We start from the raw sequence: 63,739 nt of genomic DNA on the forward strand, positions 1-63,739 counted from the left end.
AACATAATTCAGAAAAGAAAATATTGTATTTATGTGTCTGGATATGTGTTTTCCACCCCTTTTATTTAGGCATTTCTGTAGTCAGCCTTAGAAACCTTACCCTATAAGCTTTAGTTTATGGACGACACGCAAAAACACATATCCCCTGGACATGCTGGACACGTACTGTAATTTTCTTTCTGAGAACATTCACTAAACAACTGCTGTGTACCAGATCTCTGATAGGGACTGTGATTTGAAAACAATAATATATAACTGCTAATCTCAAGGAGCTCAGAGTCTGGAGTGTGTGTGGGCAAAACAGAAACAAACAAAAACAGGGTGATTATGTGCTCTGATAGTAATAAGAGATATAGGAAGGATATACAACCTACCCTAGGTGAGGGTATTCTAGAAATGAGAAACTACCTTCACTGGTAAATTGAAAAAACAAAAACCAAACAAAATATGAAATAGTTTTGAAGAAACTTCTAGATCGATGTAGTTATGTTACTGATGGTCTGTGTGAAACTGTGAGGTCTTGCAGTTGGAGTTCTGAAGATTCTGTGCTAGCCTTCAAGCCTCCCTGGCTTCCTTCTCCAGTTTAGGTTTTGCATCTTACGGCACGTAATTAAATTACTCTTACGTGTAAGTAACTGAGTCTGTTGAAATAAACCAAAAGCAAGCAGTTATTGATTTTTCTATAAAATATAAGTATTTTAATTGCTGTGTAAGTTGTTAATAATCTATAAGCATTAGTTTTGTTTAAGCAACAAGCCAAGGAAGAGTAAGATTTAGAAGACCAGTGCATCTAAGTAGAATACATTTCCCTCTTCCCTAAATATCACTGCCATCAATCACTGTTTGATATTATTATAGGCTTATAGCTAAAGTCTTAGCTGATTTCAGCCTGTCCATTTTCCTAATGATGAAATTCTGAGCTGTGCCTACACTGAGGATTTCCAGAGCTGACTTTTTCTATAAAAACTAAATTAGTGCAGTGCACAATGGAATATTACTCAACCATAAGAAGAATGCCATTTAGCCATTTGCAACAACGTGGATGGACCTGGAGGGTAGTATGCTTAGCGAAATAAGTCAGACAGAGAAAGACAGATACTCTATGTTATCACTTATATGTGGAATCTAAAAAAAAAAAAGAATGAATGTAACAAAACAGAAACAGACTCACAGATACAGAGAACAAACTAGTGGTTACCAGTGGGGAGAGGGAAGTGGGGGCAAGGGAAGGGTAAGGGATTAAGAGATACAAACTACTAGGTAAAAAATAAATAAGCTTGGGCTTCCCTGGTGTCACAGTGGTTGAGAGTCCACCTGCCGATGCAGGGGACACGGGTTCGTGCCCTGGTCTGGGAAGGTCCCCACATGCCGCGGAGCGGCTGGGCCCGTGAGCCATGGCAGCTGGGCCTGTGCGTCTGGAGCCTGTGCTCCGCAGCGGTGAGAGGCCCGTGTACCACCAGAAAAATAATAAATAAATAAATAAATAAGCTACAATGATATATTGTACAGCAGAGGAAGATAGAGCCATTATTTCATAATAATTTTAAATGTAGTATAATCTATAAAAATATCAAATCACTATGTTGTACACCTGAAACTAACATAGTATTGTAAATCAACTATATCTCATTAAAAAAACTAAATAAGTGCAGAGGCATTTGAATTGAAGATGGTGCTCTGTTGTTTACATAGAAACGTGAATGAATCCCACTTAGAGGAACATAAAAGAAAATGTTTTTCCCATATTTTGTTTCCCACCCAGAAAGTGATTCTCAGGGGAGGGGAGGGGCTGTTTCAGTAACATTGGGGAAGAATAATGACTTGTGCTAAAATCAGGGTATTATAGATGGGATATACAGCCCTCCTGGGAGTGAACATTCTACAGCACAGCAGGCATAGCACATTTACAGTGCCTGGTATATCGTAGGTGCTCGGTAATCATTCTAAATGAGTGAAGATGGATTGAATTTACAGTTTTGTGGTGATTACAGCTGACTGTATAGCAACGCTGTTATTTATCAGAGACATTCTCGGAGATTAACTTGTTTGCTTCTTTGGTGTTTTGCAGTTTTGGAAAGTGTCAGGGGGAGAGCCAGGTGCTTCCTTTTCCAGGCATTTCAGTGGGAATCATTTTAATAATTCCTGTGAACACGTTCAGGAATAGATCATAGCTGTGCTCAGACCTCCTTTCCTTCCTGCCAGCTTTAATTACCTAACTGGTGCTCCCGGGAAGCCAGCCTCTTCCTTCCCCTCTCACCATGGCACGGCTTGGTTCCCTGGCTGCGGATCCCAAATATCTTTTCATCCACACCAGTGGCTTTCTGACTCTTTCCAACTCCAGACTCCGAGGCTGAACCCTGAACACTTTGGCTCTGGGTTGCACTGCATGCCACTTCTCAGCCCTTTCCAGACCTTTCTCATTCATTCTCTGTCTTTTAGGGTTTCTGTCTAGTCCTAAGACCTGATATCGGAGACAGTGGAGCCACTTCTGAATTCACTCTGCTCCGCTGGTGCATTGTTCCATTGATGCCCCCCGATGTTCACACTTCTCTGTGTCCACGCCCTGGGGTATTTCCTACCACCCTGCCCCTGAGCTTGGCCATGCAACTTTTCAGCCAGTGGGATAACAGCAAATACGACGGCTCCCAGGTTAGAATCTGCCTTTGGACTCACCTTCCTATGTCCACATCTCTGAGTCACCCACTCCGATCAGCCCTCACTTTTGCACCATCTTGAGTACCTGTCTGGACCCGTGTTTCCCAACTTCATCTGGTCTGGCCCATCCAGCGGTTGCCCTGGCTTTGGTTCAGCCTTCGTCAGATGCTGCAGACAATTCCTAATAGCAGAGCCCCTGCCCTGTGCGACGGGGGGTGCTTCCGGGAAAGAATCCATAGACCGGTTAGGGAGAAATAGCTTGAGAGGCAGAGATGCCTCGACTCTCAGAACACTGAGAGGATGGTCTAGTGATGAGCAGGTTAAGAGATCAAGAGCAGAAGCAGGTGTTGGGGGAGGCACGTGACCTATGCACCACAGGTCTTGGAGTGAGAACAGCCAGCCTGCTGTTGAATCCAGCCCCGAACACTGATGGACTCACAGATCCAGAAAGGGCAGGCTTGGGAGAGGTATGACCGTCACTGGAGACAGACTGCGGCATCCAGGATCACCAGACGTTAAGACCTCTTGCATAGTCAAGCAGCATACATTGGGTCAAACCCTCACAAGTCCTGAAATTTTGTAGCACAGGGGAAGCAAGTTTTCCCAGTGTCAAGCACCAACTACTGAGTTAATGCTGCTTAATGTTAATTAAACATATTAATGTAGTTCAACTGTAAGGGAATCTGTATAGCTTCTCAGATATTCCTCAAAAGGGCTGAGAGAGGAGAAATTGCCAACTCAGAAAATGTTCACGAAGGTAATTACATAACGGCAGAAATCCAGGCAAGATGTACAGACACGGGTGTGTCATAAGCAACTTAAAAAAATCTGCATTCATTGCGTTCCATTTTATTTAGCTTCACCCCTATATTTGTGGGTGACACACGGACAAACACCAATCAAATTTTTGGAGTAAATGGATTTGCATTTGAGTATCAGCAATGCCATTTAGCAGCGTGTGGCATTGAAGGAGCTACTTCAGCATTTGAAGCTCGGTTTTCTCAGCAAGTGAGAAGAAAAGTTATCTCATAGAGTGAGCCTGAGGATTGAAGTAGGTTAAAAAACAAAAACATTAAAAAGCAGCAAGTACAGGGTCTGGTACAGTCGGAGAACCAGCTGTAATGTGTTACCTGTATTATCCTGAGCATTTTAAAACAGCTGGTCATTTCCCCATAATTTGCAGAAGATCATAAAAGGAAAGCAGAATTCTGACCTACCTGCCGGCTGTGAACCACGCCTCACCCCAGATGTCTATTTGTATGACCACCGTATGGGTTCTTTCTTGCTCATTTCTCTTGAGAATGAGAACTGATATAATCAAATATCCTCATCTGTGAGAGAGCTGAGTGAAGGCAGCTCCGAGATGAATGGCTGAAGAGCATGAAGAATAAGGGTGTTAACATATACGTATATGAAGAATGCTTTAAAATCGCTTTCAGAACAAAGGAGAGAGAGAGAAAAAAATTGTACAACACGCTGACTCTTTTGTAGCAGAATCATACCCGGGGTTGATGCTATTCATAATTATATGGTGGTGATGTGTTTATACCAAGTGTTTAAGAAACTTGCCAGATTGATGAAAAATGCATAGGTATGCAGTTTAGTCTGATGCCAGACATGAGATGGGGGAAGAAAGAACCAATTTGGAAAGAGAGGGAGATGGAAGGACCAGTAGGAGGCTTATGGGATAGTGAGGTGAGGAAGGAAAAAAGATTTTGTTATTAAGACCACACACATAACACCAGCAAGATTTTCATTTGACTCTCCCTGATCGTGTATTCCTAAGATCATGATAAGCTCTAAGTTTCAAGATGGATCCAGGGACATACTGAAAGCAGCACCGTATGAATGGGAAAAAGCACAAGGTTTGAACCTGTGCTGTCCTGATTCCAATTCCAACTCGGTCAGTGGCCGGTGTTAGGACTCTGGGGGGTTACTTGCCTCCCCTGACCCCAGTTTCCTTGTCTTTGTAATATTGGCCCTAATTATATTAGTGAAACCAAATGAAAGTTGAGTCAGAATTCTCAAAACAAGCTTGGGCTGGAAGCTGAAACAGCAGAAGTAAAATCCAGACAGAGGCCTTTAAGCACCCAGGAATCCATAGAGAATTTCGAGGTCAAATCCAACCAAGGGTTGACCTGGAAGGCAGACACAGAAACTCCGAAAAGCGTGGGAAAGGACTTGTGTTTAATTCAGACTTGCACGTTACAACACGACTACCTCTTGTGCTCTCTTTCAGAGCTTATGTTTGTGTGCATACAGTGAAAAAGCGAGGCGTGCCCTTAGCTAGCTCTTTGAACTGTACAAAATAGTGAAAGAACATTCTTTCTGACCCTATCTTATCCCAGACTCCTGTGTCACACCCAAATCCATCACCATTAGCAGTTGCTCACATACTTTTCCAGAGGTTTAAAATCATGTACAAGAAGAGACACATGGAGATGTAGGTGAGATGTAGATACAGATGTATGTGTAGATAGAGGTATAGGTGCAGATACAGGTGCAGATGTCGGTGTAGCTGTAAATATAGATGAGATAGATGCATGTGTAGCTATAAATGCAGTTCAGATATAGCTGCAGATGTAAATGTAGTTGTAGATGTAGGTGATCAAAAGATGTATGTGTCGTCGTGGGTATAGATGTGGAGGGAGATATAGGTGTAAGTGAGAGATACAGGCGTCGATGTAGATATAATTGTATATGTAGATATAGGTGCACCTGTAGATGAGATGTAACTGTAAGTATAGATGTAGCTGTAGGTTTAAGTGTGCATATAGGTGTAGCCATAGCTGTAGGTGTAGGTTTAAGTGTAGATATTTCACCATAACCCCCCTCTTCTGCATGCAGTGGGTAGTACACTGTTCTCACTTTTCCACACCTTTCTCTCTCACTCTGATCTTGGAGTTGGTTCCGAAGCACTCCAAAGAGATGGACTTACACTTTGTAAGTACTCACAGTTCTCCACTGTGTACATGAACTCTCACTAATTGTTTTCAGTCCCCTACTGCAGAACATTTCAGTTACATCTCTTTTTGCTTTTATAAACAAGGTCACAATATTTTTTTTTGTACTTGTATTTTTGGAGTATGTGTCTGTTAACAAATTCAATGAAGTAAAATTTTTGTGTCCCAATAGCACTTTTAAAAGCATTTAAAACTTTTATAGATATTACCAAAATATAAGGCCGCAAGTCCCAGGTAAATGACTGAATTAGCTTGGAAAGCACAGTACTCCAACTCTGGCACCTGACAGGAGTCACTGCAAATAAGTCTAGATCACCTCTTTTGTGTCAAGCTTTATCAACGAGTTAATGCTTAATTACCAGAGAGCCATCGGACCACAATCATCATTGAGCTATATATTATTTCTGTGTCTTTAAAGAGTACTCCATTATTCTCAGTCCTTTAATATATTAGCTCTGTCTACATCACATTTTAGAGATTTATAATTGAAAAATAATGTTAGTTTAATCTCAGATGCAACTCTCTTTGAAAAGTACAAATATTGAATAATGGAAGTGTTAATTATATGTGGTAAACGTTGACAGAAGTAACCACCTAGGTAAATATACATTTTTCACTAATTCTTAAAATATGTCAGTGATACGGGGATTGAATACGGGTCTTATACAAAATAAAACTCCTTTCTAAATATTATTGTGGATCCAAATGCCTTTCACTATTAGGATATAGCTTGTGGATTTTAGGTTGAAATAAATATAAAATAAAGCAGTAGGAAACTCTTTAGGGAATGATGTAACCTCTTTCCTTTGATCAGAGGAAGCTAGGACAGCTGTGAAGTGTGCCTCACTTGTTTGAATTCATGCTGTGTAACTTCAGGTCTCCCTGGTTGAATGCCTGTTTACATTGTAAGAAAATGTGTTTTTGAAAATGTGTTTTTATTTTTAAATTATTTTTAAATTTTTTAAAAAATTTATTTTATTTAATTTATTTATTTTTGGATGCGTTGGGTCTTCATTGCTGTGCACGAGCTTTCTCTAGTTGCGGTGAACGGGGGCTATTCCTCTTGTGGCGCGTGGGCTTCTCGCTGCAGTGGCTTCTCTTGTTGTGGAGCATGGGCTCTAGGCGGGTGGGCTTCAGTAGTTGCAGCACGCGGGCTCAGTAGTTGTGGCTCACGGGCTCTAGAGCGCAGGCTCAGTAGTTACGGCACACGGCCTAGTTGCTCCGCGGCATGTGGGATCTTCCCGGACCAGGGCTCGAACCCGTGTCCCCTGCATTGGCAGGTGGATTCTTAACCACTGTGCCACCAGGGAAGCCCGAAAATGTGCTTTTAAATTTATCTCTTACTTTGAGATGTTCATTGTAAGAGAGGAGATGGCTCCAGAAGGCAGTGGTTCTCCAAGTGTGGTCCCACAGGTAGCAGCATCACCAACATCGGCATCGCCCGGGAACTTGTTAGAGATGCAGATTCTCAGTCCCTGCTCCAGACATGATGAATCTGAAGTTCTGGGGTGGGGTCCAGCAATCTGTGGTTTCAGCAGACCTCCAGGTCATTGTCATCGTATTAAAGTTTAAGAGCCAGTGCTCTAAAGCCTCCACAGAAAGATTGGGGCAGAGGTTGGTCTCTTGCCTCCAAACTCAGAGCTCCTCAAACAAAGCCCTTGGAGATGCTGAGAGTGATCAGGGATGGGTATTCACACCTAGGGAGTCACTTCTGCCTTATCTGCTGTCACATCTTACGATGATTGTGTTCCTCATCCATGGACCATTCTTAGATTTTCTCTCTTCCATCCTCCAAATTTGAGAAGATGAAGCAGGAAAAAAAAATATGCCCATACTGCAAGTATATACCATGATTACGTATATTTTATTCAATCAGAAGTATCTGCTTTTTCATTCTGTTATTAAAAAGGGCATTTTATCCCCTACACGTTTTTATGCGGGTGGTTTGGTGTTGGCCAAACGTTAAAAATGACTCTCTAGCAACAGTGGCAACTTTCTAGCTGTATTTACAGATTGCCTCTGACATAAATGTTCCCAGACACTGTACGTTAATGCTCTAAAATATAAATTCAAACAAGGTATTTGGACATCCGTTAGAGCCGGTTTATCCACAAAAGCGAATGGCACAAAAACAGATGACAACGGGGGGATTTCTTCAGCTCACTTGGACATACCAGGCAGAAGAGGGCTGTGAAACAGAGATACTTCTGCCTCAGACAGGAATACCTTATATACTTCCTGACATAGGAATGCGGAGGTGGAGAAAAGGGAATAGAATCGCGCACAGCTGGTCATGCCGTTTCTTTGCACGAGCTCCTCAATGGCTCCATAGCATATAAAATGCAAGCCCCTCTCCTGACATACGAGGTTCTCCGGTGTCTCAGTGATGCTTTTCTCTCTGTCCTAAAGCACTTCCACACCCGCCTCTCTGAGTTGTCTGTCAGTTACTGGAGAGACACCTACTCTCATGCTGTCCTCTTTGGAATGGCCTTCTTGCCTTGTCAGGGGAATGAATTACATCACTCACCCTGTGACATGAGATAAGGGGTCCCCCGGCTTTCCCCAAACTAGCCAGCTTAGCCAAGCCCAGTGGTCCCACCAGCAGCCTGACGTGCCCCCTGCCAAACTGAAGTAGGTTCTTTTCTTGTTTGTTTCTCTCTAATTTTTAATTTTTTTAACTTTCTTGGTTGCACCAAATGGCATGTGGGATTTCAGTTCCCCGACCAGGGATAGAACCCATGGCCCTTGCATTGGAAGCATGGAGTCTTAACCACTGGACCGCCAGGGAAGTCCCTGTTTCTCTCTAATTTAATATGAAAGTGTTTGGCAGAAGGCCATGTCTTGATTATCCTTGAGTTCCCAGAACCTCCGGCAGACGTATGATGTAGCAAGAGCCCAAAAACGTGTTTGTTGTATCTAGAAGTAGTTTCTTGAGTGTGGGATGTGGAAAATACAATCAGAAGTCAGAGCTAATACTTTATTACTACTCTCACGATGATTTCTCCAGCTGTTTCACTGCTGAGGTCCTACACCACACCATCAATAGAATGGGGATTAGGGCCAAAAAGTTATTCAACCAGAAAAAACACATTTTTTTTCTCATTAATGGATCCAATCCATTTGGAAGCTCGTTAGCGAAATTAGGAGACATGATACCCAATGCAGAAAGCTCAGTTTGTTGGGTTAGTTCACTGAGGATTTCATGGCGGAGTGGGGAACCATACGAGGGGCCGGAGGCCAGCAAGGAATTGTCCGGGAGCCAATTCACGAAAGAGCCCTGGGATCAATGGGACTGGGGAAGCATTTTATTTTCATTCCATTCAAGTAAATTCCACAAAGGTGTGTCGAGATTTAAATGCTTAAAATAAAGGATTGATAAGCGCACGCACACACACACACAAACACGTTCTACACAAGTTTGTACCCATCACATCTCACTGCACCAGTGCAGAGTACCTGTGGTTTACATGAACGACACGATGAACAAATGACAAATACCCTCCGGCTATGGACATCGCGTGCGTGCCTCGAAGCCCACATCCTCGCCTCACACGCGCATTCACATGTGCACACCCCAAACTACAAGCGTGACTTACAGACACACACCACACCAGCATTCCTGCTTGCGTTATACACAGAACTTCCCACAGTACTCTTATCATGTGTGTACACTCATATATAAAAACACAGTAAATGAACATTTACATACCACAAAGTGAGAGGGACCCTCACACTTTCATCATAACCCCATATCTCACACAATTCATATTCCTTCCCTTGTTTCCCGTGTTCCATCCCCCACACAGCCAGTCCCCCATCCCTCACATGCTGTACAGCCTGTGCTCACCTCTCGTTCCTCAGTTGTGACACACACACATAGCCACATTTACACTAGTGAGCACACACATACGCTTGTTCACCCACGAGGACGCTGCTGGCATGTTAACTACATTGAAGAGAAGCCCTCTGACACTATAACAAGCAAGGTTTGAAAACAGTGAGACCAGGTGTGTGGAAGAGCCACACCTGTCTGACTGAAGCTTTGCTGCCGCTAGAAGCTCCTAGAAACACAAAGAGAACCTAGTGCAATAGGCATCTTTGTTGCCATCAAAATTGTCACTGCCCCTTTGTCGTGTGTTCTAACTCACTGAACATGTTCAAACACGTTGTTACGTTCGATCTTTGTCACGCGTATTCAGGAGGGAACACTGAGCGTCTGAGGAAGGAGGTGACTTATAATGTGACCCCATCCAGAGGGGCCAGAGTCAGGGGCAAAGGTGACTACCTGCTTCCTTGTTCCAGAGACCAGTGATTGTCAACTGGGGAAGACAGGCCATCTGCGCCCCTGGGAGACGTTTGGGGACGTTTTTGGTTGTCAAAACTTTGAGGGTATCGTGACTGGCATTGGGGTATTAGGTGTCAGAGGTGCCCTTGAGAGCTTGGAATGCCCAGGACAGCTGCCTTCCTCAAAGAGTCGTCGGACCCCAGATGTCAATAGTGCAGAGACTGAGAAACCCTGGGCTTGACCCAGGGGGCTTCCTGACGGCTGTGTGCAGGCACCGGAAGGGAGACAGTTTGCTCTTCTCAGTGTGTCATCTGGACACACACCCCGGCTGAGGGGAAAGGCCAGGGGTATGGTAGACACAGAAATGGCTTCTCTCTGCTGACATTATTTCTACATATGCCCTCCAGAGCCATCCCTTTAAGAAAGGGCATCTTTATTAAAACAGAAGGGCCGAAACCTTCCGAATATGGGCTGTTGTTGAGCTGAAGTATGACTGTCCTTCCTCTTAAAGTGCCACACCTTCCCTTCAGTAGCAATTACAAGAGAAACCAGGAAGAACAAATACGAGTTTCTCCTGGCGTGACGTAAATCAGCTGGACAGGCCCTTGTGGAGCTGAAACACATCCATGAGGGTCTCCCGTTAAATCACTTAGCCAGCAAGAGGGAGGGCAGAGGGGGCCGGCTGAGTTGCCAGCAGCCTTCCTAACAAAAGAGCCCGCCATTCTGGAGTCCAAATCCTCCCCTCGTCCTTGTTTCTCTGGGCACAGAAACTCCTGGGAGTCAGGGGAAATGAATCATTTCATAGGAGAAGAAAACCAGAAGCCAGCTGTCGTTTGATTCATTAGAAGGTCTCTGAACAACAAGAGTTGTTCTCAGGCTCATACTTGAGCCCAGATCCTTCTGTGGTTTGCCGTGAAGATGGTAGGGGTCCTCCTTGTCAGAAGATAAGTAGTTTGTTTGTGTGTTTGTTTCTGGAAACAGAAATTATTATTTGCTTCAGACCATCCTCATACTTTCCTGTGGGCCTTCTGCTGGTTGAGGAATCTCAACAGGCATGAGTTAATAACACCTTAAGATCCCCATAGCAGTATCCTGTTCACAGAGAGCGTCCAAGCTGATCTCACAACAATCCAATAAGGTGGGTGACATGGTTATTATTATTCCTACTTAATAGACGATGAAATGAACTGAGGCTGTGAGATATCAAGTGACTTGACCTCAGCTACTCAAAGTGACAGACACAGGAATAGAATGTAGAGATGTTAAGGTTTTGAGAAGAGCTAATTTCTTACATTCATAGCACGAAATCAGAGGTTCTCAGGGTTACTTGCAGACTGGAAATAGAAGAGGGCCTAAAATAATGCTCACGCCTGGGTCCTCCCCTCAGACATTCTGATAAAACCAGTGGGGTTAGAGCACGAGTATGAGGGCTTGTGCAAGCTCTCTAGATGATTCTAATGTTCAACCAAATGTGAGAACCACTGAACTAGGTATTTAGTACATTGCAGGTTGGGAAAAGGGACTCTGGGCCTCCAGGGATCATTACAGTAGAACAGCCAAGACTCGAGCCCAAAGACGTCTTCAAGTTCATGCTCTTTCCATCTGCTCACGAATAATCTCCAGCACCTTTAGGGCACCCAGCGATTTGCACAGGCCTTTCATGGCCAGCATCCCTCCGATTCTCATGAGCACTATGAATTAGGAGTGAGGTGAGCATTGCTTTTGTCATGTTACCGATAAGGAAGTTTCAGCATTTTTAATTTTCAGGAAGAGTTACTGACTTTAAATCCTATTCTTGCCATTCATCGCTCATGAACTTTAAACCCCAGGCTGCTAACTACACAGTGCTCTGAGATCTGGCCACGAGCACAATAAAACTACCGTCTGATCCCCATGGGTTTGGGAAGAGGTGGGAGAAGATGCAGCTGGTTTTGTTTTTGTCGTTTGTCTGCCCTGTGTCCCATGCCACTGCTCTCTCCTAAAGTGACCCAACAGGAACACTGATCTAATTTGAGAAGGCAGTGGATGAAGGCATGTCTGTGGTCAACCAAAGTGAAGGGCTTCTTTTTGTAAATTTTATATTGGAGTCTAGTTGATGAACAGTGTTGTGTTAGTTTCAGGTGTACAGCAGACTGATTCAGTTACGCATACACATGTACCTATTCTTTTACAAATTCTTTTCCCATTTAGGTTATTACAGAATATTGAGTAGAGTTCCCTGTGCTATACAGTAGGTCCTTTTTGGTTATCTATTTTAAATATAGTAGTGTGTACACGTCAATCCCAAACTCCCAATTTATCCGTCCCCTCTCACCTTTCCCCTTTGGTAACCATACATTTTTTTTTTAGTCTGTGAGTCTGTTTCTGTTTTGTAAATAAGTTCATTTGTATCATTTTTTTAGACTCTGCATATAAGTGGTATCATGATATTTGTCTTTCTCTGTCTGACTTACTTTACTTAGTATGATCATCTCCAGGTCTATCCATGTTGTTGAAAATGGCATTATTTCATTAGATTTTAAATGGCTGAGTAATATTCCATTACATATATGTACCACATCTTCCTTATCCATTCCTCTGTTGATGGACACTTAGGTTGCTTCCATGTCTTGGCTATTGTAAACAGCGCTCAGTGAACACTGGGTGCGTGTAGAAGGTGATGGGCTTCTCAAGTAAGAAGGAGAAGCAGCCAAGCTGGTTATGCAATTTACAGTAAGAGTGACAGGTAGACCTTGAGTGATGGAGCTGCCTTCTAGGTTAGAATGTCTTTGCTTTCCAGATCCAGAGGGAGCCCATGAAGGATGGAAGTCATGGGCTGGTGAAATTATGCAGTTCTGTGGACCAACACATTCTACTAGTTGACTGACTTGCTCCACATCTTTCTTTCTTAGAAACCCAGTGTGTCTTCATTTGAGCTTGGATGGAGCTTGGGGACTTGGGATTAACATGGCGGTCATTGACTCCTTCTGAATCCTTGGACTTACCTTCCATGTTTGTATCCTCAGGACCTACAGAATTCGTGATGATATCAGGGGCTCAGTGCATGCTTCTGAGTGAATGAATTCCAGGACAGCCTGAGCACATACTGGGCATTTTCTTTCTTTCTTTTTTTTTTTTTTGTGGTACGCGGGCCTCTCACTGCCGTGGCCTCTCCCGTTGCGGAGCACAGGCTCCGGACGCGCAGGCCCAGCGGCCATGGTTCACGGGCCCAGCCGCTCCGTGGCATGTAGGATCTTCCCGGACCGGGGCACGAACCCGTGTCCCCTGCATTGGCAGGCGGACTCTCAACCACTGCGCCACCAGGGGAGCCCTGGGCATTTTCTTAAAAAACAAAGTTGGGATAAACTTTCTATTGTTTTCTTTGATTGGCCCAAATGTAGCTGTAGCAATCAAGTACCTTGTATAGTGTGTTTTACTTTTTAAGGGACTAAGAACAGTGCCTGGGCTACTGAAGGAAAGCTATCACTGTTGTCATAGCAAAGGGACCTTGGGCAGTTGTGACACATCTGTCTTCAATTAGACAGAATTTTCCTAAGCAGGGTCATCTCAGAAAGATGGATCAAAGGGTCAGGAGATCAAGGGGTCACTGTAGCTGCATTTCTATTTCATAAAGCTAAAGACTGCAGAAAAGGGGCTTTTAGATTAAGCAGCAATAATTAAAATGTATGTCTGGCTGGATCCAAGCCCCAGCACTGCTGTACATGTCACTTCATGGATATGGCATTAGGCCATGTCTACTCATTGAGTTGGAAATGATCAGAGTGATTTTTCTTTAAAAAAATATCTTATTACTTCATTGTTTATGATCCCTCAGTGATTCATAAATGATCCAGGAGTAAGTTAAGGGATCTTCGAGATCTCATAGAACACCTGTCTGCCTTCTCCAGTTTTAGCATCCTCTGCCCCGGGCTGCCTTCACGCAGTTCCCTGCAGGGTTACACATGCTCTTGCCTGCACAATGCTTGCACTTTCAACTGTTCCTATGTCCTTAAAGGTGAAATAACAGCAACAAATGTTTGCTAATACTTAATATGGACCGGTTCCTCTTGTAAGCTCCTAACATGCATTTATTCATTTAATCCTCACAATAACCTCACAATATGTATAATTGCACACACTTTAGAGCAGAGGAAACTGAAACAAAGGACGGATAAAGTGACATATTCAGGAGATGAACCTTCCAGTCCAGCTCCAGAACCCACATTTAACAAACAGACTTTGCTGCTTCTCAAAGAAGAGAGAAAAGAGCAGCTGGTTCCTGCTCTCCAGTTCACACTTTGTGATTGCATGCCATTCAGATGCAATTAACATGTTCTGGGCACAAACACGTTCTCATGTGTTGCTCATCCAAGATGCTGGGAGATAAGCATTATCTCCATTTTCCCCACTTCTCAGATCAGGAAACCACGGCTTAAGAGAGGCTCAGTGACTTTTAAGTGCTATTTGGGCCACAGAGCTATGATTCCGGGTCTGTGTGATCCTAAAAGAAGTACTTGTAAATAGTAGTTACGCTAGAAATACACGACAGATTTAATTTAGTTTGTGCAGATAAATTCTATTTACTTATACTCCCAACCCTAAAATGAACATTAAACACATGTATTGAGTGCCTCCTCTAGGAGAGCTTAGTAAATCACAACCTTGCCTACAAGGCAGGGAGGACGGTCACGAGGAGAGACCCTTGTAGTATCGGTGGTTGACGTCACTACAGGTGTAAGCACAGGGCATTTATAAATACGCTGTGATCTGTCAGTGTCGGCCAACCTGAAGTCCGCTTCTCCTCATTCTCTACCCACAAGCAAAGGTTCCATAAGCAGTTCCGAGCCACTTCTCCTACTGCCAGGTTTTATGTCCCAGTATCGTTCATGCGTCACTCATACCTGGCACCGGTCCTAGAAGGATTTAAGTTGGGAAGCCAAAACAAAACAACAGTTCTAAAAGCAGCATCCCAGACAGCTCCAATACTACTAAAACTTGGAGGACTGCTTTTGAACACTTCTGTTACTGACCAGGGTTCTTGGCCTCCTTAATCAATAGAAATTGATAAGATGCCAGACAAGAAATTCAGGCAAGGCTTTACTGGGGCTCCTGCTGCAGCGTGAGAGAGCGAAAGCAAGTTAACACGTTCCCTTGCTCGCTCCCCGAGGCGGGGGCAAGCTGGCTCCTGATATGGGGTGAGGGTAGGGACGGGTCCAGAGGTTAGGCCAGAGGGGTAGCTTAGGTGGTTTGCCCACCCCTTTGGTGGTGGTGTGTGCAGGGGGCATGCGCAGTGCCCTGCTTTTGCTCCCAGCTCTCCGGAAGTGGCAGTTGGGTTTTTGGTCTTTTCCTATCTTGTCCATAATTTGCCCCACCTGCGTGTGCATGCACGCAGCTCTTTTTAGTCCCTTATAGTTTCTTTGTATTTTGTTGCTGGAGGAGTCATTTATCCAGGTGCGAGCCCTGCAGCAGAGGGTCCCAGGTCCCATCCCACTCTGTCTCACTTTGTGCTGGACTCTATGCTCAGCAGATGATGAACAGCATCACATCGATTCCTCCGGCATCCATGGGCCATAAATACCATGCATCCCGCTTTTATGTACCAAGAAACTGAGGCTCAAAGAGACATGTTGAGGTACTCAACTTCGCCTGTCTTGGATTCAGCTCTGAGTCCATTAACTGCTCTTAACCTCTGTTCCGTCTACACTGGATCACATTCTATGGACATGGGCTTGACTTTGGGCAACTTACATGACTATTCCATGCCTCAGTTTCTTTGTCTTTCAGTTGCCATCTCAGAGTGTACAGTGAAGATTAAATAAGTTTTAATAACATATAAGATACTTGACACATATAAATACTCAGTAACCGGCTTTTATCTCTGTCCTTTCTCACCTTCCCCCGCAGCGTCTTCCTTCTTTTCATCTGCATGTATGGAGCCCTTATCCATATAAGTCAGATTTCCCACACTACAAAGGCACCCTTTTTTCAGCTTTTGCCCTAGGACAGAGAAGCTCTTATTAGCCAGACATCTGAGCAACTCAGCCTCTTCCGCTTGAGAAGAAGCAGAATTGACTGCATTAAACCTAATGCACATTAGGTTTAATGCACATTAAACCTACTACTACTTTTAAGAGTAGTATAGCATATCATGGCGTTTGTCCAAACAGCCCTGTTGCAAGGCACACTGCAGAATCAGGTGACTGCCTGTCTGTATTTCCTGCAGACAAATCTGTTGCATACCTTGGGTGATTTTAGCAGCAGAATTAACTTTCAATTTGTTGACACTTTACCAAGGAGAAAAAGTAGAGAAAAATGAGACCTCAGAATTAAATTAGCTCCCGATACCGATATTCTAACCTTAATATCCAGCACACAGTGTCTACACACCCATGGAGCCAAGAGTTAATCAAATTCCTAATAATAAAATATTTTTCTTCAGGTTGAACGGATTACTCATCAGCAGATGAAACTGGTGGGAGAAATACCCAGTGTCTTCAAATACACACAGGAAAATAGACATGTATCAGCTGCCACTCTCCACTGGCTTTAGGAAATGCCCCGCTTTGGGGGAGCATGTTCTCCGCAGGCAAGGTCCTTTGTAGGTCTTGGTCTTTGAAGATGTAATGTGGTCCTTGCCCTCAAGGTTTCCATGGTATGTTCTAGACACCGACAAGAAAAATTCCATCACTGAGTGTTCAAGCTGTAATAGGAGGTCAAGGGAATGAGGACATGTGTATGTCCTGGGCATGTACGAAGTCTTCTCAGTGGAGGGGGTGATGCTGTGAGGAAGAAGAGACCAGTTCAGGCAGTGAGCAGTGTTAGCTAGCTCACTTTCCTAAAAACGAAAAGGGTGGAATGCAAAGGGTTTCCCTTTGGTATGAGGAGTCTCCTAGGCTGCCTCCACTCTCTGCCAAAACTGGGGAAAGGAACATTTTAACTCTTCTCATTGCTTAGGGCATTTTGGATAACCAAAGACTTTCCTTTATCAAAAATAAAAAATCTCTACTTGCCATCCTGTGGTCTAATTGTCTAGTTTCCTTGGGACCTTCCCTTTTGTCCTGCAACATTGCTGTCTCCTTAAACCTCAAATCTCCAGAGTGGGACCATCCTAGACCTGGATATTTCTGTATCAGGAGGCCTTTCCTCCCAAACTACTTCCTTGAGCCTGGCTCAGTAGCTGCTGTCTCCCTCCTTCTGGAATGATGACTAAGCTTTGAGGTTTTAAGCTCAACTGATATCCTGAGGTTCACCATCAACCATCTATTACGCTTTCCTCCCAAAAAATCCTACTTCCTGGACTCCAGGCCATCCAGACTCCAACCACGTTCATTCAAGTAAAGACACTCTGCTTTCTGAGCTGACTTAATCCATAGTCTTGTCTTTCATGAACTTGCCTTCCCCATGCGTCCCACTCTGCCTGTCGTATTCTTTTATATTGCAAATTAGGTTATCAGTGCCTCTAGGAAACAAAAGAACTCGCCTACTGACTCTATGGACTCTATGGACACTGATAATTTATTTATTTATTTATTTAACCAGTGGAATATTACTTAGCCATTAAAAGAAACGAAATTAGGTCACTTGTAGAGACGTGGATGGACTGTCATACAGAGTGAAGTAAGTCAGAAGGAGAAAAACAAATATCGTATATTAATGTATGTATGTGGAATCTGAAAAAAAAATTGGTGTAGACAATCTTATTTACAAAGCAGAAAAAGAGACACAGATGTAGAGAACAAACATATGGACACCAAGGGGAGAAAGGGTGGGGGGTGGGATGAATTGGGAGTTTGGGATTCACATATATACACTATTGATACTACGTATAAAATAGATAATTAATGAGAACCTACTGTATAGCACAGGGAAGTCTACTCAGTGCTCTGTGGTGACCTAAATGGGAAGGAAATCCCAAAAAGAGGGGATATATGTATATGTATAACTGATTCACTTTGCTGTACAGCAGAAACTAACACAACATTGTAAAGCAACTATACTCCAATAAAATTTTTTGAAAATAAAGTTAATATAGGAAGTTTAAAAAAATAGTAAGGGACTTCTCTGGTGGTGCAGTGGTTAAGAATCTGCCTGCCAATGCAGGGGACACAGGTTCGTGCCCTGGTCAGGGAAGATCCCACATGCTGCGGAGCAACTAAGCCCGTGTGCCACAACTACCTGTGCTCTAGAGCCCGTGAGCCACAACTACTGAAGCCCACCGGCCTAGAGCCCGTGGTCTGCAACAAGAGAAGCCACCACAATGAGAAGCCCGCGCACTGCAACGAAGAGTAGCCCCTGCTCGCCGCAGCTAGAGAAAGCCCGCGCCCAGCAACAAAGACCCAATGCAGCCAAAAATAGATTTATATATAATAATAATAATGATAAAAACATAATTTTTGACATTAGTCTGATTTCATCTCCCTCTCTGAGTCCCAGATCTTGACTTTGAAGGTCAAATTCATTCCTGCATTTGCATGTATAAGATGATTGTCCATGAGCAGAAGGACTGGCCACATGGATGAACTGATCACATAAGGAGACTTTAATAAAATGACTAACTTCCACCAAAATATTTGAGGATTGTTCGGGAAATCCAATTACTCATCCTTCAGTTTGTGTCTCAATTCACTGGTCACACCTTTTAGTTTAAGATCGTCTCTACTGAGACCGTCACCCCATTCCCGTACCATCACATTTAGACTTTCTCAGGTAGCTCTTTGTAGAGGAAGAGGCGTACCATAGTCAATAATTCATATCCTGGAATATGGGAAATCATCAATTAACTATTGCCACATTCATTTTAGAGCTAAGAAATAGGTACCATGATAACACATTGCCCCAATGATGTCAGATTCTGAACTTCATAATAAGCCTTCTTATTCCAACTGTATCTGTTCGTAAAAATATAGGTTCAAAGCCACATATTTAAGCTCCTTGGAGGCAGATATAGTCTGAAATCCTTTATTTACATTTTTTTGAAAGTAATGAATGGGTATACTGTATCACATATGCTCCAAGGGGTCGGGGAGAGCACTCTGCCATTAAACACAGCAATATTTTTGACACAAACTTATGAATGTTGACACAAGTAGGATGGATGAATAAAAATTATAAAGAGCCTAGCCTCTTGCCAGGCCAGATTAGGTATTGCCACTAGGTGGGCTCAGGGCAGGTTAAATTGTTCCACTAAATAGTTTTACCAGAAGCTTCCGATTTCAGAAATGTAGCTATGGGATTTTGGACTGTATTATCGACATTGTCATTGCTAAAACAAGTTATGTTGTACTGAGCGCTTTACAGTTAACCTGTATTGTTCCATTGATTCCTCATGAGATGGTGGTGTTGCCGTAGTACTGAAGAGGATACTAAAGTTGAAAGGACGTACATGTCCTCATGCACATAATTATAGGCAGAGCCAAGATTTGAACTCTGGACGATTTGACTTCAAAGCCAGTAGTCTGGTCACTGTGCACTGAGCATAACCTACACTCTGTGAATCTCAATTTTGAGTGGTTCTCATTCCAGAGGATCTTTCGTCCTAGGCTAGAGCTCTTTCCTTAAGGTAAGAGGAGTATGGTTTTCTTTTCTGACAAAGAAATGGAAGTAAAAGTCTTCTTTAAATAATCACTATAGTACAACATTCGCAAATAATGTCATTTACAACTGAAAATCGAACCACCAGAACCTCATTTAGTTGGTGCCTTATCTGCCCAACTCTTAGGATCTGCCAGTAATATTCCTTAATATTTAGATAACCCCTCCTGGCTACCATTTTGTTCATTCATTCATTCAGCAATTATTTATTAAGTATCTAATATATGCCAGGAATCATTTGAGGCACTGGGGATACAGCAGTAAGCAAAACAGACAAAATCCCTGCCTTCATGGAACTTATGGTGGAAGGAGAGATCATAATTAAAATAAATGTGCGTGTGTGTGATTAGATGTTGAGATGTGATAAAGACTGAAAGCAGGGAGGAGGGGGTTGCAGAGGGGTTGTAACTGTAAGTCATGTATTCTTGGAAAGACTCACTGAAAACATAACATTTGGAAGAGAAGCAAGTGCGGAGCCCCTAAGGGAGAAGTGTACTTGTAGACTTTGAGAAATAGTAAGAAGGCCAATGTGGCTGAACAAAATGAGAGGAAAAATGAGATACAGCCAGAGAGCTGAGGAAGGTAGCACCAATGCTGTAGGACCTGGTCAAATGTTGTGCTCCTTCTCTGAGTGAAATGGGAGCCTTTAGATGGTTTTGGGTAGAATGATATCGGCCTGCTGGGTTCAGAAGAGAGTAGAGGAGAATGAGGGCCGAATCAGAAAGGCAGTGGAGTGAATCTGTCCCGGCCCGCCTGCCTGACTCTTCATCCTGCAGGTGGAACATAGAGGGAGCTGGCTTTAAGTCTGGATCTTGAGTGAATGTTTCCTACCCAAGTCTCCCCCAGATATCCACAGCTGGGGAGATCAGATAAGTCAAAGCAACACAGGAGAGTTAGGATCTAAATTACCTAACTATGAATTATGATTTCATTCATCATACCCCAAGTCTTGGTCCATAAACAGAACTAAACTTGGATTTCCAAGCTACCACTCAGAGTCAAGTTTGGATGAGATGAAAAGAGGTCTTATGAAGACTTTGCACTGTCAAAAAAAGAAAAAAAAAGCAAATTAGAAACTAAAGGAAAGTCTTCATTTTATAGATGAAAAAGGAAGAACCCTTAATATGCAAAGGATATGAATTGAGAGTTTACAGAAAAATGTTCTTAAACATGAAAAGATGTTTTAGCATCACTTACAATGAGACACATGGAAGTTAAGATTGTACTTACTATTTTTACTCACCATATTGTCAAAGATTGAAAAGGTAAGTTAATGTACTCTTTGGTAAAACTGTGGGGAAACAGACCCTTTCACATATTACTTGTAGAAATGCAGAACCCCATACGAAGGGCAATGTCTATCAGAATTATAAATTCATATGCTTTTTGTTCCAGAAATTCTACTTCTGGGAATTTATCTTGTAGTGTTAATTAGTCATGTATAAGATGATTTAAGCATTGGATTATTAACTACAGCATTGTTATGCAGTACAACATTGTTGCACAACAATTAATCATGATACTTTCATGCAACCAAATTCGAAGTTGCTATAAAAGAGAATGAGAAAATGCTCATGTGGAAATACCTCTAAAATATAGTAGTACATTTGAGAAAGCAAGTTATGTAGCACGGTATCTTTTTGTGTAAAGATGAAGAAAATCAAGAATATATATTTTCATTTGCTTTTTATGCATAGGGATACTCTGTAAATATACATAAGAAACTATTAATTGAGGGTACTTGTTGGGGAGGTAGGATCAGGGAAGAAAGACTTTTCCCTGTAATACTTTCATTTGTTCGATTTTGAACAAACGTAATAGATGACTTATTTGCAACTAATTCACTATATAATTAAGTTTAAAATGCAGCACTCAATTTATATCTGCTATTATAATTATTAATAGTAACATTGATATTAATATTAGATACCCTGAATTCTAGTCAGACTCTGATACAAGCTGACTGTTGCATTCTGGTGAATTCTCCTAACTAGTGTAAACTTTCTTAATTCATAAAATGTTAATTTCTGAGGGCACTCACTCGTTTAACATCACAGTGACAAGAAATGAATGGGCATTTGAAGAACAGCACTACATTAATGTAAAGTATTTCTTTTTCTTCATTTTAGAGATGAGAAAAATCACAATGTAGAGGAATTAAATAACTTGCGTGGAGTTCCAAATCCAACGGGTGTCAGAACTGGGATAGGGACCCATGCCCTCTGTGATTCCAGAGTTCCCGGTGATACCACTACCTGAGGGATACTGTCTATCCTAAAAAAGTCTGATCAAGCATCAGAGGCCAGCACCAAGTAAAAGATAGAGGCCACAGTTCCAGGCTTCCTTCCTGTCTTGGTCCTGCTCGAATTGGAAGGTGGACAACCATTGTCAGGAACAGCCCTGTTAGGGTTCTGTGTCTTCCTACTGGTCATGCCAATTTATTGACCATGTCGTCAAGGGCAGTAGGGCCCATACTTGAATAGAACATGGATTTAGAGGGTTTTTTTTTTTTTTCCTTGAATTGAATACCTACGTTTTAAGCGGCTCCCTGTTTCCGAATCAGACAAAACATTCCTAGAACTTAAATGATGCCTTAACCGTGCTGGGCAATGTAGATGTCACTTAGAAGTGACAACACCTGAAAGGGATGTACCATTTATCAAAATGGCTTCCAAACTGCTCTGTTTTGTGTAAGCGCAGCCCACAGGTACTCATCAGTGTCGAGGCTGAGTGGTGTGGGGAATGCTTGTGAGAGTGGCCACAAAGAAAAGGGTTTGCTTAGCTTCCACTGGAAACTCCAGAATAATTTTCTGGTGGTGAGTGGAGGCCCCTGTGTGCTGTGATCCTTTGCGGGGGCGGTTTGTTGATACTTTTTAATCTCAGCCTCCAGCATGTTGTGGAAACTAGCATATGATTAACTTCCTGATTGCTGCAGGGTTGTTTTAGGACTCTTTTTTTCCATTTTAATTTTATTTTAAAGCTGGGACATTGCAAGCCTCTGTAAACAAAGGAATGGATCGATTGCTATCAGCAGTTCTTGTGAGACGGCAGAATAATTTGCTGGATTCCGGACAATAGGAAAAGAATAGTGCAAGCAAGTTGAATAAATTAATGAACATTATTATCAGCGGAAATGGAGGCCCCTACAGGTGTGCTTCAAGGGGCACATTCATTCTTGCTCTGAGGCTGCTACATGTCTCAGGCCACGTGGAGTCGATCATGGGTAGAAGTTTCTCATTTACAGTCTCTAGTCCATTTTTGAGTCTTACTTGCTTTTGTAATTAGACTCTTCCCCTGTACTACAGGTGGCAGAGATTTTAAATGGTTCCTTGTTTATATTTAATTTTCATCAAGCCACTAAATGTTAGTACTAGGAGAAGATGCTTCTGTCTTCTCGTACCCTGACTCCCTTCTGTGAGAAACAGAGACTCTGAATCCCAGAAAGGAGAAGAGATTTACTCAAGGTTACCACTGCTTGTTGTCAGAACCAAGCCTTAAGTTCAAGTTTTCAGCCTTCACGTTCAATGCTCCATCACTCACGTTGCCCACCAGGTGTTATTTAGGTAATTGTAACATGAATGCCATTGTAGTTGGGACCTCTTCCTGAATTTCCTGCTTCCTCCCTCTTTACTTCTCATCCACCTTCCACATCGCCTCCTCTGTGAATTCCTCCACACAACTTTTGTCCTTAACCAGACCAGAGAGTCTTGAACCAGAGTTCAAACTTCTTTGATATTTATTTATTGTTGACTATTTTGATTACTAGCTGTACTCTGACTTTTAGATCCTATATATACCACTGCATGGTTGTTCCAATATCCAAGTATTCGTCATGTGTTTTCTAAACTCCAGCCAGAACTTTCTACTCCTGTGCAGAGTGTTAGGTTGACTAATGATCTTACCATAGCTGTGAATACCCACTACCCACAACATTGAGTAAAATCTTACCTGGCTTTCAAGATGCTTGTTAAATGGCATTTCCTTTATGAAGCTGTGACTGTGACCTCCACACCCCTAGCCTTCCTGTGCACAGTCTCCTTTACTTTTTCTGTTTCTGAGATGACCCTGGAATCCACATGTTGAAGATGATAGAGCCACAAGATGGAAAGAACCTGGGTGCCTGAATCACCGCCACTTGAAGGAGATTAGTCCTTAGTCAGAACAACCATTTAGGACTTCACATGAGTAAGAAATAAGTTTCTACTTTGATAGTCACAGAATGTTAGGGTTTACCTTAACTAATATAAGATAACAATAAACAATAGAACAATGGGATAAGAGTTGAACAAGAATTGACTTCAGAAGGCAGGGTAGGGAATTATCTGACCAAGGACTATGATTTGCTCAAGAAATAGTGAATTATCCTCTTTATCTAGGGCAGGGGCCTGTATCTGATGGTGCATGGTCCACATTTGACCCACCATCTGTTTATAAATAAAGTTTTATTGGAAGGCAGCTACCCTCATGTGTTTATGGATTACCTAGGGCTGTTTTCCTACCACAACAGCAGAGTAGAATAGTTGGGATGGAAGCTAATGCTGAAAATATTCATTATTTGGCCTTTTACAGAAAAAGTTAGCCACCCCCCTCCTCTAGAGTTCTGTAGCTGTGCAGGCAAAGGAAAAAGAAAGGAAACAGAAAATAGGACGCTTGATGCCCTGAAGGGATTTGGATTTTACCGTTCTGTGCCCCGCTCCGCATTCCATCCATAACCGAGCGTGGTAACAGTACCTACCTTGGGGTTCTCTGAGGACAACATGAGCTAATGCATGCACGGTGGTTAGAACAGTGCTTGGGATGCCACGGGCAAGAGAAATGTTAACTATCAATATTACCTTGAAACAAAAAAGGAAAAATCAAGTAATTTGTAGCAGATGTGTTCCAAGTCATATATTCATTGTAAATTGATTACTTTGGCTTTAGCCAAAAGTGGGGTTAGAAACTTAGGTGGAAGGAGAGGCTGCTTATTAAAGAACCTCTTCAATGTCTTCTTTCTTTCCCAAGTAGTCTCTTAGATGAGCTTTACTTAATTATTTGCTGGTTGAACAGCACCTCGCTCTTCTTCTTCAAATACACTGATGATGCGTAGAGCAGGCTTGAAAGACCTGAGCTGATCACCTGCTCCCCGTACGCTTGCGTGCCTCTGCCCGCGAGGGGGGAGTTTATGCGTCTTAAGATCTGAGCTGATCACCTGCTCCCCATACGCTTGCGTGCCTCTGCCCGCGAGGGGAGGGCTTATGCGTCTTAAGAAGCCCCTGTATTCGTGCCAGTTGTTCTTGTTATTGTATTTATACATTGAATTAATTGCCGTGTAAATGACGAAATGGGAGTGCAAAGACGAAGAGAGTCATTTCTATGAACACAAATGTAAATGCTTTGGGAAGAATTTGATGAAAGTGAGTTGTTTAAAAATGATGGTTAAATCAGTAAAAATGGGGGATAAAAAAGTAAAAACAGATCCAGAAGTCTCTTCATATTGCTTTCTGAGTGTCTTTACATTTTTCCTCTACTTTCAAGAAACTTATATTGGAAATCAAAGATATACATTGCGAATAGGATTTATGCAGAAAAGACCAGGGGGACCTGCAGTCCATCAGGGACCCTTCTTCAGTTCAACGACTTGGTTGTACATCTGAACCTTGGCAAACGAGGCCTGTTTTTACGTTTTAAGTCAATACAAAATGCTTGAATTATGTGTGCCTCATTTTTATGCTTCTCTTTACCTGATTCCTTTGATTAATTAGCCCACTCTGATAGCCCTGTTGTATTGGCTACAGGGCTTCTTTCTAATGAATGTTGAGACTCCTTTAAGCCGCTGCTCCTCTAAGAGTTCTGCCCTCAGCCGGAGCTCCTTCTCTGCACCCCGGGACCCGTGACACGGACACACCTCTGCTAGCGCAGCTTCAGTGCCCGCTGCTCATGGGAGATACTTGGAGACAGGACTCAGGCCTTCAGGTTCACTGTTCTAGTTCCCTGTTAATTCTCTTCTCTGCACATCAGCCATTCGGAGGATTTACATTATAAAGCTGTTCCCTGAGCACCTTCTATGGTTCCTCTTCAATCACCCATTCGTCTCTCTTAGGATAAAAATCTGACATTCTTACCATGGCCTAGGAGGTGCTATGTGACCTGCCCTCTGCCCCTCTCCAGGGTCACCCCCTACCACTGTGTTCTGTCTTATTCTTGTGCAACCTGTGGATTGCTGTTCTTCAAAGACCCCCCAATAGGTTCTAACATTGGGGGGTTCACCGCTCTCTCTCTACCTAAACTGCCCTTCCCAGAGCTTCCCATGGCGTGCTTTCCGAAGTTATTAAGTTTAAACGCAAAGACCACTTCTGCAGAGAAGGCGTTCCTGTGCTCCCCCTATCTTAGGAAGCACCCGCCTCCCATCAGTCTCTGCCATCAGCTTCGGGGTATGAATAGTCTAAGTATTAGCTGAAATGGTATCACTTATTTGTTTCCTTGTGTTCCCCTCCTACTCAAGTAGGAACTCTATGAGAGCAGAGAATTTTTTTAAAACAATCTGTGCTTGCTGAGTGCCCAGAACATGCCCAGCACAGAGTAGGTAGACGATGATTATTTGCTGAAAGAATAAACTGAAGAAACAATGTTTATTAGATTCGGATGCTTTGATTTGAGTGGCTATTTTTTCCCTCTTTAAATGTATTCAACACATTCTTGGAAAGAGAACACAGGAGAGTGAATATATCAGATGATATATGGGAAACTGAGAAAATAAAAAGGCCAAACTGCGGAGCTACTGAATAGTGAATGTTAAGGGGAACTTTCTTATTTTTAATACCTTTATTTCCTGGAATAGAAATAGAATATCTTCATTTGGAAAGGAAACCCCAGTGGAACTTGCAAAACGCGAAAGAGAATTGCTTTGCCTTTTAGGGTTTTGTTTTGCTTTGCGTTGCTGCAGTGTATGAAAAGAGGTTTCTGTGCACATTTATTAGGTCAGTGTTTGTAACAACATTATCCTTAGGGCAGTGAGGGAGAGATTGGAAACATTAGAAAAGGGCGTTGGGCAAGAAAAGATACTAGTTTTTCAGACCTACTCTGTGCTCATTGCTTTACAGTAGTTATAATAGTGGCTGAAATTGATTGAGGAATTCGTCATTGTCCTGTGTTACATGCGTTATCTGATTTGGTCCTGTTAATCCTTATGGTATCTGGATGAATCAGTACTGTCATCATGATTTTGTTGATGATGAAACTGACTAAAACTATTTCACTTGCCAAATCACATGGGTTGTAAGATCCTCTGCTTGGCATTCCCACGATTGGTGCCCTGATCGAGGCTTCCTCTCCCCTCAGAGGTTCTGTAATAGGTCTTTGAGCTGATCTACTTGCCTCCAGACTCCTTTTCTAACAACCCTTTCTCAAGACTGGACCGTCAGCATGTCACTGGGTGGTCGGGTGCGTTCCCGGATTGCTTCTGACCGACCAGCTTCAGGACACGTGATCCTGCTGGTGTCCAGGCCCCCAGAGGACCTCTGCAGTGCAGCAGAGAGAGCTTGAGCCTTTTAATTAGAGAGATCGGGGGGAACGTTGACAAGCTGGAGGACAGGGCGTGAGCCTTGTTCATCTCTGGATTCCCCACACTTGACATGATGCCAGGAACAGAGAGCATATCCTGTAATTTTGAACTTTCCCATTAACCTGTTATTTTGTCTCTCAGAAATCCTCTTATAACTCTTGTGGATGTATCTGTCAGGCAAGCAATAGCCATTTGGAAAAAGCTAGTAATGGCGCATATTGTGGCTAAAAATAGTGTATCCTTTCCAGAAAGCACTTCACAGACCCTAGACCAGAGGGTTACTCTCTCACTTTCCTCATGTATAAAATGGAGATAAAGAATCATACTTACCATATGGGATTTCTGTGGGGTTCAGTGAATTAATGTGCAGAAACCCTGAATGTAGTACCAAGATTATAATGAGTACTTAACAAATGTTAGCAAAAGTTATTAAAGTTCTTAAAAAAAACCTTATGAGAAAATCATTATGCATATGCCCATTTTATGGATGCTATCACTGAGACTTGGGAGGTTAAGGAAACAGAAGTCCTTGGGTTTGTACCGGTATCTGTCTCCAACCCCGTAGGAGGTTGAGTCTTCCAGAGGACATTTGACAGCGCCTGGAGACATTTCCGATTGTCACCACTGGTGGGTGGTGATATTGGCATATAGTATGTAGAGGTGTAGGACGTCCTGAACATCCTCCAATGCACAGGACAGACTCTACAACAAAGAATTATCCTGCCCCAATGTCACTGGAGCCAAGGTTGAGAAATTGTGCTTTGACCAGTGATCAATTAAATTGATTCACCACAACACTATAATCACAATCTAATAACTACAGGGCAGACACTCATAGGTAGCACTGCAAACCTTCATGCCCAGGGGATCTGGTCAACCTCAGCTGACTGGAATCTGGTGTCATTAGCAAAGATGATTCAATCAGACCAGCCAGGGGCACCAGCTTGTTTTTCTAAGCAATAATGAAACTCCCGGTAACCGTGTCATAATCGGAGGAGAACAATTCTATTTAGATCACAACCCCAAGATTATCCTTTGTGATATTTGTCACACCTATAATTCATTAATCCATTAAGTTGTCTATTAAAATGTCGTCTTCTTTTTACAATGTAAACTCTCTGGTGACAGGGACTGTGTTGGGCTCGTCCGCTCGTCCGCTGCTTCTCCATCGCTCCTGGCAGAGGGTCTGGAGGATAGTAAGTCTAAAATAGATCCAAGCTAGAGATATACTCATATAAATAAAGAAACAAATGATCCAGGCCAGCAACTGGAAATATAAAAACAGGGTCTAGAGCCCAGGACAAAAGTTTGTGCTATTTAAGATGTGTTAGTATAGAATGTTTAAAGGATTTGGAATCCAGTGTTCATTCATTCATTCATTCATTCATTGACCGGATATGCATTCAGAACCCACAATGTGCTAGGTGTGGTGAGATTGCAGGCATGTAGCCAAGAATCCGGAGATGGGCCTGGTTTGACCACTTCCTAGCTCTGTGAATTTATGTAACTGCTCTGCATCTTAATTTTCCTCTATAAAACAGGTAAACAGTCATTGCAATGAGATTGCTAAGAGGATTGCTAAAAAGATCATGATAAGGTTAGGTGTAGCTTCAGGGCATAGAAGGTATTCAGTCAATGGGTAATCATACGTGGTGGCTTTAAAACATGTTCACACATTCTTGGACACACCATCCATTAAGAGGCATCTCTGTCCCTCCCCTTAAACCTAGGCAGGCTTGGGGGTTTCCTTGGCTAATAGAATGTGGCAGAAGTGACACCATGTGACATCTGAGACTGGGTTGGGAAAAGCCAAACCGCAAGCTTAACAACCTTGTAGAGAGACCAGAGACGGGGAGAGAGAGAGAGAGACAGAGAGAGGCAGAGACAAAGAGAGGCCCGAGGAGCCCCAGATGTTCCAGTCCAAGTGTGAGTGAAGATGCCAGGGAGCCTGACACGGCCTGGCTGCAGACACGTTTCCTGCTCCCGGGGCATCAAATAGGGAAGGGTAAGGGGATGGGGAAGGTATTTTGGAAGCTAAGTCTAGAACGCTATATTGAAGTCAGATGTTTTTAAAGTCTTATATGTTGTATTCTGAAGATTGTTCAGGAATTGGGATTTTTGCCTAGGGGGTGGAAATACAATAAAAATTTGAGAAGATTCAAGAGACTACAAACCATGACTTCAATATTTTATCCTGTAGAATTCAGGTTAATTACAGGTTGTATGGAGTAAAGAATCATTACATGATCTACGCTGAGGAAAGGAGCTGGATGCCTGTCAAAACCACGTATTATACACACAGTTGTTTTATTTTTATTGTTCTAGAAATAGACTATTACTATTCCCCTAAACTTTTTTTTTTTTTTTTTTGTGGTACGCAGGCCTCTCACTGTTGTGGCCCCTCCCGTTGCGGAGCACAGGCTCCGGACGCGCAGGCTCAGCGGCCATGGCTCACGGGCCCAGCCGCTCCGCGGCATGTGGGATCTTCCCGGACCTGGGCACGAACCCGTGTCCCCTGCATCGGCAGGTGGACTCTCAACCACTGCACCACCAGGGAAGCCCCCCCAAACTTTTTAAAATTGAAGTATAGTTGATGTACAATATTATACAAGTTACAGGTATACAATATAGTGATTCACAATTTCTAAAGGTTATACTCCATTTATAGTTATTATAAAATATTGGCTATATTCCCCATGTGGTACAATGTATCCTTGTAGCTTATTTTATACACAGTCGTTTGTACCTCTTACACCTCCCTACCTCTATATTCTTTTTCCTCGCTTTATTCTTCCAATAAAAATGTATAAAATGTAATTAGACAACATTTCAGACAGCCACTTCTTATTAATGGTGAAAGCAGCTATTTTAACCACTACCCAAAGATTAGTTTCATTTTAAAAACATGGAATCTATTTCCCATTTCTTCTGTTGTAAAACAGAGCAAGAAAAAAAAACAATGTCGAGAGATGCAGCCAAAGATTTTCCTGAGGTCATGATCTTCTCTACAGCAATCAAGTGTTTGGTCGCATATTAGGTACCAGGGGAGACCACAGATGTCCGCATCAGAAAAGCAATCTTTCCTCCCAGTATTTTGACATTTGACTCCACCTTCTGACCTTTGGATAATGTTCCAGTGTGATCTGATGTCATCTACCGTTGACAGTGTTTATTTTTACTTCTTTCTTGCAGGAGAGAAGACGCTATTCTGGGTTTAAGACTGTCTGCTTCCCCCCGATGGGCAAGCGGTTGCCCCGACCAGCCCGCAGAGGGTCGAAGGAGCAGGGTTTGTGCAAAACAGCAGACACTCAGCTTCTCCGGCTCCTTGAATTATTGATGGCAGGTTTGTCACTGGGCTAGCCACGCCGGGAGCTATTACGGCTCTGGGCTAGAGGAGCTGTGTTTCAGAGCCAGGCACACGACTCACTGGAGCCAGCGCTGGAGGTGCCCCTGCCCTGCGGAAAACGCTTGGTGTTGAGCAGGGAGGGCTCTGCATCTGAGCAAGCCGTATGGGATGTGCGCTTTGGTGGTAAGGCACCGTTGGGGCTCTGAGAAGCCAAGCTCTACGTGTGTTCATTCATTCACTGATTTATTAAATCCCTGGGGCACAGAGGACAGATATGGGCTCGATGTCAGTTGTCACTGGTTAGTTGTGTGACACAGTGGGGGTCCTTGAACCTCTCTGAAAATTAGAAGCGACCCCCAAATTACTGAGTCACCATTATACACCTACTGTTGGGATTGGAAGGTCAGCGGATGCAATGCCTGTCTTCTAAACCAGCTGAGGAATGACAGAAAGAAATCTAGATCGGGATGGGAAAGTCAGAATATCTCCCGATGTAAAATATCCCGCCACCCTCATGGAGGGAGACTGCAGGACTCAGCATTAGCGCCAGTTAGGCTTCTAACCCAGATCCAGGGAATGAGTGAGACTCAGTCCCCTGGTCACCAGACTCCTGGCTCTGACAGCCTTCTTTCAGCCTCTACTGCCAACTTTTCCCGGTGTCCGAGAGCAATCAAGGCCTCCAGCTATCTGTTGGCAGCCCAGAAGAGAAAATGCATGAGCTGGGCAGGCTCGAGCCTCTTCTTGTATACATGCCAATCACATGTCTCTAGACTTTTCCAGAAGAGCAGTGAAGGAGACACTGCAAAGAGAAACCAGCGGTGTGACCGGCCTCCACCTGAAGGGAGTGTCAGGGGTGGAAAGAGGCTTTCCCTTCTGCCCACCAACATCTAGCACCATAAGAGGCCCCTCATGTCTGTTATTTCACTGGGATGTTGAGAGGATTAAACACAATGATAGCCATATGTAAAAACACTGGGCTAACTAGAAAACCTTTACAACTCGAAGATGGAATTGTTTTTGTTGTCTAGAAAGCCCTGTGCAATAGGTCTTCATAAAATAAACAAATGGAAAACTGCATCCAAATGGATTTATATCAAAGTATTTTACTGACTTTATGTCTTCACTACGGGGGTGGTTACTATAGTCAAATTTCCAAGGTTGGGATTTTACTTCTACTACTTATATAAGCTGTGTGACCTTGGGCAAATTGCTTAACCTCTCTGTGTCTCAGACAATAATAGATTCTTAGGAGTGTTGTAAGAATTAAGATGTTAATGTAAGCTTAAACTAATACCTTACATCTATAGTAAGTACACAGTAAAAGTTAGCGATGATGATGATGATGATGATGATTAATAATAGTGTAATAGTGTCAGAGTGGTAAACGCTAATCAGATTACAACACCCTGATGCTTGAAACCCTTCCAGTGCTTCCTGTTTCTCTTAGGATAAAATCCTCAGTAGGGTTCCCGCATGGCTTAGCGTCTGCCTGCCTCTTAGTCCTCAGATCACACTCCTAACCTCCTTGCTCAAGATGCTCTGGCTGCATGGCTGTCGTGCATGTTCCTTTGTTAAGCCAAGCTTGCTCCCCTCCTAGAGGCGTGCTTGCTGCCCCTTCCGTCTGGAAGGCTCTTTCTCCGACTTCTCTTCTGCTTGGCTTTTTCTCATCCTTTGGGTTTCTTCTCAAGGGTCGTGCTCTTGAAGAGGCATGCCCTGTGTAAAGGGCACGCTCACCAATGACTAGAGCCTGACATCTTTTCTTCATAGAACGTATGACAATCTGTCCTTTTTTTTGCCAGTTTGTTGTCTGTCTCCCTCCTTAGAACATAAACGTGAAAAGGGCAAGGACTGAGTCTGTTTTACTTCCTTTTCCATCCCCAGCATCTCTCACAGCGCCTGGCTACAGGAAGTAATCCAAAAAGCATATTGGTTGAATGAATGGGAAGGACATGGCCTTTGGACTCAGGCAACCCAGAGCAGAGCCCAGGTCCTGCTGCCTGTGGTCATGTGAACCAGCAAGTCATTTCATCCATATTGCCGAGACTCCGTCTCCCCACATGAAAAAATGGGGGACTGGACACCAGCATTCACAGCAGCGTTAGCCACAATGGCCAAAAGGGGGAAGCAACCCAGGTATGCATTGCCAGATGGATGGAGAAACAAAATGCAGTCTATGCATGCAGTGGAATAACAGTCAGCCTTAAGAAGGAAGGAAATTCTGACACGTGCTGCAACATGGATGAACCTTGAGGATGTCATGCAAAGTGAGAGAAGTCAGTTACAAAAAACAAGGCTGTGTGATGTGATTCTACTTGTAGGAGGTATCTAGAAGAGTCTAATGTATAGATGCAAAAAGTAAAATGGTGGTGGCCAGGTCTGGAGGGAGGGGAAGTGGGAAGCTGTAATTCAGTAGGTACAGAGTTTCTGTTTTGTAAGATAAACAAGTTCTGTGGGTGGAAGTTGGTGATGGCTACACAACTGTGTGAATGCACGTAGAAGTGGTGAAGATGGTCAATTTTATTTATGTGTTTATTTTTTTTAACAACAGTTAAAAATAGAAAATAAAAGAAAACTTTAAAAAATAGAAAAGAGGGAAAAACACTTTGTCTTACCAAAAGTAGAACTTGGGTAATCAAAAACCTCATGGGGGGCCTTTGCGTCCAGACAGGTAACCAAGTAAACTCTCCCAAGGACAGAGCGACTGAGTGTAGGATTTGAAATCAGAAGAGCAAAGGCATTGAGAGCTGGGTTATGGAAACCATTATTCAAAACGATACTATAGCATAAACTTGCAATTAAATACATGACATTAGAAACTAATACAGTGGATAAAAAAAATGAGGGACTTGGATTTATTGCTCCTTTTTAGTACCTTCTGTATATATACAAAGCACACTTTGTTTACTTTATTCAACATTTCAGATGCTCTTCCCATAGGAAGCCAGAGAGGTCATTTGGCGAAGTTCCTTCACTGCAGAAAAAAAAAACCACCTCTCTACTGCATAGTTTTTAAAAAGCTTCAGGAAAGAAAGCCCAGTTGAGTTGTTCCAACGAGTTGTCATGTCCCCCAGTTTAACAATTGTTCTTCGTTCCCCCACCTACCTGATGAAGTGTTTTGTTTGTTTGTTTTAACGTGCATTTTGGTAATAATATTTATAATGCAACTGTGGTGAGGCTAGTCCTGGATGCAGTTTATGTCTTGCTATATTAAACTCACTTGTCGCCTTATTTATTTGCAGCAGCGGCTGTTGCTGTCTGGTCCCTTTTCCTTCAACACTCACCATTTCCTTACCCTGAGGCCCTTCTGCTGCAAATACCTGGGACTCTTTAGCTGAGTCCTTTCCTGGGCAGAACTGCAGAGCAGAGGCAGTCAGGATGCTGGGGAGCAACTCCCCTGAGAAAAACCCTCAACCAGTGACAGACAGGAGTGGTGGATACACACCCAGTATCCTTACCTTTGGGTGAGATAACTCAGCAGTGGGTCCAGTCTTTCTAAGTCCTCGATGGTATGGACCCCCCGACGTGCTTGCAGCAGTGTCTTGCTCATGAGTATATGATCCACTGTGTGCCTTCCATCCTCACCTCAATTCCCCATTCATTTATGGCGCTTCCTGAGAACTTTTCCCACCTAAATGCAATGCACTCAAGTCCTTGTCCAGGGTGCACTTCTGGGACCACTCAGCTGCAGACATGTGTCCCATTCAAACCTCTTCTGTCTTTTGCATTATTTTAGGAAGATTGTATTTTCATGGCAAGTACTGTTGGGGTCTTCTGCTTGACTAGGGTGAGGTTGGTGAATGCGGATGGCCAGGCTCAGACAGACCCACTCGCTGCAAGAGCATCACTTCTGCAAGAGTCCCTGTCTGTCACATCAAAGGGTTGTGAGAACAATGAATATGTTACCTTTATTTCTCCTCTTCTCTTCTCATGGGCAGTTCTATTTAATTTTTTTGTATTTTGAGTTGGAAGTTTGTACCAATAATAGAGGGATCAGTTGTGAAGGCCTGATTCCTCCACAGAAGGAGGAAAGGAATGAATAGTTCTTGAGTATGTGCTGTGAGCCAGAGACATTGCCTGGTGGTTTAGACTTAATTACTGTATATTATCCTCAGTTTTCGGAAGATCTTGTTGCCCTGCGTGATGGTTAATTCTATGTGTCCACTTGACAGGGCTAAGGGATACCCAGATAGCTGTTAAAACATTCTTTCTTGGTGTGTCTGTGAGGACGTGTCTCCAGAAGAGATTAGCATTTGCATCTGAATTGGGAGACTGAGCAAAGATCACCCTCCCCAAGGTGGGTGGGCGCCACCCAAGCCACTGAGGACCCAGATAGAGCAAAGAGACGGAGGAAGGGCAAATTCAGCTGCTCTCTTCTTGATCTGGGACTTCTGTCTTCTCCTGCCCTCACTTATCAGTTATCAGAGGTCCAGTTTCCTGAGCCTTTGGACCTGGACTGAATGACGTCCCTGGTTTCCTGGGTCTCCAACTCACAGGTGGTAGACTGTGGGACTTAGCCTCTGTAATTATATGAGGCAGTCCCCATAATAAATCTTCTCCTATCTCTCTCTCTCTATTTATATCCTATTGGCTCTGTTTCTCTGGAGAACCTTGACTAATATACCCTGTTTTGCAGGTAATGGAATTGAGACAAGGTGTGTTACGCAGTGCCTCAATATGTTCCTGTGTAAAATGGAGACGTTATGGAGACTTTATTGCCTTGTGAGAATTACAGGCAATAACACAAAGATACTGAGAACAATTACCAGCACATAGCATGGTATCAACACATCTCAGCCAATGACTTTCTAGCGTACTATGACACGGCTGGTAAGTGACAAGTGCAGGAATCCCTCCTGGGTCTTTCCAGAAGCCATGCATGCTTTCATCATTTCTATGAGGGACCCTGAAACTCCACCATTTGGACAGGGGATGGTACTATCTAATGAACCTCAAGCCAGGTGTCACCAAGTCTTACAAATAACAAGAAAGGGGTTAAGGAACTACATGTTGCCGATGCTCCCTGTGTAAAGTACAGTGACATCTACATCTTAGGTAATATATCCTGGGAGTGGTTTGCGCTTGTGACCCCGAAGACACCCATGCGCAGGATGATCAAACATTAACATTGCTGTGTGGTGGAACTCAGAATGCATTGATTTTATTTTTCGTCATTTTCTTTGTTTTTAAATTTTTTGAGAATGGGCAGTTATTTTTGTAATACCGTAACTGTTAAAAGTGCTCGCCACATGAAGTTTGCATTAGAGACAAAATAAAATACTCATTGGTTTCTGTCTATGAGACATGCTAGCCTTGAGACCATCTCCGTAAGCCCGTCTGCAACTAGATGCTATAAAGGGCAGATCCAAGTCATCAGGGGGTTTCATATTTTTATTAATACTGAGAAATAGGAGTTCCAGAAGGAGCCGCTTTCCATAACTATAAGTAGAACCATGGTGCTGCTTAAGATGATGTTGAAGTCTCCCGATAAGTAATGCATTGAGCTCAATGACTTAATTCTAGATTCCATCAAATAATTTGCCTCAAGCCACAAAGTACTTCCTATCTTGTTCAGGGTTGGCCAGGGCCTAGAACAGGCCTGGACATGTGCATTGGATTCAACCATGTGTCTGTCTCTTACAGGGGTCTATCAGTGAGCAGAGGCCTGGCACATGTGTGGAGCTTCTCTGTACATCCATCCATTCCACAGAGTGAACAAGATGGCAGTTCTGGGATTCCAGAAAACATGGTGAGCCAAGAAAATGTTGTATTAAAATGACAATATGATACCATTTATAATCCCAAAATTAGCAGAGAGAGAGAGAAATCTATAAATATTAACTGTTGACAAGGATGTGAGGAAACTAGAGTTTTCCTAATATGCCACTGGAAGGATAAAATGGTGTAGATAGTAAGGAAAACAAGTTGCCATTACCCAGTAGTGTTAACGAGGTGAGTAACATTTCGACACACACACATTTACACCAATCGATGTGTGTAAGAGTGTTCATTCTTTATGTCTTCAATAATCTCCTCTTTTCCCAATTTGATTAGAGGGACTGAGTTTATAATCACTCCCTTCTGAATACCCTCAAGTCTTTAGACCTGGGGCTGGTCATGTGTTTTGTAAATAAAGTTTTATTGGAAACACAGAGCCATACCATTTGTTCATGTATTGCCTGTGGCTGTTTCCATGCTGCAATGGCAGAGTTCAGTAGTCACTACAGAGAGTCTCTGGCACACAAGGCTTAAAACGTTTCCTGTATCTCCTTTTACAGAAAATGTGTGCTGACTCCTGACACCATCTCCTTCTTTTTCCAAAACAAAACTAAAATAAGCCTGGCTAAATCCGAGTCTTTGCCTCCTATCTCATGCAGCTCAGTATGTCTGAAGAAAAACACACAGGCATAATGCCCTGTCTCCCTTTACAGTTTTAAGCATTAACCCCAACTGGGATCTTAGTATACATTATTCTACTGAATTCTGCTGTTTGTTTTCTCTCTCATTCTTCTAGATAAATAATTTAGATCTTCTCACTCGAAAACCTCCTCAAAAGCCATTCCTAATCCTCACTCTCAGTCACTGTCCTTATTTTTTATACCTATGAACAAATAGAAGTAAACAGAAAAGATTCCCACCAGCACATCTGCTCTTTCTATGCATTATATCAGTTAGCTAATGCTGCATAACAAACTACTCCAAACCTTAATACCATCATGATTTACTATTTTTGAGAAGCCTGCAGATGAACAGAGCAGTTTTGATGATTTGGACCTGGCTTGGCTTATTTCATTTCATGTGTTTGTGGTCATCTGGCTTGGGCTTCAACGATTTAATTCTTCAACACGTCTCTCACATCCCTCAAGCAGGCTTGTCCAGGCATGTTGATATTACGGTGACCAGAAAGCAGAAATACATAAGCAGTTTTTCAGTCTCCTGTGTATCTCAATCTGATACTGTCCTGTTGGCCAAAATAAGTCAAATATAAAGTCCAAAGTCAGTGTCAGCATGGACACAGGGAGGTATGAAAAATCAAACCTGCTAATATATCAGTATACTACTGTATTTCTATAACTGCATTACTTCTCACTACAGTGGTACAAGTTACCATCATTCTTGAAGTTGATTCTCACAATACCCCCCAGCCAGACTCCTTGATTCATCCCTGGCTTTTTTAATGTTCACACTCAACACAGCAGCCAGAGTGACTCTATTAAAAAATAATTCGTATCATGCCACTCTTTTTCATCACATCTCCCCAAGGACTTCCCATCCCACTTAGAGCAAAAGCAAAGATCTTTATCTTGGGCCATTAAGCCCTACCTGTCTTAGCTTCCCTGTAACATTTTTGATCTCATTTTCTCCACTCTTCCTCATTCACCCTGATCCAGGCACCATGGCCCACTTACTGTGCCTCAGATGGTCCAAAATCCTACTTACTTAAGGCCTTTGCATCCTGTTTGGATAACGTCTTCTCCAGAGAGCACCAGATTTAGGTCTCTATACAAAAGTTCACCTTATCAATGAAGATTTCCCTGACTATGCTACGTAATACATGACTACACTGTGTTCTCCAACTGCAACAATCCTTATTCCCCTCGTCCCACTTTATTTTTTTTTCCACATCTGACACACTGTGTATTCACATTTATTTTTGTTTCCTTCTTTACTCGAGAATGTAAGCTCCTTAAGGACACTGCTGCATTGGTTTACTCTTGTTTCCAAAGTGCCTAGAACATTGCTTGTCACTGGATAGGCCCTCAGTGACTATCTGTTGAATATATGAATGGATAAGCAGATAAAAAAAAAACAGAAGAAAATTAGAAAAACCTGATATGCAATGGCTATAAATGGATTAATTAAATGTGGTACACTTTTACAATGGAATACCATGTAGCAGTGAAACAGAACAGATCACCACTACGCATATCAGCAAAGATGAGTTGCATTATATGATGTTGAGCAAAAAAAGCCACTTGCAAGAGAACTGTGGAAATTACCCACACAAAGAATCAGGTTGGATTAACAGAAGCCTTAGACTCCCTTTCTTGACTATATCCTGGGGGATGAATAATAGATTCACGCTAATTGTATTGCAGCGTCAGAGGTAGGGTGCTCGGGGAGATGCAAGCCCCTGACTGAGCAGCGTCTGAGGCCTTACTCTCAGCTGACTGTCATAGTAGCCAGTCATAAAGTTATCCTTAAAACTAAAAATAATACATTCTCTTGTGTTTAAGTGGCATTACTTTGAGATAATATCTTTCCTTTTGGAACATGCATAAAAAGGAAAAGTCAACACACGTGGTCAGTACAGGAGACAATAAGTCAAAATCTAAGACGAGGGCATAATTCCTTAACTGTATCAGGCAGAGCAAGGCAGGAGATCTCTGTGTTCCTCTGAGTCATCTAATGGAAAAAATGAGTAATACATCTAACTACCTATTTAAAAACCACTTCAGTAGTGCATTATAGCATGACCAAAACAAAGCAAATAGGACGATATGTCCCCCAGACACTGTGTAGTATCCACAAACCATGGACTTTTGGGTCAGAAAGACCTGAGTTAAAATCCTAAGTATACAGTTTACAATCCTTAAGTTGTCTAAACTCTCTGAACCTCAGTTATCAGTTTTTCTTCTGTAAAAATTGAGGCATTAATAATGTGTTAAAGGTTTTTGCAGTGACTAATCGGAAAACAAAATTATAAAAGTACCCAGTATAAGACTGGCATTAAAACTTGAATAATTGCATGAATGAATAAATAATATAAGTGTATGAGTAAACTCTGTAGTCAAGTAGGGGAGACATGCAATTAACTATAAGTCAAAGTTCGAATGTGATAAAGCTACCTGCATTGTTCTCCTGGAGAGCAGTGCAGATTACTGTGTTAGGGAAACAAGGAAGATGTCAGAGGAGTGAATTTGGGATTTGCAATATGGTGAGACTTTTTGGTTATGGAGAACAGAAGAGGTTTTCTATGTTGACAGTGAAGGGAGGAGAGGTTGCCTAGAGACCAAAGACAAGGTTGGGGTTTTTACCAACTTGACAGTTGGTCATCAATCTACCAGTAGAACTCACGGTTGAATACTGATGAAAACTACTTGTATATCCATATGGTGTCATCAACATAGAGGCACAGTTTCTCAATCAGTATCTGGAAGTTTTAGGGCTTGTGCTTTAGAATTCTCTCCTCTCTCCCTCCCTCCCTTTCTTCTTTCCTTCCTTTCCTCCCTCCCTCCTTCCTTCCTCTTCCTTTCTTTATTTCCCTTAATTTTAGAAAGGTCATGTCCTCAGTGGGGTCATGGAGAAGAAATATAAATATTTATGCAGTAACCAACAAACCCATCCACACTAAAGGGATAAAGACTAGAAAAAGCCTCATGTCAAGTCAGGTAATGTTTTATTGCAAAATACTTATAAAAAACCTTCAGCCTTCAGAATTTTGGATTTCAAAATGGAAGCTAAGAGACAGTCTGTATGGGCCCTGAGAAAGAAGCCGGACCACATGAAAACACACTTGGCCACATCTGAGATAAACATCTTATAAAACCACTTAGGGCAAGGGGTCGTACAGAGGAAATGTTAGGCCCATAATCGCTTACTGCACAGTAAAATTCATTTCTCCTTGCTTTAAATAAGCCACAAGAGTTGGGAGGCCCTCTGGAGAAATCCAATCTGTCACATACTAATTAACACAAATAGCAATCCTCACATGGCTGGATTATGTCTGAAAAATCACCCTTGACAGTGCACATCTAAGCATCATAGGAAAGTGATGATAAATAAGTGTTTTCTCTTTCTAATGGCTTGAAATACAAGATATTTCAAAAACAAGATCAACAGAATACCAATTTGTCTGACAAGGGAGAGAAAATGTGAGGCATGTTTTTCTTGACGATTTTTTTTCCTCTTGAGATGTCAAAGATTTAACTCAAATCTGCAGCTCTTTAGCTTATTATTGGTGCAATTCCAAAAGCGAGGCTTAATGCACTCGGCTCTAATGTGGTTAAAGTGATGAGAGCAAAAAGCACCATCCCATCACACTCATTTCAAGAAGATCTCTTAAGTTCTATTAAGAAATCTTTTCAAGGGAATTGGCAAGCAGGGTCTTGCCAGTCAGCGGCTCTGATGGATGTGCCCATCAAGACATTGAATTCTCTGAGCTTCAATCTTTTGTATTGAAATTAAGACGGCACTTAGTGTAGACAACAAAAAAACATGTGTGGACCCTGAGAGCCCATCAGTGAATGTGTCTTAATAACTCGATTTCACCAATCCAGTTATACAGACATATTCTCAAGTTTTCCACTTGGAATGAGAATTAGGGTGGACTTGGTTTTAGGACTTCATGGTAAGAGTCAGGAGGACTCTGCCCAGGGTGGCTGAGAGCACAGGAGCCAGATGTCAATTCCAAGCCACAGTCCTTACAGAAGAAAGAGTGGGATGAAATGAGTTTTTAAAAAATCCAAAGGGTAGTGATGAGCTGGGGTCTAGTCAATAATCATGAAATGAGATAATCTGGAATAAAATGAGAGAGAGCATGATTGCCCTGTGGAAAGCACTGCCTTTGGGTTCAAGCCAACCTAGGCTTGAAACCCACCTGCCCACACCTTAGCTCTGTGATTGAACAACCCATTTGAGATTTCTGAGCTCTGAGCCACTCTCTCTCTATCTGAAAAATAAAGAAAATGGTGTGAACATTCTCTCATTGTGAAGATTAAATAAGAAAGTGGCAGAATGTCTGGCACATGAAATGTGTTTTTAGAAGCGGCTATTATTATAGGATGGTGGTGTTGTTTGTGCTGATAAAGATTGCTGGTGGTGGTGATGGTGATGATGATGATGGTAATGATGGTGGTGATGGTGATGATGGTGATGGTGATGATGGTGATGATGGTGATGATGATGATGATGATGGTGATGGTGATGGTGTTGATGATGGTGATGATGGTGATGATGATCATTAGAAGTAGTAGTGGGCTTTCCTGGTGGCACAGTGGTTGGGAGTCCGCCTGCTGATGCAGGGGACACGGGTTCGTGCCCTGGTCTGGGAAGATCCCACATGCCGCGGAGCAGCTGCGCCCGTGAGCCATGGCCACTGAGCCTGCGCGTCCGGAGCCTGTGCTCTGCGGCGGGGGAGGCCACAACAGTGAGAGGCCCGCGTACCGCAAAAAAAAAAAAAAAAAAAAAAATAGTAGTAACAACCAGATGAATTCAGACCCAAGAGGATCTGGGATTTAGAATGATCATAGCTTCATTGTCTCATAATCAATCTTGTGGTACATGAGGGTTTAAAACGAACATAAAGGTGAACAAATCAACTTGGGAACCTAAATGTTGATTGTAAGAATCGGAAGAAATACCCACTCAGTGGGTAACCAAACCAAAATTTCCTCTCTAATTTGTGCCATAAATTCTTCCCTGTGCTGAGGACACAGAGGCAGATTAGACAGAATTCCTGCCCAGCAGAATTTATCTGCTCAAGAGGGAAAACAAATGACAAGCACGTAGACAGATGAATTCAGGAGATAGGTCTGGATACTGATAAAACCTCTTAAAACTATACCAGGAATTATGTGTAGAGAGAAACGATTTTTGTTATGTGAAGAGGGAAAATCCAGAGCTGTTTTACCTAGAGTTGTCAGAAAAAGTCTCCCTGAGAAACAGGTTTTCAAATGGAAATGGTTAAAAAAGGAGAATCTAGTTTAGGTAGGACTGTGTAAAGCAGGGTAAGAATTTTGGATTTTTTTTTCCTAAGTAGAAAGGAAAATGATTCGATGGTTTTAAACAGGGAGGGATATAATCTGATTGTGCTTTAGAGAGATTACCGTGCTTGCTGAGCGTTAGGCATTGAGCTGGGGCCGGGGGTGTTGTGTGGGGAAGTAGTTTGGGAAGTTGCTGCAGAAATCCAGAAAAGAGATTGTGCTAGGTTCATGGTCACAGAGAAAAGGGATGTGGCACAACTGGGGGATACATTTTGGAGATGTACTGTCATGACTTATATGCCTGAGTGACAGAACTCTTCAAATCAGGAATAAACAGCCTCCCGAGCTGGGAAAAATCCATCGTCAGATGCCAGGTAAAGCAAGTCTACAGCCCTTCAGGGACTTGCCTTGTGTGCAGGACACATTCTTTAAAAAAGAAAAAGTCCATAACTGAGCTTCAAATTCCCTTCATGACCTTGCTTCTACCTACCTCTAGGTCTTTCATTTGCACCAAGATTTTTGGTGCCTAAGTTATTGTTCATGGCATCCTTTCTCCTTGGCGTGCTCTAGGAAACATGTCCAGAACTCTTCACCTGGCTAATCCCCACACCTTCTCCAGATCTTACTTTAAATGTCATTTCCTTGGGAGCCTTTCCTGACTGCACACACTGGGTCTCTCCCCGATACACGCGAGTGTGGCACCCTGAGCTTCTTGGTAACGCTGACAGCACGATTACTATGTAACTTTCCCTGAGGGCTCACTGGCTGGCAGCCGCTTTTGGCCGGTTCACATGAAATGTCTACCTTAATCCTCGCAGCAGCATCATAAAGTAGGTAGTTGCATTAATTTCATTTCACATAGAAAGGATCTGAGTTTTGGGGTAGCACAGCTGATGGGGTCGTGGATCGGGGCTTGAGCAAGGCCGGCTGACTCAAATACTATAATGCTATACTACTGAGCTCTCACAGTCCCTTTCCCAGGAAGAGCTGAGCCATCCTCTCCCTGCTAAGCAGGAGGGACATTTTGATCTGGAAGCTCTCATGTGTGCGCTTTCCTTCCTGTGCACGAAGCTGGCCCTCTGATGACCCAAAGCGATGCAGTGCCGTAAGCGCCTTCTCTCTTTTTGGCAGAGGAGTTGGGGAATCCATCTGGGCTTCGCATCGAGGGATGGGTTCGGAATCTGGACTCCCCCACGTAACTCGCTACATGTGCACAGCTTTGAACGAGACAACTCTCTGAAGCGCTGTCTCCTTACCGGCACCAGGGTATGACGTCATCCCACTTGTTATGAGTATTAAAATAGATGGTGTAGAAAACATCAGCAGTTCCATTCATAAAAGAAAAGCTCTTCACTTTGGCACATGACTTTTCAGCTTATGAAACTAAATCATAACTGTTTCTTCATTTGTCCTTAACACAGCAATTGATATTCTTCTTTTTTAAACATTTTTATTGGAGTATAATTGCTTCACAAAGGTGTGTTAGTTTCTGCTTTATAGCAAAATGCATCAGCTACACATATGCATATATCCCCATATCTCCTCCCTCTTGTGTCTCCCTCCCACCCTCCCTATCCCACCCCTCTAGGTGGTCACAAAGCACCGAGCTGATCTCCCTGTGCTATGCGGCTGCTTCCCACTAGCTATCTGTTTAACATTTGGTAGTGTATATATGTCCATGCCACTCTCTCACTTCATCCCACTTCATCCCCTTCCCCCTCCCCGTGTCCTGAAGTCCATTCTCTACATCTGCGTTATTATTCCTGTCCTGCCCCTACATTGTTGAGAATGATTTTTTTTGTTTTTTAGATTCAATATATATGTGTTAGATTATGGTATTGTTTTTCTCTTTCTGACTTACTTCACTCTGTATGACAGACTCTAGGTCCATCCACCTCACTACAAATAACTCAATTTCGTTCCTTTTTATGGCTGAGTAATATTCCATTGCCACATCTGTGCCACATCTGTACAACATCTTCTTTATCCATCCGTCTGTCGATGGACATTTAGGTTGCTTCCATGTCCTGGCTATTGTAAATAGTGCTACAATGAACAGCAATTTTTGAATTATGGTTTTCTAAGGGTATATGCCCAGTAGTGGGATTGCCTCCATACTGTTCGCCATAGTGGCTGTATCAATTTACATTCCCACCAACAGTGCCGGGGGTTCTCTTTTCTCCACACCCTCTGCAGCGTTTATTATTTGTAGATTTTTTGATGATGGCCGTTCTGACTGGTGTGAGGTGTTACCTCATTGTAGTTTTGATTTGCATTCCTCTAATGATTAGTGATGTTGAGCACCCTTTCATGTGTTAGTTGGAAATCTGTATATCTTCTTTGGAGAAATGTCTATTTAGGTCTTCTGCCCATTTTTGGATTGGGTTGTTTTTTTGATATTGAGCTGCATGAGCTGCTTGTATATTTTGGAGATTAATCCTTTGTTGCTTCATTTGCAAATATTTTCTCCCATTCTGAGGGTTGTCTTTTCATCTTGTTGATGGTTTCCTTTGCTGTGCAAAAGCTTTTAAGTTTCATTAGGTCCCATTTGTTTATTTTTGTTTTTATTTCCATTTCTCTAGGAGGCGGGTCAAAAAGGATCTTGCTGTAATTTATGTCATAGAATGTTCTGCCTATGTTCTCCTCTAAACATTTTATAGTATCTGGCCTTACATTTAGGTCTTTAATCCATTTTGAGTTTATTTTTGTGTATGGTGTTAGGGAGTGTTCTAAATTCATTCTTTTACATGTAGCTGTCCAGTTTCCCAGCACCACTTATTGAAGAGGCTGTGTTTTCTCCATTGTATATTCTTGCCTCCTTTATCAAAAATAAGGTGACCATATGTGCGTGGGTTTATCTCTGGGCTTTCTATCCTGTTCCATGATTCTATATTTCTGTTTTTGTGCCAGTGCCATACTGTCTTGATTACGGTAGCTTTGTAATATAGTCTGAAGTCAGGGAGTCTGATTCCTCCATCTCTGTTATTCTTTCTCAAGATTGCTTTGGCTATTAGGGGTGTTTTGTGTTTCCATACAAATTGTGAAATTTTTTGTTCTAGTTCTGTGAAAAATGCCATTGATAGTTTGATAGGGATTGCATTGAATCTGTAGATTGCTTTGGGTAGTATAGTCATTTTCACAATGTTGATTCTTCCAATCCAAGAACATGGTATATCTCTCCATCTGTTTGTATCAGCTTTAATTTCTTTCATCAGTGTCTTATAGTCTTCTGCATACAGGTCTTTTGTCTCCTTAGGTAGGTTTATTCCCAGGTATTTTATCCTTTTTGTTGCAGTGGTAAATGGGAGTGTTTCCTTAATTTCTCTTTCAGATTTTTCATCCTTAGTGTATAGGAATGCAAGAGATTTCTGTGCATTAATTTTGTATCCTGCTACTCTACCAAATTCATTGATTAGCTCTCGTAGTTTTCTGGTAGCATCTTTAGGATTCTCTATGTGTAGTATCATGTCATCTGCAAACAGTGACAGCTTTACTTCTTCTTTTCCAATTTGGATTCCTTTTTCTTTTTCCTCTCTGATTGCTGTGGCTAAAACTTCCAAAACTATGTTGAATAAGAGTGAGAGTGGGCAACCTTGTCTTATTCCTGAGCTTAGAGGAAACGTTTTCAGTTTTTCACCATTGAGAATGATGTTGGCTGTGGGTTTGTCATACATGGCCTTTATTATGTTGAGGTAAGTTCCCTCTATGCCTACTTCTGGAGAGTTTTTATCATAAATGGGTGTTGAATTTTGTGGAAAGTTTTTTCTGCATCTATTGAGATGATCATATGTTTTTTTTCCCTTCAGTTTATCATATTGATTGATTTGCATATATTGAAGAATCCTTGCATTCCTGGGATAAACCCCACTTGATCACGGTGTATGAGCCTTTTAATGTCCTGTTGGATTCTGTCTGCTAGTATTTTGTTGAGGAGTTTTGCATCTATGTTCATCAGTGATATTGGCCTGTAGTTTTCTTTCTTTGGGACATCTTTGACTGGTTTTGGTATCAGGTTGATGGTGGCCTCGTAGAATGAGTTTGGGAGTGTTCCTCCTTCTGGTATATTTTGGAAGAGTTTGAGAAGGATAGGTGATAGCTCTTCTCTAAATGTTTGATAGAATTCGCCTGTGAAGCCATCTGGTCCTGGGCTTTTGTTTGTTGCAAGATTTTTAATCACAGTTTCAATTTCAGTGCTTGTGATTGGCCTGTTTATATTTTCTGTTTCTTCCTGGTTCAGTCTTGGAAGGTTGTGCTTTTCTAAAAATGTGTCCATTTCTTCCAGATTGTGCACTTTATTGGCATAGAGTTGCTTGTAGTAATCTCTCATGATCCTTTGTATTTCTACAGTGTCAGTTGTTACTTCTCCTTTTTCATTTCTAATTCTATTGATTTGAGTCTTCTCCCTTTTTTTCTTGATGTGTCTGGGTAATGTTTTATCAATTTTGTTTATCTTCTCAAAGAACCAGCTTTTAGTTTTATTGATCTTTGCTATTGCTTCTTTCTTTTTCATTTATTTCTGATCTCTTTTATGATTTCTTTCCTTCTGCTAACTTTGGGGTTTTTTGGCTCTTCTTTCTCTAATTGTTTTAGGTGTAAGGTTAGGTTGTTTATTTGAGATGTTTCTTGTTTCTTGAGGTAGGATTGTATTGCTATAAGCTTCCCTCTTAGAACTTCTTTTGCGGCAACCCATAGGTTTTGGGTCCTCGTGTTTTCATTGTCATTTGTTTCTAGATATTTTTGGATTTCCTCTTTTTTTTTTTTTTTGCGGTACGCGGGCCTCTCACTGTTGTGGCCTCTCCCGTTGCGGAGCACAGGCTCCGGACGTGCAGGCTCAGCGGCCATGACTTACAGGCCCAGCCGCTCCGCGGCATGTGGGATCCTCCCGGAAAGGGGCACGAACCCGTGTCCCCTGCATCAGCAGACAGACTCTCAACCGTGCGCGGCCACCAGGGAAGCCCAATGTGGACCATTTTTAAAGTCTTTATTGAACTTGTTACAATGTTGCTTCTGTTCTATGTTTTGGCCTTCTAGCCGGAGGCACGTGGGGTCTCAGCTCCCTGAGCAGGGCTAGAATCCACAAACCCTGCATTGGAAGGCGAAATCCTAACTACTGGACCACCAGGGAGTCCCTGCGTTTGTTCTTAAAATAACCCAGGCTATCTAAACACAAATGTGGGACAGCACAATTGACATAATTGCAATTTCTTGTTGGCTTGCATGGATTGACTTTTTGGATAAAAATCACAGAATCAACTTAGACCCTGGCTCTCCCACTTTGAAATGCTGTTATCTTGGGAAATACCCTTCTGCTCTTTGAGCTCCTGAAAATAATAAAAAATATGTTATATCCTATCTACCAGTCTCGTAAGGTTGGGGTGAGAATCAAGATGGCCGGTGTGGGATTGTTCAGTGAACTGTAGAGGGCTATTCAAAACTGAGTTGTTGAGCTTCCCTGGTGGCGCAGTGGTTGAGAGTCCGCCTGCCGATGCAGGGGACACGGGTTCGTGCCCCAGCCTGGGAAGATCCCACATGCCGCAGAGCGGCTGGGGCCGTGAGCCATGGCCACTGAGCCTGCGCATCCGGAGCCTGTGCTCCACAACGGGAGAGGCCACAACAGTGAGAGGCCTGCGTACCGCAAAAAACAAACTGAGTTGTTATTACCTGATCTCTGTTTCTGTGTTTACTCTGCATATTTGAAATCAAATTTGAAACTCATCAATTCTGACTTCTCTGTAGCATCCTGAAAGATGTACGCAGTGGGTTGGACGCCCACTCTGCTCCAGAAAACTTTCTTCATAATTACCATTTATTGACCACTGGCTTGGGTCTGGCCCACTGCTCATTCTCTGGTGCATATTATTGTAGATGGTCACATGCAACTTTCAGAGCAACATGCTTTGTGTAAAATGCTGTAAGTGCTCAGAGAATACTCGAAAATTTAATGGGACTGACCTTCCCCTGGAGATTTTAGTCATAGGTCTGTAGAGAAGCAAAAAGTTTTGCAGTGATAACACCTTGTCTCACAGAGGGCTTTTACAAGAGCATGAGTTGAAAGTTTCACCTTTCTTCCTCCCTTCTTTCCTCCCTCTCTCCTCATTTGTTTATGAATCCTGCTCCCTTAATCACTGTCAGTGCACCTTTCTACTCTGCAGATTGAACCTTTGAACCCGGAGAAATGTCTTGGTCAAGTGGAACCTCTTACTAGCCTCCTCTTAGGGCTGTTGTGAGCATCCTGTGTGGAAATCACACAGCCCAATTCCTGGTGCTTAATAAACAATAAGTTGAAGGTGAGGCCAGCTCCCGACCCACTCTGCTGTCTCCAGGGTTGCCTCCCACATGGCAGTAACATAAAAATATACAGATCAAACATTACAGTTCCAAAGAATAATTCACTTGGTTTTGGTGGCTAAGACAAGGTCACAGACAGAAGTGGAACCCCAGAAAGAGGAGGAGGGAAAGGTTGGAAGGCAGAACTTTAGTCCTGCTCCAATAGGATTTACATGGCAGGTAAGAGAATGCATCCTCTTTTTCATTGACCCACAAGGCAAAGAGTGAGAGACCTAAGTGGTGGAATTTATCCTATTTTTTTAGGCAGCCGATGGTAACTTTGTCCAATGGATTAAATGTTCTTTGTTGTCCTGGAGACCAAGGAGAACAGGAATGGAGAGAAAGTGGAAGCACCCCACTTTCCGAAAACTCCAGCATCCTTCCTGGTACTTCATTGTCTTCCCCAGTACCTCTGAAAGTGTACAAGGGGTCAGGGAAGATCCCTTTTGTATTGGCCAAGGCAGGGAATGTGGGAAGGGGAAAAAAGAGTTCCCCTTAGGAAAAAGAAAGTTTGATTTCTGAAACAGAACTGGCAGATGAAAAGTACCAGGTACACAGATGTCCAGTAAATTGTAGCTATTATTATCTGTTGCAACCTTACATTCCAGTGATTCATGTCTCTTATCTCCCCTGCTTGAATTTAAGTGCCTGACAATAGGATGCATATCTGATTTATCTTTTTATTGCCTATAAAACTTTGTACATAGAAGGAGTGAGGTAAATATTTGTGTAATAAGTTATGTGTGTGTGCATGCGTGTGTATAATCATAGGAAACCAATCACTGCTTTGTGCCTCATCAGTAAATATGAACTGAAACCTCTGAACTGAGACTTCTCATGCTGGGTATTGATGGTAGGCATGACAAATTCAGAATGATGGGCTTTGAGGCAACATTTTAAATGACCAGAAATCTCAAACCTTAAGATTTTCCACCAACAATTTGTCTCAGAGTTAGCTAAGATTTACTGAACTCTGTGTGTTAAATGTTATGTTAAGAGATTCTGTATGATATTTACAGTTTAAAAAGCTCTGAAAAAAAGATGTCACCACCTCCATCTTATAGATAAGAAAACTGAGGTTTAGAGAGGTGAAATAATTTGTCCAAGGTCATGTACCAGTACCAAGTTGAGCTGAGATGCTGAATTCAAGCACATATGTTTCTTGGGAAAGACTATGAATTTGACAGCTGTAAGGAATTACCTTATTGATCATATTTTCATTCAAGTCCCCTGGTAATCAGTAGAAACGGCTCAATCAGCCGACGGTGGCCATTTAGCAAACTCGAGAAAATCAAGTTAGATGTGGAGTGTCTGTTGAAAGAACCAGCAAGCCTTAGAGGGAAGATGGAGGTAAACTGAAAACTACCCTTTATTCCTTAAGTGACATGGGATATGAAGTGTTTGACATTTCTCCTCCCTCGGAAATTAGGGAATAATAAAACTTAGGGTTGGAAGGGGCACCAAGACCCCCCAATTCTAGTGACACTTCCTTGGAATCCTTCCCCGGCATTCATGACTGTATCAGACCCATTTATTATACCGTTAAAATAGGACAGTTCTCTTTCATTGTTCTTATCTTCCTCACTAGGAGCTGAATCTGTTTTCAATTTCCACTCTGAGCGCTGGCACATAGAAGGTGTTGTGTATGTGTTTGTAAAAACAAATTTTCTGAATTATCTTTCGGGGGCATATGAAGCAGGTTTTTTTTTTAAATCAAATTCAATGACCTCCCCCCCAAAAAAACCCCAAAAAACAAATGACAGAAAACAAACTAAAAATATATTAGGCGAAAGTATAATTATTTTGGATCAACTAATTAAAATTTGGAAAGCAGTGATGCAGCTTTTTTTTTTACATCTTTATTGGAGTATAATTGCTTTACCATGTTGTGTTAGTTTCTGCTATATAACAAAGTGAATCAGCTATATGTATACACATATCCCCATATCCCCTCCCTCTTGCGTCTCCCTCCCACCTTCCTTATCACACCCCTCTAGGTGGTCACAACGATGCAGCTTAATATATATAAGTTAAATAAGTAAAATAACCAGAAACCTAATGAGTAGCAGTACTTTTCCTTCCTTCAGTGCCTCTGCTTCTTCCCACAGACGAGCTATGGTCTTCTTCTGAAGATGGGACGGGAAACCCAGGCACTTTCTAGGCTAAGTTATCTCTGTGTTGGACTAGTTCCCATTCTGCAAAATCCCAGGGAAGTGCTCTGGTTGGGAAGCACTGGGTCTTGAGTCAACGCACGTTCAAGGCTTAGCCTGCCCTAAATACTTTCTGCCACAAACCACAAGGTAGGAGGGAATAGGATTGCTCCCCCAAGAGAAAAAGGAGCTGGTGTTGAAGAGGTAAAGGTTGCTGGGCAGAAACAAAGCAGAATGAAGCAGTATGACTACTATGTTAGCCTTAGCTGGGGCATTTCTCTCCCTTCAAGACAGAAGCTTCTCCTGAAATCAGGAGAAAAACTCTTTTCCTCCTGAGCCCATGTGTCTCCTTCTTACAGGTAAGGGTTTAGTATGGTGCACTCTGTCTTTGGTGCTGACCTTTGGACTGGACAGATTTTATAAATCTATGTATGTACATGTATGTATATGTATATATCCATGTACAAAACATGCATGTGTACATTACATGTCCCTTCCTCCCTTCCCATGGGCTCGCCACTTCCACAGCTCCTTACTCTACAGCAGTTCTCCTGGTGAGCACGTCATCCCTCCCAATACAACAGGTCTTCCCTACAGGAGTTTACTCCACCACAAGGATAAGGTTAAGAAAGACTCCGTGGAACTACAGAGTTACATGTTAGGCGCCACTGTATAACCCAAGAATCATTTTCCCCACTCAGTGGGAATTCTTTGAGTACAAGGACTGTGAGTCCTTCTCTTGCATTCTGCACAGCCCTTAACGTGGAGTGTAGACCATAGTAGATCTATCACTAGTGTATGAATGAATGAACGGGTAAAACACTTACAGCTCAAAACCACACGCTAACTAGTTTCCCTGAGTTAAAGCTTTAATAATTCATCTATATCTGATGTATGATTTTTATCGTCAAATCTGATCATGTTTTATTATAATTACCCTTTTTAGTTTCATAATTAGCAAACTTTAAATTTTCATAATATTTAATAAACCTAATCCTTTTAATAAAGTTGATTAGTTTCTGCCATTCAATTTGCTAATTGAATTAAAAGCTGATGACTCTGGCTTTTCTACAATATAATATTTAGAAGCAATACTTAGTCCATAGAAATTTGTTTCCTATGAAAACACCTGTTACAAAGGATAAAATTTGATCAGGATAAAGACAAATTTAGAGTTTATATCGAATCTTAAACTAAACATGAACGTGTTAATATCCTTTTCCTATGGTTGATAGTTGCTTGGATTTTGACTTTAGAAAATATATTTTAGCTTCAAATGACCAAACCTCAGTGAAATTGGTTTAGTCAAAATTTTAGGTAGTTTTTGATTGGAGATAAGGTAGTGCATCTTCACTTGGGATTTATTTTTCAGAATGGATGAGCGTTTTGGTTGACATTTGTCCGCGCGAATGAATCAACAGAGCTGTGTGAAAGAGACTGGCTCATTCTGCAGCCTTTAGAAAAGGAGTGTTTTGGGGGACCAAGGTGTCTGTCTCAGAAGTGAGGGATGGTGAACAGATTCTCAGATACTGGTTTTCTGTCTACCTCCTATTCTGTCTTTGAAAGAAAGAAAGAAAATTAGATAGACAGGCAGACAGAAAAAAAAAAAAAAGAACTACCCAAACTAGCAACTTAAACTACAGTATTTGCTATTAAAGACCTGTGAGGGGTTTTTTGTGGAGCTGAACAATGAGGGCATCCCAGCTAGCCTTGGGATGAGAGCATTTGCACTGGTGTCTATTTCTAAGGAAAGCTCTCGTGATAGAAATCTGTAAGAGGTCAGTGAAAGCATGCACATTTGATACTTCCTCTGAATACAGAAATTAGTACTGTATTCATCAGAATCCCCAGAGCCTAGCCCCGAACTCCTTGGATGGTTTTTTGAGTGCAAATGTGGTGAATCTCCTTCCAAAGAGTGAGCACCATGGTGTCACGCCCCGGGCGAGGATGGATAAGGGTGCAGCTGGAGACTAGCAAAATCCAGACGCCACGGGCGATTCGAACCAAGGAAGGAATTTGAGACAGGGCCAAGGAAGAGTGCGATGCCTCAGGTGCTCAGGGCCTGTGAGAGGCAGGGAACAGGAGACAAATACAACCGTAAGAGAGCAGAGCGTGAGCAGGAATATGACATGGAAGTTCCTTTTTCTTGGGGTTGGTGGCTTGAACTGGGAGTTACTTAGTCTAATAGCCAAATCTTACCCTGGTTGTCATCTGATGTAATGTGCCCTTAGTCAGTGTTTGCTGAATCGAATTGAACTTCAGTAATAGTTCAATTTGTACAAATAATAGCTCAGTTTTGTAAACCAGACACTTTACACTCACAATACTTCAGTTTAAACATTATTTTCCCTGTTTAATGCATGAGGAAGAAAAGCCTGAGAGAGCTCATCTTGCTTAAAATCCCACAGGGAATCAGCCTTTCAGCCGCCACTTCTATCTGATTCCAAAACTAAGCCTGCTGTCTGTGCCATGTCGCCTTCGTAGACTGGGAAGGCGTGGGGCGTGGGTCAGGGACGACAGGTAGTGAATGGAAAGTGGGACGGAAGGGAAGGAAAGTTGGAGATTACAACTAGGGGAAATTGTGTGTTTGTTTCGGGGGGCTTGGGGAGAGCATTCCTTTCCAGTTTCTGGGAAATGGCTGTTCTGCCAGCAGGCTGTGAATTCTCAGACTCAGGAAAATTAGACTCAGGTCTTACTTTCTCAGTGCCTGGAATAAGCAATCTACTCCCCTGGGTCCTAAGTTATCAGCGCTCAAGGTATTCAGTGGAGCCGTGTGAGTGGACCCCCATGGTTACCAGGTAGTGGTGCCGAAGGCGAGAATCTGGGATTTGGAGTTGGGGAGATTTGAGCTCAAGTCTTGGTTCTGCTGCTTGTTGCCTAAGGGAAACTGGACACACTTAAACATTCCTTGAGCCGTGATTGCAAAATAAATGAAACTGGATATAATTTGCTTCTCAAAGAGTTATTATAACAATTCAATTAGATAATGTATGCCAATGAGCCTAGTACAATGCCTGGTACATTGCAGGCTTTTAATATATTAACTCACCACTCTTTAACAAAATGATGTAATTCCAACTTCAGGGCCTTTCCACTACACTCTCAATGGTTCACGTCACCAAACGCAGCACTTGCATGCCAACTATTTGGCTTATAGGATAATAGGAAAGATTACCTAGATCAAGATCTTGGTGAAGTTGGAGAGTGGGCAAAGTTTGATGTCAGTGTAGTAGAACGCATCTCATGAATTATTTATTTTCCTTTCAAAGACACTCGCTCCAGCCTCCTCATTTGGAGAATATATTTCTATCAGGCTCTGTCTAAACTTCCACCTAACCAAAACTACTGGAAAGACATGCTTTACTATTCGCCCTACACACCTTAATTTTTTGCTGTTAGTATAAACAGTGATTGTTCCTAGCATTATTTTCTTCGTTCTTATTCCCTCTGTGGAAAGAGAGGCTCTGTCTGTAGTTAAATACTTAATATATCTTCCAAAATTTAGGGAAAGTGTGTGGGATGGGCAGAATACCTTCCTCACAGTCATGACACACGGTGGGTGCTGACCCAGCAACACTAAGTGCAAACCCCACTCGGAATGGATGGATTTTCTTTCTGCACTGCTCTCTGTACCATTTCTCAGCCTTGAAGGCAGAGCAAGCCTGAGGATCAGAATTGAGCGTAGCAGTGATCATGCTTTGAATATCCCACTCCAATAAAAAGAGCAGGTTTCCTCCTGTTCGAAATGAGGACAACGACATTTCCGCGCTTCTTTCGTAAACTCACATTGAGTGAGACGTATAATAGCGCTTTGCACAATCGGATACATTACAAACCTATAAGGATGGGGTTCCCTCCTGATGGTGCGATTACTCTTCCCTTGGCTGACTCCTAGTTCTTGGACATCTGATTACCAGTGGCCTCCTTCTGCATTTGTTGTCAGGGAGTAGAGGTTAGGTATCATTGTCTATCTGGTTAACCTTATCATTATTTGATTAACTAGCTGTTTGACTTCGCATTAGGACCCTCTATAATTTTGCCTTGATATTGGGAGGGTGGAGCATCCTTCATGGGAATTTTCAAAACCCGAAGGACCAAAATAACTCATTGTAAAAGCATATTAAATATACATTTTATTTTTATAAGGTCATTGGAATACAGTAAGGCTTCACAAAATCTTCCTGAGACGTGGCTCAGTGCAACATATAGAGGGTTAAAGCACTGTTGAGGAAGGTGTGGGTTTCAAAAGGTTTAAATGATGCTATTGCAATAACTTTATAAAACTCTGCATTCAATGATTCTTGAAATCCAGGCTAGCTCTCATTCATTTATTCACTCACTCAACAAATAATTACTGAGCTTCTACTGTATCCCAGTAGCTGTTTACCAATATTTTATGCATCTATATCAAATTCATTGGTTTGGTTGAAACCTGACTTCCCTCCTTGTCATTCTAGGGCTTATTTGGACAAGTTATTATGTCTTTTGTACAGAGATAACTAGTTCTTGGGAAGACGGTGGCCTCCAGGGCTGCGCCTGAGCCAATCACGATGCACTCAGAGTGGCTGAGTGATTGACGTGTTGCATAAATAGAATGCTGAAAACACAATATGGGAGTGGAAGAGCCAAATGTCAAAAAAAAAAATAAAAGGCTCCGAAAATAACCGTTCAAATGTATGCAAATTGCCTAATTAATTGACCTCAGTTGTGCGTGCTGACATCCTTTGCCTTTCCCTTTGTGAACTGGTTATATTTCCTGTGCTCCAAAACAATATTCCAAGGTGAATTAAACCCTTTCAAGCTATAAGTTAATATTCAATTCATATATAAACACATTTATAAACATTCATCGAATTCAAATTACTCATTTCATAAGTACTATTTTCTTCATTTTCAGCTAATAGATGTGTTCTCTGCATTTATTCAGTGTTGGTCTTAAGGAGTTCACATGTGGGGAGGTGATAGTTATTTAAATGGCAACATAGTGTTTCCTTTCAGGTTGATTAAGAGTTTTCCTAGCTCCCAGCTGTTTGTTTCTGTAAAGATTTAGTGCAAAGGCTTCATTTGGAGTGTTGGTGAGGTGAGTAAAATATAATGATGATGATTATGAGAGAACTCTTCATCCCAGAGCATTTGCTTTAAAGAGATGTCAAAGGGAAGACCCACTAGGCTGAACTCGGGAAAGAGTAAAATGCATCTTAATGGGGTCAATGTAACCTCAGATGTCGCTTCAGCTCGGCATTATATTTATTTGTCCATTCATTAATTAAATGGCTAATGGATGTAATTGGGTTGACCAAAAAGTTCGTTAGGGTTTTTCCGTAACGTCTTACAGAAAAACCCGAATGAAGCTTTTGGCCAACCCAATATTTATTCATTGTTATCAATCTACCCATTCATCCACCTAAAGATTAACTCACTCAATAAACATATGCAAACTATCTTTCAGCATCGAAATTTGAAAACTGATTGATCCAATGCAAGTTCCTGGGTCACATCACAGATCCACAGAATCTGACACATGTACATTTTAAATAAACTTCCAGAGTAATTATTATACGCATCAGAATACTTCTGTCTTACATAAATACATATTACGTACATGCTTAGTGCCAGGCGCTGAGATAGGGGATGGGCACTGGGGTTGCATTTGTGAATGAGGCAGACACTCCCTTCTTTAAGACATTGATCTTTACAATTAAGCACAACGAGTACTATCACAGGGGACATATAAGGAGTTATGGGACGGTATAACCAGCGATCCTAAAGTAAGGCAAGAGTCAGGAAAGGGCTCCCTAAGAATATCATGTTTAAGTAAGTAATCCCTGAAGGTTGAATGGGGTTTAGCCACATGGAAAAAGATTAACCAGATTGCACGGTCTATGCTGCTGTTTGGGGTGTGGAATGGGTAATTTGAACCAAAAGATGACATAGACCTGGAGTTTATCATCTGCTCTGGAAGACAGACAAAGTGAGCAATAATTCCATTTTGGCTACAAGCACTAAGTCATGATGAATCAAACATGTTGTGGGGTCAAAATTTGAAGCCATTTCACCATCGTGTGACACCAGGAAAGTCAATCTCTTTGCACCTCAGTTTTCTTCTTTTTATAAGAAGGTACAGTATCCCTTCCTCGCCAGAATGCTCTGATGGTTGAACGATATCATCATATGTAGCAAATACTAAAGGAGCACGGAGAAACCTGGTGGTCTTGGGAAAGGCTTCTCAGAGACCAGAAGAAAATATGTGATAGGGCCTGCTCTCCAGGGATGCTGCTGGGATTGGCCACGGGCAGCGCTTTGGGAGTCATCTCTCACCCTTTAGATGCCAGTGGTGGACCAGACCTAGAGGAGGTGGAGCCCTGGAAGCAACAGGAAGTGGTTTCACAGGGATTCGGTAGAGCGACCTGAGCCTATAGCTCCTTGAAGATGGAGACATCAGAGTCTGGCCAGAGACCCAGGCAATCAGCTAAGGCAGGTATGAGAGGAAAAAGGTGGGTGACACATGGTCACTGAGAGGACCAGGCACAAAACTACAGGTGAAACATCTCCAGGGAAAGCCCAGCAATGTGGGAGAGGTTAGAAACCTCCAAGCAAGGGCAGATCCACAAGATTTCCATTGAGCGGTCATCATTGTGACCTGACTTTGCTCACTGTCTGGTGTGATGTGGCAACCCGGGCAAGAGTGCTGTGTACTGGAACCATATTGGGCATGGTGGTGGTTTGTAATTTAAATGGCATTGTTGCTGATTTTGTGTGCTCTATGACTGCCCTTTGTGAGAACGTCAAAAAGTCAGTGCACTCAGTATGACCATCTCCAGGTCCATCCATGTTGCTGCAAATGGCATTATTTCATTCTTTTTAATGGCTGAGTAATATTCCATTGTATCGTATATATGTACCATATCTTCTTTATCCATTCATCTGTCAATGGACATTTAGGTTGCTTCCATGTCTTGGCTCTTGTAAACAGTGCTGCAATGAACATTGGGGTGCATGTATCCTTTCATACTAGGTGAAGTAAGTCAGACAGAGAAGGACAAATATCATATGATATTGCTTATGTGGGGAATCTAAAAAATAATGATACAAATGAACTTATTTACAAAACAGAAACAGACTCACAGACTTAACTTATGGTTACTAGGGGGGAAGGGTTGGGGAATTTGGGATTGACATGTATACACTACTATATTTGAAATAGATAACCAATAAGGACCTACTGTATAGCACAGGGAACTGTGCTCAGTATTCTGTAATGACCTAAATGGGAAAAGAATTTGAAAAAGAATAGATACATGTATTTGTAGAACTGAATCACTTTGCTGTACACCTGAAACTAGCACATTGTTAATCAACTATACTCCAATATAAAATAAAAAATTTAAAAAAAGTCAATGCACTTTATCACTGACCACAAAGATTTTTAAGTGTATACTTGGTCATGATTTCTTCCCAAACTTACTTGGCAGGACAAAACGCTCAAACCTTTGCTTCTGTCCTTTGACCGCCTCCTCTTTTGCTCTTTTCTCTTCTTCCTTCATTCTTTCTTCCTGTTTTCTTCTTTCTCCACCCAGAGGTCTGACTTGAGATCTTTCTTCAGCTTCTTACAATCTGTGCACGAGTGAATTCCTCGATGAAGCCGCATAAGTTATGAAGAAGGAAGAGTGTCTGCTACCAGGACAGACTACCTTACCCATCCGGAAGTGTTTTCATTGCCTTTGTTTATTTTTCTTCTAAGCTGTGGAGAGAGCAGGACGTGGTCACGCACGATTTCCAGGGGAAGCCACCTGCTGTCATTTCCAGTGTTGAGATTTCTGAGAGCCAAAGCTTTTTAACTCTGCACGCTGCATGTGTCAGCATTAAACACTCAACTGTTTGTTTGTGTGTCAGAGGCAGGCCCAGCAGGGGACAAAAAAGAAGACACAGGATTCCTGTGTGAGAAGAGCTTAGCAGCTAAGGCTGGGGAGGGGGTGAAGGTTGGGACCACAGGCACGTCACAACACACGGGAGAAAACCCACACATGGGTGTGTGGCTTTGTATGTGCATGTTTGCATACATACATGTGTGTGCATGTGTGTGAATGAATATGTCACTGTGTTTTCCTGCGTGGCACGTGAAAGTGGGACAGCACTTGTATGTGTGCTGGTGTGAGTGTGTGTTTGCACAGTGCCTCCAGGAACTGCTGAGTGGGTACTGAAAACTTAGGACTCCAAATTGCATTTTGAGGCAGGAGAAGACACTCCAATTTTTTTCGATGGTGAAATATAACATATGTCAAGAATGGTACACAGGGACTTCCCTGATGGTCCAGCGGTTAAGACTGCGCTTCCACTGCAGTGAGGGGCACGGGTTCAATCCCTGTTTGGGGAACTAAGATCCCACATGTCACACAGTGTGGCCCCCCCCAAAATCAATTCAAAATAAAGAATAATACACAAATGATTAGGGTGAATTTTCACAGATTGAACACATTTGTGTAACCAGTACCAAGATCAAGAAACACAACATTACCAGAATGATAGAGGCCCTCTCACCCTATCCGATCATACCTCTCCCAAAAGGTAACTACTTTCCTGATTTGTAACAGTACATATGTGTTTTCCCTGTTTTTTAACTTGATGGAAAGTATATACATGTATCCTGTACTTTTTCATGCCTGGCATCTTTCACTCAGTAGACTTTTTGTGAGACTCATCAATTTACAGGGGTTTTTGTTTGTTTGTTTGTTTTGTTTGTTTTGTGGTACGCGGGCCTCTCATTGTTGTGGCCTCTCCCGTTGCAGAGCACAGGCTCCGGACGCGCAGGCTCAGCGGCCATGGCTCACGGGCCCAGCCGCTCCGCGGCATGTGGGATCTTCCCGGACCGGGGCACGAACCCGTGTCCCCTGCATCGGCAGGCGGACTCTCAACCACTGCACCACCAGGTAAGCCCTTTTTTTTTTTTTTTTTTAAATCCTATTGTGCGACTGTACCGCCATGTACCTGTATCCATCTGTAGCGGAACCCGTGGGCAGTTTACAGCTTTCAGTTAGTCGTGCTCCCCTGGATGTCCTTGTTCATTTCTTTGGTGAATGGAAGTGTGTATTTGTTGGGTGTAAGTCTGGGCGTAGAATTGCTGGGTCATGGTGTGTGTACATCCCCATCCTTAATACACACTGCTACACAGTTGACCCAAGTTATTGTACCAATTTATATTTCCACCAAGAATCAGCTTGTCAATATGGGATTATAACTGGGATTGCATTGACTCTGCAGATGAATCTGAGGGTTGTGGAGTCTTACACTCCACAAAATAGTGTCTCTCTCTATTTACTTAGATCCTATTTGTTTTATTTCATTAGGGATTTGTAGTTCCGCCTATGGATCCTGCCCACATTGTGTTAGGTAAATATCTAGGTATTTCCTTTTTGGATGCTATAGTAAATAGTACTGTTAGCATTTTTGATCTCCAATTGTTTATTTCTAGCTTATAGAAATACAATTGATATTTTATGTTACCTTTGTAAAATGTGACCTTGCAAAACTCAATCATTCATTTTAGGAGCCTTTTCTGTAGATTCCTTTGGATTTTTCTACATAGGCAATCATGCCATCTGTGAACAAAGACGATTTGATTTCTTTTTTTCCCCCGCAATGTGTATGCTTTTTCTTTCTTTTACAAGGGTCACTGTGGTTGGTCTGGGTTTACGGCATCACCTAGCCTTAATCTGTGCCTTATACTTGTGGATTTGTCCCTTTCTCCTTTTAGTTCTACCAGTTTTTGCTCCATGTGGTTTGAAAATCTGAGTTTATATTCATACACATTTAGTATTGTTATGTTTCCTTGATGTTATGAATTGAATTGCGTTCCCCTCAGATCCATATGTTGAAGTCCTAGCCCTTAGTGTCTCAGAATGTTACCTTATTTGGGGATAGGGTGGTTACAGATGTAATTAGTTAAGATGAGGTTGTACTGTAGTAGTGTGTGCTTCTAACCCAGTACAACTGGTGTGCTTATAAAGAGAGGAAACTTGGACACAGACATGCATACAGGCAGAAGACAACGCGAAGATGAAGCCAGAGATTGGAGTGATCCTTAGATTGCCAGCAAAGCACCAGAATCGAGGCAGAAGGCAGGAAGCTGATTCTCTCTCAGCCCTCAGAAGGAATCAACCTTACTGATACCTTGATTTTTAACTTCTAGCCTCCAGAACTGTGAGACAATAAATTTCTGTTGTTTAAGCCACTCGGTTTGTGGTACTTAGTTATGGCAGCCCCAGCAAACTAACACACTTGGTGAATTGTCCATTTTATCATTAATAACATCTTTCTTGATCCCTGGTAAGTTTTCTTTTTTTTAAAGAAATAACACATTTTATTTCATTTTATTTTCTACTTTTTGGCTGTGTCTCTCGGCATGCGGGATCTTAGTTCCCTGACCGGGGATTAAACCTGTGCCCCCTGCAGTGGAAGCACGGAGTCTTAACCTCTGGACTGCCAGGGAAGTCCCACCTGGTAATTTTTCTTGATCTAATACTAATAACCACTATATTTTTTTCTTTTAAAATTAACGTTTGCTTAATATATCATTTTCCATCTTTTTACTTGTAATGTAGCTGTATTATTATATTTAACAAGGGTATTTTATAGACAGAAATAGTTAGGTTTCCCACCCCCAATTTAATTTGGCAATCTATTAATTGGCATGTTTTGACTACTTACATTTAATATAATTATTGATATGACTAGATTTAAGTATATCACTTAATTACTCATTTTCTATTTGTCTCCTTTGGTTTTTGTTCTTTCATTCCTCATTTACTTCCTTCTTTTGGATTATTTGAATAGGTTTTAGCTTTTCATTTTAATTAATCTATGGGTTTTGGGGTTATACATTTTTTTTTTGGTTTTCTTAGTGGTTGCTTTAAGGGAATACAACATATATACCTGCCATACCTTTTCACAGTCAGTTTAGAATGAATATTTCAAGTAAAATAGGTACCTTCCCTTCCCCCCTCAGGTTATGTTTCTCATATGTATTACATTTACATACATCAAAAGGAGACTAAGGGCTTCCCTGGTGGCCAGTGGTTGAGGGTCCGCCTGCCGATGCAGGGGACACGGGTTCGTGCCCCGGTCCGGGAAGATCCCACATGCCGCAGAGCGGCTGGGCCCGTGAGCCATGGCCACTGAGCCTGCGCGTCCAGAGCCTGTGCTCCTCAATGGGAGAGGCCGCAACAGTGAGAGGCCCGCGTACCACAAGAAAAAAAAAAAAAAAAAAAAAAGACTAAAAATGACTGGAGTTTTATTCTGTTCCAAAGGCAGCCTCTCAGCAGACTTGATCAGGTGCTGTGGTAGTTCTTGCTTACTATACCCTGGTGCTCATCTGTTCTGCCGCTGCCAAGCCATTACTGTTATCATTATGTAGGATTACTCCATGACCAAGGATCATCTATCAGGTGCGACAGTTGTCATTAGGAAAGTCACATGTGTTGTTAAGGAAGTCGTAAGCAAGTGAAGATTCTAGATTAAAACAGGGCTTCAGAAGTTCCATCTCTTGTGGGAATGGCTTAGAAATAATTTGTCAGGAGTTCTTCGAACCTCAAAGTCCACTGCTTTGGTCATTTCCCAGTGCACTGTGCACATAATTCAAGGTCATGGCATGTTGCTGGTACCATTCCTTATCCCTCTTCTCCACTTGTATAAATAGCTCTCTGGCTTTACGGCCATGCTCCAATGCCACTTTTCCCTGTGGTTCTCACCGATCCCCAGCTCTAACACCAAATCTGTAATGTACTCATCTGTGTTCCCAGAATGCTTCACAGGGACCTCCCCTAATTAAATCTTTCTCCTGATCTTCATACTGTGAGTTCCTCAAGGACAGAGATTGGATCCTTTTCATCTTTGTGTTGCTAGACAACGTAAGTAAAGCTTAATGTTTTTTGTATTATTGATAGTGTATGTGAAATATGCCTGCAAATTATTGTCTTATCAAGGGCCCAGTGTGTGTTGCTGCTTATGCACATAAAACAGGCGTGGGCTTCAGTCGTGCAAACGATTTCCTTTATTCTACTCCCTCGTTCCCACCTGGATCTTTTTTATTTTAATGTTTTTTTTTTCCTTTAAAATTGTACATTTTTCTCCTAGTACATATGTTGCAAGAAATCACTAAACAAGGCTCACTTCTGTGTTCTTCTTCTCTGTTAAATGGTTAAGCGACTGTCTATTTTGAGTACCGATATACAGCTGTTTCCATAGATACCTGATCATAATGGCTAATTAGCCGAGCATGTTTTCTGAAGCCTTTTGAATGACACTTTTATAACAAACATCCAGCTTTTATTCAATTATACATTTTTCTCATTTTTCTTTGGAAACATTCAGAAGTGCTCCATGATGCTTCAACAGATATAATGTGAAAGGACTCAGGTAATTTTTTCGGTCTCTACGTGGAGGCCATTTCTGGTCATTGCTCCACCTGGAAGTCGTCTTTCTCTGTTTAATGAACTCCCAGAGCAGACGTCTCAACAGCGATGCACAGTTGAAAACCACTTTTTAGTTTAAAAAAGTGCTTTTGCATATGCTGTTTCACTAAAACTTCACAAAGATCTGAGGAACTAAGTATAACCACCACCGTCATTTTGCAGATGGGGAGGTTGGGGCCCCTCCATTAAGAAACCTGGTGCATTACCTTGGATTCCCGGTGCATTGTGGGTGTTCAACAAACACCGATTAGAACTGACTAACTTACTCAAGGTTGTGCAGGTGAAGAGTTTTGTAAATGGCAGAAAGGAGATGTTTTAAAAATGTCCCACCTTCCTCCTGACCCATCACGCTTCTGGTATTATCCCATCTCTCTTCACTTGTATCAAACTCAGAGTAGTTACCACTTTCTACATTGCATCATCATTTATTTGCACGTCTGTTTTACATAAATGATAAGAATCAAGTCAAAGCCTTTTCTAGTCCATTCATTCAAAGCATATTTATTCACCATCTACTACCTGACAGATAATAATGGGTAAACATAATTCCTGCCCTTAAGGCATCAGTTCACCCTTGTGTTCTCCAAAGTGATCTGCACAGTATTTGCTAACGGTAAAGACTCAAAACTGTTTCCTGCAACAATACCGTTTGCAGAATGCTTCATCTAAATCAGCATTAGGTGAAACTTCTCCATCCCCTGCTTTTCATCAAATACATTCCAACTGGAATT

General features: G+C 42.2%; 1 long non-coding RNA gene across 1 annotated transcript; it reads left to right on the forward strand.

The window, feature by feature from the left end:
- The first annotated feature begins 35,084 nt into the window (after positions 1-35,084).
- Positions 35,085-58,244, forward strand: LOC132440392 (uncharacterized). Its single transcript, XR_009522564.1, has 4 exons — positions 35,085-35,189; positions 36,003-36,108; positions 43,196-43,330; positions 58,119-58,244. It is a non-coding gene; the product is annotated as an uncharacterized lncRNA (long non-coding RNA).
- The last annotated feature ends 5,495 nt before the right edge of the window (positions 58,245-63,739 follow it).

Source organism: Delphinus delphis, chromosome 17, assembly GCF_949987515.2.
Source record: "Delphinus delphis chromosome 17, mDelDel1.2, whole genome shotgun sequence".
Classification (NCBI taxonomy): domain Eukaryota; kingdom Metazoa; phylum Chordata; class Mammalia; order Artiodactyla; family Delphinidae; genus Delphinus; species Delphinus delphis.